The sequence below is a fragment of the Cannabis sativa genome, chromosome 2 (assembly GCF_029168945.1).
Source record: "Cannabis sativa cultivar Pink pepper isolate KNU-18-1 chromosome 2, ASM2916894v1, whole genome shotgun sequence".
Lineage (NCBI taxonomy): Eukaryota > Viridiplantae > Streptophyta > Magnoliopsida > Rosales > Cannabaceae > Cannabis > Cannabis sativa.
The window spans coordinates 69,045,155-69,117,243 of record NC_083602.1 but is presented as its reverse complement, the minus strand read 5'-3'; the positions used below and the strand labels follow the sequence as shown (position 1 = coordinate 69,117,243).

General features: G+C 36.3%; 4 protein-coding genes, 1 long non-coding RNA gene and 1 other non-coding gene across 8 annotated transcripts in view; 2 read left to right on the top strand and 4 right to left on the bottom strand.

Moving 5' to 3' along the window:
* Window positions 1-27,780: 27,780 nt before the first annotated feature.
* On the bottom strand, window positions 27,781-29,379 carry LOC115719344 (uncharacterized). Its single transcript, XR_004012147.2, has 2 exons — window positions 29,258-29,379; window positions 27,781-28,078 (listed from the first exon to the last, which is right to left on the bottom strand). It is a non-coding gene; the product is annotated as an uncharacterized LOC115719344 (long non-coding RNA).
* A 132-nt stretch (window positions 29,380-29,511) lies between these two features.
* Window positions 29,512-36,591, top strand: LOC115719343 (ATP-dependent DNA helicase Q-like SIM). 3 transcript variants are annotated; one of them, XM_030648333.2, is made up of 16 exons: window positions 29,512-29,822; window positions 30,306-30,947; window positions 31,027-31,246; window positions 31,337-31,447; window positions 31,614-31,803; window positions 31,999-32,314; window positions 32,471-32,697; window positions 33,409-33,465; window positions 34,025-34,105; window positions 34,362-34,425; window positions 34,736-34,835; window positions 34,958-35,041; window positions 35,268-35,355; window positions 35,619-35,726; window positions 35,841-35,933; window positions 36,102-36,591. In XM_030648333.2, the coding sequence occupies exons 2-16, from the start codon at window positions 30,395-30,397 to the stop codon at window positions 36,456-36,458; spliced, it is 2,649 nt and encodes an 882-aa protein (XP_030504193.2). In that variant the 5' UTR covers window positions 29,512-29,822; window positions 30,306-30,394; the 3' UTR covers window positions 36,459-36,591. The 3 variants fall into 3 exon arrangements, with proteins under 3 accessions (XP_030504193.2, XP_030504192.2, XP_060966798.1); XM_030648332.2 differs by having other exon boundaries at window positions 29,518-29,822; window positions 30,380-30,947; XM_061110815.1 differs by lacking the exon at window positions 29,512-29,822 and having other exon boundaries at window positions 30,768-30,947; window positions 31,020-31,246.
* Window positions 36,592-50,462: 13,871 nt separating this feature from the next.
* Window positions 50,463-50,569, bottom strand: LOC115721487 (small nucleolar RNA R71). The gene has a single exon (XR_004012506.1). It is a non-coding gene; the product is annotated as a small nucleolar RNA R71 (small nucleolar RNA).
* Window positions 50,544-52,397, top strand: LOC115720134 (uncharacterized). Its single transcript, XM_030649293.2, has one exon. It carries the CDS (start codon window positions 50,544-50,546, stop codon window positions 52,395-52,397), a length of 1,854 nt encoding a protein of 617 aa, XP_030505153.2.
* An 11,343-nt stretch (window positions 52,398-63,740) lies between these two features.
* On the bottom strand, window positions 63,741-67,963 carry LOC115719747 (formin-like protein 11). The gene is made up of 4 exons (XM_061110814.1): window positions 65,737-67,963; window positions 65,334-65,524; window positions 64,836-65,071; window positions 63,741-64,726 (listed from the first exon to the last, which is right to left on the bottom strand). Exons 1-4 carry the CDS (start codon window positions 67,485-67,487, stop codon window positions 63,992-63,994), a joined length of 2,913 nt encoding a protein of 970 aa, XP_060966797.1. The 5' UTR covers window positions 67,488-67,963; the 3' UTR covers window positions 63,741-63,991.
* A 1,802-nt stretch (window positions 67,964-69,765) lies between these two features.
* The window catches only part of LOC133034471 (uncharacterized), a 12,873-nt gene continuing 10,549 nt past the window's right edge, over window positions 69,766-72,089 (bottom strand). The window contains exon 2 of the mRNA XM_061109562.1: window positions 69,766-70,462. Coding sequence (XP_060965545.1) covers window positions 69,766-70,462 — 697 coding nt within the window. The remainder of the gene's footprint in view (window positions 70,463-72,089) is intronic.

The window sequence follows — 72,089 nt, the reverse complement described above, 5'->3', positions numbered from 1 at the left end:
GTTTGCTAGAGAAAACTTTGCTTTGCAAAGTGTATCACACGAAATTAAGAGAGAAAAACAAAGAGAGATTTCGAAATTCCCTAGTGAGAGAGAAGTGCCCACTCACATCATTCAGCATCTCATCATAGTTTGGAAGACTATGAAGGATCACATCCAACTGAAGAACTTTCGGGCTCAGATCTTGATTATACTCTGCTACAGACAGGAATCAAGGGTTAGAGATCTGAGTGGAAGGAGACATAAATTCCGCTGCAATCACTGTAAGTTATTCTTAACTTTTATGTGTTTAGTTCATCGTTTTAGAAGTTCAATATTAGGTTGTTAAATCAACATACTTGCAAATAGATCTAAGATCCTGGATAAATATAACACCAACAACTGGCACCAGAGCCATGGTAATTGATTTGCTTGCAAGAAATTTGGACTTAAAACGATTTGCTTGTGATTTGGATGGTTTCATGTTGTGTCATATTGATGTTTGATTGATGTTTGTGAATTCTGGGAAAAATAATTGATTGTCTGTATCTGGAATTATTTTTATTGGATAGTTTGGAAAATCCTAAGCAATTTACTTTTTTACAGAACTCGATTTCGATTTAATTTGAATTAGTTATGAATTTTTGAAAATCGGGAAAAACCTAGGTGGTGAGCACCTCCCCTACGCGCGCGGAAATCATGCGCAGGGGTGCTTGCGCCCAGATTTCTGGGCTGTGGCTCCTCTCCCACGCGCGCGGACAGCATGCTTTGCATGCTGTCCGTACCACCTGCTATTTTCTTCGTTTTCTTCGATTTTTCATGCTATTTCATGGAATTAAATTCCGATTTTTTGTGTAGTTTTGTATGTTGATTTTTGTTTTTCAAATTTTAAATCTAATTATCAGAAATAAATTAATTTTTAATTTTTTAAAATTAATTTTAGATATTAGTGCAATTTGATTTTGAAAATGGGAAAAATCAAGTTTTGCTTACCTTTTTCTTATTTCCTTTAAAATTTGATTATTTTATTTTTTTTAAGGTCAGATATTATTTTTTTTGGTAACTTGACCTTAATTAAAATAAGATCCTAATAATCATGATAATTTTAAAAGAGGAAATAAGGTATTTTTGTTAACTTTTAAATTTTGTTATTTTTCAATTAAACTAAATTGTAAAATAAGAAAAAGGGTATGTATTTACCATTTTCTATTTTATTATTTAATTTATTAAATAACATGAAATTTAAAAGGAAAGTTAGCAATTTATTTTGAAATGACATTTAGGTTACCCAAAACCTAATTTTTCAAAATTGTAGGTTTAATTTTAATATTATTTTTCGAAATATAGATTTAAAATTAAATAAATCCTACATCCAACTATCCAGATCTAACCTTGTTGCAGGAGTATGTGTTTTAGATTGTTTGTAAGTTTTTCTAAAACCTATTATTACGTGATCGAAATTGCCAGGGTTAACTTGTTGACAGATCAAATGATCTGATTTTAACCCATGGTTCAATTGATGATAGATCAAGTTGATAATTTGTAACAGGTAATTTTTACAAACTTCTTTCATCTGTGTATGACCTAGTAACATGATAGGATCCATCCAAATCTGTGTGCCTGTGTGAGCCTATATGTTTAATTTCTATTATAGATACATATAGGTTGTTGTTGCTAAATAAAATGTCATAACCTGATAGATTTTATTTAGGCTCATTTAGTTAATGAGCCTATTCAATTAATAACAGTTGTTCATTTTAAGGTTAAATTCCTCTCTTTTGGGCCTTGTGTGAGAGTTGGGAGCCTTAGAAGTGGGTGCGACATACTGGACCCAGCCCCCCCTCACATGAACAACCCCAATTGTGAAGGCCCATTTGCCTGATTTGGATAACTGTGCTAGGTTAATTATATTAGTTTAACCTAATAAAATTGAATAGCAACATAATTAATTTCTTTGAAATTAATTTAAGAAAAAACATAGTTTAATGAATTTCATTTCTAGATAAACTATTTGTATTTTTCTTGTATTTAATTAAATAAAGAATTTTAACTAACTAGATTCTTTCTGAAACTTACTTTATTATTTCATTAAATATTCTTATTTAAGTTATGAATTAGTATTTACTAATTTTTTTTTAACTTAAATTTGAATATATTTTGATAATAATATTAAGCTGAAGAATTCTAGGAATTAGTTATTGAAGATTCTTAGAAGATATTATTTTAAGTTGGTTTTAAACTTAAAAAAGGGAATATCTTTAAATTAGGTAGTCACCACCTAATTTTGATATTTAATTAAATGATGTTTGGAAAATTTTAAGTTTGTAAATTATAGATTCTTTCTATAATAACTTAAATCAGATATTTTCCAGATCTTGAAAAGATACTTAGTAGAATTGAGATATTTTCTAGATAGTTATTTCCATACTAATTATTATTTCTAATCTAGGAAAATATCATTGATTGTGAAATTAATTGGTTAATAATTAATTTTGGTACAATTCAATTAAGGATATTTTTCCTTGTATTAAATTGGAAATTAATGATTAAGCCTTCTCTATACTTAATTATTTATTTCCTGAATTTAATACATTTAATTAAATTGAAAATTAAATGTCTAAGTTGATTTTCATAATGATACTTAGATATTATTATTTTCATGATATTTAATTAAATAAGAAAATTATTTTAAGTTGGGTATTTCCATAACAACTTAAATTTGAATAATTTTCATAATATATTTTATTTATTTTATTAATCATTTTTCAAAATAGCATTTAATTATGCAAGATGATTTTGAATTTATCTTGAAAGATAGATTGAAGTTGTAAATTAATTATTTTAATTAATTTTGAATCAACTTAAATCAATGATCTTTTCATTTAATGATTAATTTAAAATAAAGGAACTGAAATATATTATTAGAAATTGGATTAATTAGTCAAGAAAATCTAGATAGATAATATTTTTGCTTGAGGTATTTTTTCTAAGAAAAGTTTGATTTATTTTAAATGTATTTCGAAAATTGTATATTTTTGGAAATACAATATATATATATTTGTAGAAAATTTTAATTTGAGTTGCAAATTAATTTAAATTAATACAACTTAAATTATGTAATTTTCTTAATATTTGTTGGAAAATTAACACTAAGATGGAAATAATTCATTTCTTAACCATCTAAGTTTAATTTTACAAATATTAAATTAAATTTTATTTAGATTCTATTCTAAATTTAAAATTTAATAAATATATATAGATTTAAAATAAATAAATAATAGAAGAAAATACAATTTAAACAATGAGCTTTATTATCTTGAGATATTCGATCTCCATTGTTGGTTTTACATAGCTATTGTTTTAGTGAGTAATCCTCCCTAATGGAGGAACGTTCATTAGCAAGTTAGCGCCGTTTAATCTCGAGAGATAAGTATGTTTGTAAGTGTTTTATATTAGTATTAACCACCCTAATGGTGTGTACTGTATAAGACTTACAAACATATGAAACAATGGTAGAAGCTCATGAAATAAGAATGACCTTGACTCTCGCCTAAACGGGACAACGTCGGATTCTCTTTTCGATCGAATAAAAGGTTGCTAGAAGGTTTGCTATTCTAGATGAGCTGACAACTCTATTCAATGAATGATAGCTTTGACTCTCGCCTAAACGGGACACTGATATCAGTTTGTTGAAAACCTTGGAAATTATTTAGGATTGAATTTTTTTTTTGTATTTTCTCTAGTCATTCCTACTTGTTGTATGCTGATAATTTCTAAATAAGATTTTGTGATAAACCATAACTGATATCTATGTATTATCTTGTAGTATTCTGAATTGAAATGTCAAATCCCATGTTGTCACTCTTAACTGAAAATAAGCTAAATGGGTCTAACTTCCCAAAGTGGAGAGAGAACATTCATATTGCTCTCATAGGTGAAAGTGCCTCGTTTGTGTTGACTGAGCCGTCCCCTGAGCAGCCAAGTGACAATGCAACCAAAGCTGTAAAAGAGAAGTTTGAGCGTTGGCATAATGCTAACAATAAAGCTCGTTACTTCATGCTTTCCAGCATGGTTGACACCTTGAAAACAAGGTTTGCAAACACTGTCACCCGGCAGAAATCATGACGCGATTAATCGAGCTATTCGGTATGGCATCTATTCAGTCTCGTTTCGACGCGACTAAGAAATTCATCAATGCACGGATGGAACCCCATCAGAATGTGCGTGACCACCTTCTCCAGATGGCTAGTTATTTCCAAGAAGCCCAGAATCATGGTGCTGAAATGGATCAGACTACTCAAGTGAGTCTCATCTTGAATAGCTCGACTCCGCATTTTCTGCCCTACACATAAAATTATGTCATGAATAAGAAGGAACAGGACTTTCATACTTTAGTCAATGACCTTCAGACATATGAAAATTTGATTGGAGGTCTCAAGAAAAGAGGGAATAAACCTCAGAATTTTAGAAATGGTAATAAGACAAGTAATCCTGAAGCACTTGTTGCTTCTACTTCCAAATCCCATCATAAGAAGAAGTGGAAAAATGCCAAGAAGCGAGCTCAAGCTGCGAATGCAGCTAGGAACAAAAATGCTGGAGCTTCTGGCAATACACAAAAAGGAAAATGTTTCTACTGCAATGAGAAAGGCCATTGGAAATCCCAATGTCCTAAGTATCTCGCAAAGAAACAAGGTATTTTCTTTATAAACTGATGTGTTTTTAGTGAATTATTATCCTTTTGGATTAATAATTCTGGACTACTAACCTTGTTTATTATTCTTCTTATAGCTAAAGCTTCTTAAACTCGGTGTCGTCTTAACGAGTTGGAATAAAAAGCTGGATGGTGGATGGAGATTGTCTATAATAAAGAAGAAGCTCTTTCATTTGAATTAATTGTTTAGTTTTTCAAACAATTTGGATTTCAAGTTTTGGGATCTTAATTCCCTGTTTGGTTCTCATAAATATTGCAAACAATTTTTGGTTTATAATAAAATATCTTTTTCAATTATATTGCAATTTATGAGTTGAGCTTCAGTTCTTTATTTTATCTATTACCGATTATTATATTTATTATGTTTGAATGTGTATGTGTTTTTATTATTGATGCAAATTCAAAAGTATTTAAACTCTTTACAGAGTTATTACTACATAAACACTTGAAGTTATTTCTATGTTTATGAATAATTGTTGGTTTCAAAAACAATTATTTGAGAATTTGTTTAATAAAAAGATCTTTTGATCTGATAGGGGTGGAGAAAAGTTAAGAATAATATGCCGTTCAAACGATTTTTTATATCTAATGAACTCGGATTATATTCAACTCCACGTACTCTCTATCACACTTAGAGATTTACAACCTTTAAGGGTGGACCATAATCTCTATAAACTTAGGGGTGGACTTTATTCTACAGTACCCTTTGTGACACATAATTTTAAACATGGAAATAATATAATAAATTAGCTATTATCAGAACAAATCCTTGATCTTGATTATATGTTCCAGTTTAGATTTACTGTTGTAATAGTTATTGATACCATTAAAGTTCTTTGATAATGTTTCACATTACCTTGGTTGAGTGGGAGAATATTAAAATTCTTTACCCATCTTCGTTTGGTTGATAATTGTGATAGGAACTTAAGAACACCTCTGATAAAAACAAGTCTAACCATTCACATGGATAGAAATAACTTATCAGAATTATGAGAGTAAGATAGAAGAATTCTTGCATAGTCTATTCGAAAGACTGATTCAAGATGTCTATTTCTCATAACATTTTATGGTATCTTGATTTGATTGCTTAAATCTCTAGCAAGTATTTTTCACTTCAAATACTAGACTGCTATGTTGTTGAACTAATCTTAAAGAAACTTACAGTTTCGGCTTAAGATAATAAGTCACAACGAGATGTTCCCAGAAACAATAGTAAAAGGTTAAAAGTTTCTAACCAGACATCTGCTATTGAGTGGGAGCCATCGGAGATGTAATCAAATGGGGAACATTAGGGGACAATCAAGAAAGATTTACAAAAGTGACGTATATGTTATTAAGGAACTATTCATTAGTGATCCTGATATGCATACCGACTCATTGTGAGATGGTGGTTACTCTGGGGGTGGAGGAATCATTATAGAAGAGTGTTAAAACCCATCTATAATCATTCAAGCTTCATCAGAGAAGATATAACTTTGTAAATTCAAAATTACCAAAAAGTTATTTTACTGAAGAAAATTCTACACTGCTTTATCTCAATTTCAAATTTTAAAATTTGAGAGATATGTCTTCTGGTTGTTGAGATGTACTTAATGGGCAGTAAGGATTTCAGTATCCCTTGACGAGTAAAGCATAAGTTAGGGAAGGTTTCATGTGTCTCATGAACCTGATTCCAGAAATATGGGTGGATTCAAAGATACTACACTTGATCAGAGGATCAAGACAAAAGATTGATTGTAATGCACTACTTGTTTTATGTTAGTGCAAGTGGGAGTTTGTTGGGTTTTATGCCCTAAATAAAACTCATTACAATCTGATTAGTTATCAATTTGGAAGTGAAGTATGTTTACATGTATGTTACATGTTTATGGTTTAATACATATACTTGATATGTGCACAAAATCAGTTAAATCCAGAACATATAGTTATTCACAATTACAGTATTGTCAATACAGTGGAATTTGATTGTGATTATATGATTCAAAAGATTTGGTCCCTGTTCATCAGTGTTTTGGATTTACACTGATGTGATAATCAGCGATGAAGTATACTTACACTTGGAGTAAGTGTTATGTTCTTTCCAGAACATTGGCAAAGTATACTGGTTTCGAATGCATGGAGTATGCATTGGAGTGGACCGATATTGAACTTGGTTAAAGATATTGTAAACTTACCGTTGTATCTTTCCAAGTCAATGTCAGAAGTTGATGTTAGATTAAGAGAATCTAAATCCTGATATGCTTAGGCTCAATCTCAAGAGTGCTATTCTTGTTCTTTGATTTATTAGTTAAAGCCTGCTTTGAGTCAGGATAATACATATATTTTGGGAACATGATAGCATAACTGAATAGGGAGTGCTAAACATAAATATGGAAATCTATAGCTTCTACTGGTGTATAGAAGTAAAGTGATGATTCCTTTTGAGCTTAGTTAAATAGAAGTAAATGGATGAGCTCTTGTTTCAGTGACTATATATTAGATCACTAAAACATCATTTACAGGTAACTAAGTGTTCAAATGGGCAAAATACATTGAGGGGTGTAAACGGTAAATTGGTCCCGTCTCGATGTAAATCATCTATATAGAGGATCTCTAAATCACATTAAGATTATAACAATGGTTAAATGAGATAGCATATTGATATCGTGAAACATATGATATGCTCTATATAAGTCTGAGAGTGCAATTCCAAGTTCTAAGAGTGGATTCAACGAGGAATTAATAAGTTAGGGATTTACTTGGTAAATCGGTTCAACTTATTGGAAGCTCAGAATATAGATCCATGGTCCCCATTCTAGTTGAGATTATACTGTTTGTAGGACTCTATAATTGATTTATGATTAATCAATTATAATTCTAAAAGTTAGACTATGTCTAATTTGTGAATTCTCACAGTTTAAGGATGAAATCGTAAATAAGAGGGTTTCTAGGTTTAATTATTAATTATGAGACTTTGCATGTCTGAATTAATAATTAATCTTAAATGGCAATATTATTTAATAATCTATTTTAGTTATTAAATAATTGGTTTTGGCATTTAAATTATTAGAATTGGAAAAATGGCATTTTTGGAGAAATAGAAATAAAATTGAGGAAACTGCAAAATCAATGTGAGGCCCATTCACACCATGGTCGGCCACATCATTGCCTTTTCCCAATTATTATTTTTCAATTTAATTTGTCATTTAATTGCTAATCAAAGCCTAGCCTAAATAGGAAAGTGGTGAATCACACTAAATAAGGCAGTTATTCTATTACACAGTAAAAGAGGAAACTGTTTATTTGGAAAGTTGTGGTCTTCTCTTTTCCTATTTATAGCAGCCCCTCTCCTCTCTTTGTATGAGCATATGTTTGCTAGAGAAAACTTTGCTTTGCAAAGTGTATCACACGAAATTAAGAGAGAAAAACAAAGAGAGATTTCGAAATTCCCTAGTGAGAGAGAAGTGCCCACTCACATCATTCAGTATCTCATCATAGTTTGGAAGACTGTGAAGGATCACATCCAACTGAAGAACTTTCGGGCTCAGATCTTGATTATACTCTGCTACAGACAGGAATCAAGGGTTAGAGATCTGAGTGGAAGGAGACATAAATTTCGCTGCAATCACTGTAAGTTATTCTTAACTTTTATGTGTTTAGTTCATCGTTTTAGAAGTTCAATATTAGGTTGTTAAATCAACATACTTGCAAATAGATCTAAGATCCTGGATAAATATAACACCAACAGTATTACCCATGGTATATTCATTGGGAATACCCAACTTTATGGATACTTACAAATACACTTGTAAGAACAATTCTAGGGATTACCCCGCCAAAGACACTATAAATACCCCCTCAAAGCTCATTAAATGGGATCGAGAATCTTGGGCTGCATATGAGCAAGTAGAGTAAATACTCACCAAGAACATTCTCTGTATTTATAAGGGTGAAATTCTCCCAAGGATAATCTTTGTATTAAATACGTCCATAAATAACAAAGACTCGTGGACTAAGGCTCATTAACGCCCCAACCACGTAAAAATCCTTCTCTCACTTTCTTACAAGCTCAATAATCTTATAATATTTTATTAGTTGCCGAAAATCTCGGTCAACATTTTGGTGCTTTCATTGAGAGCTGAAGAAAGCTACTATAAACAAACATTTGACTTCACAAACATGGTGGAGACAAGAAGTACTCGTCAGCCTCGTCCTCTAGGAGATGCTCAAGACCCAAATAAGGAAGATGTAGCCTCAAGAGCAGCAGAGTAGTCTGAGGAAGAAGAAATAGTCCCCGATGATGACTACGAGGGAAACCTCGATGAGTATGCCTATGACGAAGGTAGTTACTCAGAACTGGTGCTTCTCAGACAAAAAGCTATCGATCACGAAGCCGAGATCGAAGCTCAGAAAGCACAAAATCAGAAAATGCAGGAAGTGATACTGGCCATGCAAAAAGCCAGGGAAGCAGCTGGCATTCACGTGCACCCCAAGGCAATGACCGCTGGACTCGACAAGGAGCCAGCGACGTCTTCGCCTAATTCCCAGCAGCCGAAATCTAGGGAGCCTAGCCCTATAAGATACCCTGCTGAAGGGAATCAAACGAAAAACCCTACTTCTACCCCAGGGTGAAAGAAAAAGGTGCAGGATCCGCGAAAGGTCCGCTCAGATTTCCCTAAAGGGAAAGGTCCGCAGAGGGGCAAGCCCCAAAAAGGGAGCCTTGGCCCTCAGGATCGAGGGGACCGAAAAAGCGTTTTCGTACACCAAGAACCCAGGGGTAGAGGAAGAAGAGGACAGAGGTGTCCTCCCGTTGATCTGAGAAATCAAATCAATGGGAACCAAGGTGATATCCGGGATCACCTTGACCAAAAAAGATACGGACCCGTGGTCTCCTCGGGTACGTTGAATGAAGGAATTATGGCAGAACTCGCCATACTTCGAAAAGACATTGCCCGAGTCTCCCGAAGGCAGAAAGGAGACGACTCCGACTCAGACAGCGAGGATCGAGAGCCATGTGCTAAGCACATCTTAGAGGCGGAGCTCCCTAAGAACTTCAAGATGCCCGAAATGGCAGCTTATACCGGGAACTCCGATCCTAGCGACCACTTGTCACGGTTCAACCGTGTCATGACGGTCATGAGGGTCAGCAATGACGCCAAATGTCTGTGCTTCCCACTTACCCTAAGTGGGTCCGCGGAGGAATGGTTCAAAAAACTGGAACCAGGATCCGTGGGCTGTTGGAACAAACTACAGACCAACTTCCGGAGACAGTTTGTCGCCGCAAGAAAGGTCAATCTGGAGGTCAGTGCCTTGACTAATATCAAGCAACTGCCCACTGAGACCTTGAAGAATTACATAAAGAGGTTCCGAGAGGAAGCCTCGAAAACCAAGAAGGTTGATGACGGACAACAGCTTGCACTTCTCCAAGCAGGCATCCGTACTGGGACTCCTTTCTGGAATGAGCTGCAGCAAGAAGGAGCTGCTAGCCTCCAGGACTTCCAGAAGAGAGTCCAAAAATACATCAACCTCGAAGAAGCCCAAATCGTGGCTTATGGAGGCTACTATCCCACCGGAATAGCAGGGTACATGCCCGGAGTATCGCCCCCTGGTACTGCCCCGACCGCAACTCCACAAGCAAGTGGCATACAATTCTCTGCTACCCCCGGATATAGCCAGGGCCAAGCCTTAGCACCAGCATCATCCCATTTTGGCAACCCGTCCGGAGTGAATGGGCCAGCTCCTTCACACTCTGCTCCGGCTGCTAGCTCGACATGTGCCCTTCCTGTGGTTCAAGGAGTAAAAGATCCTCCAAAGCCAGCACCCGGACGGGAGAGAAGCGCCAGAAAAAGGGGTACACCCCCCAGTATACCCAATACACGGAGCTGTCGGACTCCCAAGAGCGTGTGTACTTTGCTACTAGGCAAAATACACACTACCGGAGACCACAACCGTTGTACAAAGATAGCTCCCGGAGAGATCCGAGCAAAAGATGCGAGTACCACAACGACATTGGTCATAGCACTAATGAATGTAAGAATCTCAAGGACGAGATCGAAAATCTAATTCGATTGGGCCACCTCTATGAGTGGATCAAGAATAGGTTGCCCCACCTCAATTCGGGTCAGGCGACCGTGGGTATGCCTCAGGGAACACCGGGGGGTACAGCAGGAGCATTGGCTCCAGCTGCTCCCACGGGCGACGCCCAGCATATCCCCGGTCTGCCGCCCCGGCCTAATGGGAGGGTAGCCATGATCTCCGGAGGTCCCCATATCGGAGGGACTACTCGCAAGGAGCTTAAGCGATACGCCGGGGCCGAAACACAATGAGGTGTGGGAAGTTACTCAACTCCCAGCTCAAAGGCCCCTGTTGATGGACCAACCCATCACGTTCACAGAAGAAGATGCCAAGACGGTGCGTTTCCATCATCATGACCCGTTGGTCATAGAGACCCCCATCGCGAATAAAGTGGTGGCCAGAGTCTTAATTGACAATGAGAGTTCCGTGAACTTACTCTTCAAAGAAGCCTTCACCGCGATATGCTTGACAGACCGGGGCCTCTCACCCAGTGGGTCCCAGCTCACAGGGTTTAACGGGACGACACTTATCCCAATGGGAAAGGTAAGGCTCCCAGTCACCTTGTGCCCGGACACCCCCCAGAGCACATTCAAATACTGCACCTTCGTAGTGGTGGACTGTCCGACAGCCTACAACGCGATCCTCGGCCGACCAGCCTTGGTAGACTTTGGCGCAGTCACTTCGATCCGGCACCTATGCCTAAAGTTCCCTACCCGGGAGGCCGGAATTGGAACTGTGAGGGGAAACCAGGGGGAAGCAAGACAATGTTACAATGTCGCAACCCACCTGCCCGTGCTAATGGTCCGGGAGTCAGCTGAGCCAGAAGTGGCTGAAGAGGATGAGTTGGACCCCCGTGTGGGGTCCGAAAGAATTGTGGAACCAATGGAGGACGTCAAAGAAGTATCAGTGTGCGACGTCGACTCCACCAAAGTACTCCGGCTAGGGAAGAACCTAGACCCGGAGGAAAAAGAAAAAATAATAAAAACACTGAAGGGCGCTATCGACATCTTCGCATGGCGCCAAGAAGACATGACTGGCATAAGCCCTCATGTCATCACCCACGTACTCAACGTCAATCCGGACATGCCCCCCGTCCAGCAAAAGCGACGCCCGCTCGACTCGGTGAAAGCCGAAGCTCTAGAGAAAGAGGTGGACAAACTTTTGACTAACGACATGATCCGCGACGTATACTATCCGGAGTGGCTGGCCAATCCGGTCCTGGTGCCCAAGCCGAACGGAACTTGGCGAGTTTGTATAGATTTCACTGATCTAAACAAAGCTTGTCCGAAGGACTGTTTCCCGCTGCCCAGGATTGACCAGATGGTAGATGCCACTTCCGGATTCAAACTGCTATCCTTCATGGACGCCTATGCTGGGTACAATCAAATAAAAATGCATACGGCAGACCAGGAGTGCACTAGCTTCAGGACCGATAAGGGGGTATACTGTTACCTAGTTATGCCCTTCGGACTGAAAAACGCCGGAGCAACCTATCAAAGAATGGTTAACCGGATGTTTAAAGGCCTCCTAGGGCGAAACATGGAGGTTTACGTGGACGACATGCTCGTCAAATCCAAAGCATGCAACAGCCATGCAAGCGACTTAGAAGAATGCTTCGAAGTTGTCCAGAGATACGGCATGAAGCTCAACCCAAAGAAATGCACCTTTGGGGTCAAATCAGGAAAGTTCCTGGGCTTCATTGTCAGTCAAAGGGGGATTGAGGCAAATCCGGAAAAAATCCAGGCTCTCCTGAGCATGCCATCCCCCAAAAAACATAAAGATGTGCAGAGCCTGACCGGAAAGGTAGCTGCTTTAAGCCGCTTCATCTCACGGTCCACGGACAAGTGCATACCCTTCTTCAACGTGCTGAAGAAGTGCCAAAAATTCAAATTGTCAGACGAGTGCGAGGAGGCATTCAAAAAGCTAAAAGAGCACATGGCCAAGCCTCCTATCCTATCAAAACCCGTCCTCGGAGAAGACCTATTTCTTTATTTGGCCGTCTCCGAACACACGGTCAGCGCTGCCTTGGTCCGGGAAGAAGAGAAAACTCAGCATCCCGTGTACTATGTCAGCAAGCGCATGATAGGGGCCGAAACAAGATACCCGGTCATTGAAAAACTGGTGTTTTGCCTCCTGATGGCGTCAAGGAAGTTGAGGCCATACTTCCAAGCCCATCCGATCAAAATTCTGACCAATCACCCGCTCCGGCAGGTCCTCCAAAAACCCGAAGCATCCGGAAGGCTCCTCGAGTGGGCAATGGAGCTGAGTCAATTCGACTTGCACTACATACCCCGAATTTCTATAAAAGGCCAAGCCTTGGCGGACTTCATTACTGAATGCAACGAAGCCGAGGCAACTGCAAATACGCCGGTACCGCCAAACCCCCACATGGAGGGTGTTTGTAGACGGAGCCTCCAATGAGAACGGTTCCGGAGCCGGAGTGGCTATGATATCACCAACTGGACTACGACTCCAGGCGGCCCTACGGTTTGACTTTGCAGCTTCAAACAATGAGGCCGAATATGAAGCCCTGATAGCAGGGCTGAAATTAGCAAAAGCTGTGGGAGCCAAAAGAGTGGAAGTCTACAGTGACTCCCAACTGGTCGTAAACCAGGTATCCGGAGAATACCAAACTCGCGGCGAGCGGATGGCCGCATACGTAACAATAGTCCGAGAGCGGCTCCACGAGTTCACGGACTACAAAATAGAAAGAATCCCCCGAGAAAAGAACGCTCACGCGGACTATCTGGCTAAGTTAGCCTCGGATAGCGAAATCGAAGAGCTGGGGGTAGTACCAGTGGAACGCTTGGCAGAGCCAAGCATCAAAATAAAAGAGACCACACTAACGGCTGGGCAAGAACCCAGCTGGATGGTCCCCATCATAAAATACATAACAACAGGTGAGTTGCCCCAAGAAAGGGCACTGTCTCGGAAGATTCAGTATCAGGCTCATCGTTATGTAATGATGGATCCAATTTTCTACCGAAGAGGACTCAGCATGCCTTATTTAAGGTGTGTATCGGACCCTGAAGCTAGACAAATCATGCTAGAGGTCCACGAAGGGTTCTGTGGAGATCATACGGGAGGACCCAGTCTCTCAAAGAAAATATTGAGGCAAGGGTACTTCTGGCCAACAATGAAAAAAGATTGTATAGACTATGTCCAAAAGTGTGACTCGTGCCAAAGGTACGTGAACATACCGAGAGCTCCTCCAAATGAAATCACCATGATGACTAGTCCCTGGCCCTTCGCGGTGTGGGGAATAGATCTCATTGGGTCCCTGCCAACAGGAAAAGGAGGAGTGAAGTATGCAATAGTAGCAGTATACTACTTCACCAAATGGACGGAGGCTGAGCCTATGAAGACAATAACTGCTAAGAAAGCACTGACTTTGTTATTAAAAACATAGTGTGTCGATATGGCTTGCCTCACAAAATAGTCTCTGACAATGGAAAGCAATTCAATTGTGAGGAATTTACTGACTTCTGCAACCAACACGGAGTAGTGAAAAGCTTCTCCGCAGTGGCCAAACCTCAAACAAACGGTCAGGCGGAAGCAGTCAATAAAATCCTAAAAGTCACCTTGAAGAAAAAGTTGCTGGCCTGCAAAAACAACTGGCCTGAAGAGTTGCCAAGGGTGTTATGGGCCTACCGGACGACCCCCAGAACTACGACCGGACACTCGCCTTTCTCAATGGCGTACGGTTGTGAAGCGATGGTCCCGGTAGAAACGTTATTCCCATCCCACAGGAGAACGACTTACGATCCAGCCACGAACCAAGCTTTGCTTCAAGAGGCTTCGGATCAAGTCGAAGAACTCCGGGATGAGTCTCAAATACGGATGGCAGCTTATCAGAAGAAGGTGACCAAGTATTTTAACTCTAAGGTTAAAAACAGAAAATTTGCTATTGGGGATATGGTCCTAAGAAGAGTCTTCCCAGCCACCCAGGAACCCGGAGTAGGGGTACTTGGGCCAAATTGGGAAGGACCATATGAAATCGAGGACGAAATCGGCTCCGGCACTTACAAGCTAAAAAGAATGGATGGAACCATTGTGCCAAGAGCCTGGAATGTCGATCACCTCAGAAAATATTACCAATAGCAAAAATATAACTTAGACTTTGTTCAAAGAGTTTGTACCGTCCAAATGTATACCTCCTCTACATGTTGAATAAAACTGAGTGCCTTAAAAACAAAGTTTCTATGCCACTCAGGGGGGTACTAGGGTATACCGCACGGACAGACAAAAAACAAACTAAGTAAAATATCCTGACCCAAAGGGCAGGTCAAAAAGTATGCACAAAAATAAAAAGCATAAGTATAAAAATTCTGATCCAAAGGACAGGTCAAAAAAGAGAGATATGTGGCAAAAGAGATCACATATAAATATCCTAGCCCACAGGGCAGGTCAAATATATACAAGTGGCCCGGGGACAGGCCTTAAAGAATTGTCTCCCCTTCAAATAAAAAACTGCTACCTAAATATATTGTCCCAAGGTAGCAGCAAATATATACATAAAAAGAAAAAATAATAATAATAATAAAAGAAGTGGGTGGAATCTTGGTTGTACTGGGTTAATCTCGAAGCAGCTCAATCAATACGCGGAGGAAGGCAAGGTCCGATACGCGCCTCTACCATGGCATCAAGCTTCTTCTTCTTCTCCCAAAATTTGGCAATCATTTCCTCAGGTTTGGGGTAGAAGGTAAGCTTGATATTTTGGTCGTTGGTAGACCAAGCCATGAAGACTCCATCGTCGAAGCGCTTTGGGCACCGGCCGCAGGAAACGGGAGAAAGGAGCTCGACTCTTTTTGCCTTCTTGGTGGCTTGTTCCTTGAAGTCCCTGAGCTCCTTTAGCTTCGCGGCTAGAGCGGCCCTGGACTCTAAGTTTGCTTGGTGAGTTTCCTCTAAAGATCTCACCTTGGCAACCATCTCGTCCAAGGCTTCCCTGGTCTCCCGGAGCTCCCGCTTGGCCTTTGCAGCAGCCTCACTTTCCGCCCTCAGCTCCTCTTGATGCTGGGTTTCCAGCCTGTCCCTCCGCTGGGCCTCATCCCGGATCATGGCCTCCGCCTGGGCTTCCCTCCGCTTGGCTTCCTCCTCATTGGCCTTGGCAGCAGCCTCCCGGCGCTCAGCAGCCTCCTGGTAAAGCTGCCTCTCCACAGTGAGATCCTGAAGGACCTTCCTGACGTCGTTCATGTCCCCAAAATCAGACAGAACGAAGCCATGGTTAATTATGTTCTTGGAGAGGCGGCCAGCCTCAGCAGCAAGCTGAACAACAATACAAGTGTAAGAAAGAATCCCCAAAAAAGAAAAATAAAGGGAAAAGCAAAATTACAAAGCACTTACCACAGTGAGGGAGTGGCAGAGGTCCTGGACCTGGAAGATAGAGTTCAGAGAGGCACAAGTCGCGAACCGCTTAGGCGCGCACCGGGTAAGCTGAGAAGCAAACTCGCCAGTCATCTCCGCGGCGAAGGGAGCCAAGGTGGGCCCAAGAAAGCGACGAAACCAGTCCGACAGGGGGTCCAAGTTTAGGTCCCACGGATCCTGGTACTCTGGGTTGTTGATGGTTTCTTGCACCTCAACTCGCAGAACCCTCCTAAGGGCTTCCACCTCGGCATACCCCCGGGAGTATTCGTCCATGGCATAGTTATGCTTGGCTATCCGGAGCTCTTGCCTCACCTCGTCTCCAGGAACCGGAGTCAACACAATGTTGGGAGGAGCAGGATGCTCTTCCATGGGAGAGACCCCGCCATGAAGACCATGGGCTGGAGTGTCAGCTCTCCGAGGCTGCTTGGGCTCTTCCTGGGCAATCATTTTGCCCTTGCGCTTGCGAATCAGAGCAATTTCTTGCTCTTCTTCACCTTCTTCAGCTTCCTCAGGAAGAGCCCGGAGCCCTCCTGCACCTTCTGCAACTTCCTCAGAAAAGCCCCATTGCTTTTCTTGACCTTCTCCCGGCAGCACCTCCTCGTCATCCACTAAATCAATAGTGTCGGGGGGAGCGCTGGAAGAAATCTTTAGAGCAGGGGCCATTGGGGAAGAAGTAAAGGCAGGAGGAGCCTCAGGAGTGTGAACCCCAGCAAGCTGATCCAGGATGGTGTCCATGGAGATACCTGCTACCACAAAAAGAAGCAAGTGTTAGAACATCCGTGGGAAACCACTAACACAAGATATGGCAAATAAGCTAGTCCTACCCAGACTCCCTAATTCGGCCCTAGCAAAGTTCTGAACTTTTATGCTGGCAGCATCATCTCCGAGATAACTGTCCGAAGGCCGGAACCAGCTGGATGTAATGTAAGCTGAAGGACCTAAGGGAACAGGCTCCGGAGGACCAGAACCCATCCGGGACCGACCTAGGAAATCTCCTAAGTTTGAAAAATAAAATTCCTTCAAACGATCCCCCCACCGGGTCGAGGGCATCCTAAACCTGTACAGACGTTCGTCGAACCCTACGGGCCTACGACTGGCATATTCGCCAACAGAAGGAACATAATGAATTATCAAAGGAGACTTACCGCCGGCGCCGGAAGTGCTGGCACCAGGAGCCCCAGTGTTTGGCTCTGGAACCGAAGGCTGTGGCCTGGGAGCCCTTCTCTCCGATGAATCCCCTATGTGAAGGGGCTTCCCGGCACAACGATCTCCAATCTCTTCTTGAAGAATCTTGTCAAAAAATTTAGCCTCGGACTTCCCGGCAATCGCCTGACTTCTTCTCTCCACCGGGCTCCCCACACGGAGCACCCTCCCAGAGGCCGCCTGGGCCTTAGAGTACGCCTTCTCCTAGGCCTTCCGGTAGAGATAATCCTGGTATTTCTTCTCTGCCGTGGCGATGATCTCGTCCCGGAAGGTCTTCTCCGCGACCGGCGCCCTCACATTGGGACAGATGACCCGGGAGAGGTTAGAGTCCTCCACGGATTGATGCGGAAGGATAAGTTTGGCCTTCCTGCAGTTCTCCGTAGTGACCAAACCCCCGACGTCTAGATCGGCTCGGTCATAAGAAGCAAAGGCCTGGGCTCTCCGGAGAAAGGCTTGGGTAGGGCGGTCCGCTGATATGGAGGGATCCTCACCCACTCAGTGAGGAGCTCCGGGTGGTCCACTGCCCTAAATCCGGAGGAAAAGAAAAAGCGATGGCGATACTCCTTGACGTGAGTCTGCCTATTATACGGGACCACCCCTTCGTTAGCAGGGTGGACCCGGAACCCATAAAAACCGTCCTTAAGTTTGTCCCCCTTCTTGGGGACGGAAACAAGTTCATAAAAGTACAAAATTTCCGCCGGGCGGGGAGATCCCCATCCTCGGGCGGCATAAAAAATAAATAAGCCTGAGAGCAGGCGGTAGGCTTGGGGGATGAGTTGGTATGGCGCAAGGCCGTCAAAAACTAGAAAATTCACAAAATAATCCTGAAGAGGAAGCATGGCACCGGCCATCAGGTGCGTTTGGCTCCAGGCTCCGAAGCCGCCGTAATTGTGGTTGGGCGTCTCCGCGTCGCGAGGTGGCCGATGGTAGGTTCCTGAGGTGGAAGGCTTGATTCCAGCAACCTCCACAATGTTCTCCAGTTGGTGGGGACAGGTCAAGGTGGAATGAAGCTCAGCCGCTTCCCAACCGGTCGCCCGGGACTTATACCCCTCCTGGGCAACGGGTCCTAAGGAGACCTCCTCAAGAGTAGCCATGCGCTTTCCACTCTTCTTTGAGGACTTCGAGCCAGAAGCAGACATTTTTCTATTCTGTGAAAAAAAAAGAGAGTAAAAGTCCAGCAGTTAGGCCCCGTACCAAACCCTAAATCAAGAAAAAGGGAATGGGGGTCCCCTAACCGCTGGAAAGAGGCCCCCTCCGGACACGTGTCACGCAGAAAACCCTAGAAGGATTCCCTGGACAAGTGTCGGGTGCAGTAAATTCGCAGAAGATGGCTTTACACGATAAAGAAAACAGAAAGAAAAGATTCTGTTCTATGCCCTAAGCAACCATTATACGAAGAACGTATGGTCTTCTACAAAGAAAATACACAATAACAACAGAGGCATGACAATGGCGATCCTACCACTAGAGCAGTAAATTCAAACAGACTGCACGAGGAACCTAAACACTTGCATGCCCAGAAATCTCGAATGCAAACCCAGAAAAAAAAAACAAACAGAATAAGTAATAAAGCAAAGGATGCAAAAAACTTACGATGAAATGTTAAACTGGGGGTCCTGATGCAAGTCGAGTGAAGACGAGAAGAACTGGGAAAGTCGCAAAGTGTTTGAAGGCTTCGTCCTAGGTCTGAGAATTTTCTCTCTAGGAAATTCGAGCAAAGTTGGCAGGAAATGGGAAGTAACCGAAATGAAGGAAAGATGGTGGCTTTTATAGGCAAAAATGCATGAGGAACAGGCGTCATCACCTACCAATCGAACGGTGAGGGAAGCGCACGATTCAAATGCCCAAAGATCAACGGACCAGATTGATTTGCAATAAAGGCGGTGGAAACGCTTGAGTATCTGTCTAACACCATTAATGCGCCGCATCAATCAATGGGCGTGAAACGAATCGACCTCTGCAAAAAGTGAATCGCTGCATTAAATGCCATCATTAAATACACCCTCACGCGCTCTAAGCTCGTGCCGGGATACTGAGGAGTCAACCGTAAGCATCTGAGCAAGCCTCGTTTCATTTTTCAAATAAACAAGGCTTGGGGGGTAAATGTTGCCCCTAATTTTGCCCAATATACGTGGACCAACCGGACAGGGACACGTGGGTCAAGCAATTCACATTGTTTGCTAAGTCTTTTATGCCATAAGGTAACGTCCCGGACATAGGTCCCGGAGAAGGCACATGGAGCTCAAGGTGCTCCCGGAAGCTCGCATAACGCTAAGGCATCTCCGCGAGGTGTCAGGTTTCTCCTGAGCAATCAAGTCGCATTAAATGCCGCATGGGAGGAAGCGTGTTGGGACTGCTACACGCAATAAAGTCTGACGGCACAACCTCCAACCAGCAGCGCCACAGTAATGATCATTTAAGTCTAGCGACGGCTACACTGTGAAGAGTCACGTCAATCAAAAGGCAATAAGGACATTCCACATAAAAACCCTCAACACCTAGGGATTTGACCATGCATTACCCATGGTATATTCATTGGGAATACCCAACTTTATGGATACTTACAGATACACTTGTAAGAACAATTCTAGGGATTACCCCGCCAAAGACACTATAAATACCCCCTCAAAGCTCATTAAATGGGATCGAGAATCTTGGGCTGCATATGAGCAAGTAGAGTAAATACTCACCAAGAACATTCTCTGTATTTATAAGGGTGAAATTCTCCCAAGGATAATCTCTGTATTAAATACGTCCATAAATAACAAAGACTCGTGGACTAAGGCTCATTAACGCCCCAACCACGTAAAAATCCTTCTCTCATTTTCTTACAAGCTCAATAATCTTATAATATTTTATTAGTTGCCGAAAATCTCGGTCAACAACAGCTATTAGTGTTAGTTAGAATCGGTTATTTTTCAGTTGGTTAGCAGTTAGTTAGCTTCTCTCATTTCATCACTGTATATAAACCAATTCATTGTACTATGTTCATTTTTCAATGAATCAATAATACACAAAGTTCTTTTTCTCTCTTTTCTTGCTTGTTTGGTAAAAGAGACACTTATTTTTTTTTTCATGTATTATATATTAATATTTTGTGGGCTAATTCTCTTTGAGGGCAACACACAAGAAATTTCCTTTTGTTCTTAGACCTTTCCTCCCACACCACCAAGTCTTTCAAAGTTGAACATTTTTTTTTTTATTTCTAAACACTTCAATAACCACATAAAAACTTAGCCTATATATACACACAAATGTCCCACCTTTCATATTCATCAACCAACTAGAATAATATAATTACAATATTTTAGATTTCCAGATAAATTTTTGTGTTTTACTACCTTTTTTTTAGGTCCTTTGGGAAACATTTTGATTGTTCATGTATAACAAAATATATATATGTATATACAGGGGCAGACCCACATTGTAGCGAGGGGGGGCAGTCGCCCCCCCTGAAAAAAAATCGAGAAAAAAATGTATATGTATTTTAATTAGTTACAACATATATTTGTATTAAAAGATGATATTTATAGACATAATAGTAACCTTGATGTAATGGTTAAGGTAGTTGGTAAATAGGTTAGAGGGTAAAGGTTCAAACCCCACTAACTACACTTTATATTTTCTTTTTAAATTTATTTACGCCCCCCTCACTTTAATTTCTGGGTCCGCCACTGTGTATATTCAAATTTTGAAAAACTATTCATTTTCATTTTCCAAAATGAGTACTGAAACATGATATTATAATCGTCTGTTCAATAGCATAACAGAATAATTCAAGAAGAAGAAGACAGAAGAGCAAAACTACTTAATGTTAATGTGTTCTTTAATTTTTAAAATAATAGAAAACTTAATTAAAACCAAGCAAAGAGAATCAGTTTATAGTAGCAACAAAGGGTGGTACTTCCCTTTCCAACAGAGGACGAGCAACATTATGGGACGCAGCCCAAGCCGCCAAATTGTGAGCCACCGAGTTAGCAGAATGGGGTAGCCAAAAAGTACTACTATTAACCACAAGAGAAGACAATTAAACAGATGCAAAAAGGAAGAAGAGAGCTGCCAAACCGGAATCACAGACTTTTTAATGGCATTAACCAATTGAAGGCAGTCCGAAAAGAAGTTGGCCTCCTTGCACCCCCACTTCACAACAGCGAAAAGGCATGGCAAATAGCAAACAACAGGGAAACGATGACAACTATTGACAAACATGAGAAAAATAGCAAATGATAGTAAGTATTCCATTCGAGGAAGATCCCTCAACCAATTCTACTCATTTTTATTGCCAATTTTTCCACCACTTTCTTTTCTTTTTAAACTCGTGTGAGGGAGAATCTTGTGAGGATAATATATATGTACAAATTAAAATGCAGAGAAAATGAGTTCGATTAAAGCATGCCTAAACACATATCAATAAATTTGCAGAATAATATGTCAAAGTGGACTGTAAATTACACATTATTATATCAATCAAGAAGCACACCAAAGTGATCTATCTAATTCTAGACTAGAAAGGCCAGTCCAAACATACACCAAAACAAATTCTACTTCTGTAAAATCTCAGTGGATCCATCAAAAGTAAGAGGCTAGTTCAAACTCACACGAAAGCAGAGTATTTCTATATGATTATCTTGCGCAGGTTCTGCATGTGCTTTGGGTTGTGTCCTAGTATAATTAAGAAGCAACCTGATGAGAGACCTGGTGGGCAGGAACCTCTTTTGCTCAACAATTTATAACTAAAATCTTTAAAAAAGCTCATAAACCCAATTATTAAACATAGATTCATTTAAATTTTGTTGGATTTTTGAGTCAGTATTAGTCAAATTGTTATTTTTTTTAAAAAAAAAAAAGACCTAACGTTGGATGCAGAGGTTTATTGATCGATTCATGTTCTGTGTTTTCTTGTTCACAAAAAATTTTAGGAAGAGATCGATGAACCGCTGCCTCTAGTGACTTCACCCAAATATAAAAAAAATATAATAATAATAATCAAAAGAAGCAGTATTAGCTGATCATTTTCTCACAATCCAAAACGTTAATAATCAATTAGTTATAAATAAATAAATAAAAATGCCTAGACCGTCCATGATTCAAGATCCAACGTACTTTTGAGTTTTATCAATCAGGATTCTCCAAAACATTCTGGTTAGAACTATTACATAGGCCTTTCTACTCAACTCGATTAGAACAAATGATCAAACAAGGGAAGGGGAAAGAGGAAATTAGTGACTGGTGGAGGCACAAATAATAAAAATTCCCAGGAATTAAAAAGGATGATTAAATTTAAGAATACAGAAATAAGAAAATGAAATTTACTTAGGTTTGAAATTATAGAACGAAGGCGGAGGGTTGAATCTAGGCTGGTTTGAAATCGCAAAATGATGCACAAAAACGAAATTGCCAGTGACCGGTGATGTTGGAACGAAGGAAGGAAGGGCGACGAAGGGGGATGGCTGAAATTGCAGGGTGCAAGGGGCTCACAATGCCAATCTTGGGTGGAGGAACGAAGGTGGTGAGGAGGAAGGAAGATGGGTACGGATCGGGGAGGTGAGGAAGGTTGTTTTCATAACATAAGGGTATAATCGAGATATAACAAATAAAAGAGGGTATAAATTAAGGAAAATTTTGTTTACACCTCCAAAATTTCTAAAGATACCTCATTTTAATAATTTTTATTTTGTATAAAATTTATATTTTTAATTGTACTAAGTTTTTTTAACTTTTTTCTTTCAATTCACATTCTTAAAAAATATACCTATCAAATAAAAATAAATTGTATTTTAAATATTATGAGAAAAAAATTGAAATAAAAAATTATATGAAATTTTCTTAAAAAAATTAATATATACATGAGTTTGAAAAAATTAGAAAAATAAAATCAAAATAAGTATTGAAATTAATATAAAATAATGTGAGGAATTTTTTTTTTAAAAAAAATATTAAGAGTAATTTTTAAAAATCATTTAAGTTTATATTTTTTTAATAATAAAGATTCATCATTTTATGAGGTGTAAATAGAACTCCCCTCGGAACTGTGAGCGTTGGATTGTACCTGTGTTAAACAAGATTAAAGTTAATGTTGATGGGGCTTTATTTGAACAAGAGGGCCGGTTTGGAGTGGGCTATGTAGCTAGAAATCATCATGGAACCATAGTAGAAGCTTTCAAGAAGGGAAAGGTTGGGTATGTCCAACTTGAAATTGCTAAAATCATAGGCATCAAAGAAGCGTTGAGTTGGATTGTGACTCATCCTTGGGACAGTGTAGTGTTGGAAACGGATAGTTTGGTGTGTCCAAGCGGTCCAAAGTAAAGTCTTTATGTCCTCACAGTTTGGTCTTATTGTTCAAGATGTTAGGAATTTACTTTTAGCTTTATCTTTTGTTGAGTTATGTTTTGTTAAATGATCTGCAAACAAGTTGGCTCATTGTTTGGCAAGAGACTCTTGTTTCTCTACAGGTTGTGTGTTTCAGTTGGAGGATTGTTCCTATGAAATGCATTCTATTATTTTGAGTGAGTTTATTAATTAATAAATCTCTTAATTAATTAAAAAAAAAACACTCTGTTAGGTTATTTTTAGTATTAATTTTAGATTAAGTTTAGTATATTTTTAATTGAGTTTTAATCGTGTTTGGAGCATTTTTACGCTTGTTATATTTTATTTTTGCAGATTTAAAATAGAAGAAGATTAGAAAAATATCAGAGAAAAAGATGGGGAAAAGATAAAAATATCATGATATTTAAAATAGTGAAAACTGTGCAAGAAAATAAAGCTAAAACTTCAAGCCTGAATTAGACTATCTTTCTGATTAGATTTTGGAAAAAGTCAAAACATAAAAGTTCTAGATCTCTCTTTTATCTTTCCGAAACATCTTGAATCATTCAATTCCGAGCAATATTGAGAGAGTTATGGTCAAAATACTATCAGTCGACGCATCAGAAAAATCACTTCCAACACGGGCCGCGGCATGGCTTTAGCATGCCGCGGCCCGCCTCCCTAAAACGCACAAAAATCATATTTTTCTCTCACGTGGGTGTTGGGGGTTTCCTAGTTCGAATAGGCATTTACCATGTGCGTTTTTCCATCTTTTTAGGCCCTGAATGCCTATATAAAGAGCAGAAGAGAGTTGATTTCATGAAGCAATTCCAGAGAGAAAAGTGAGAGTTCAGATACAGAGTAGAGAGATCAGCTGCAATACTGGAGACATACTGTTCAGGGTTTTTCAGCATTCTTCTTTTCTTCTCTTCTTTATTTTTCATCTCTTTTCTATTAGTTAATATGTGTATTTGTGCTTCATTGAACATGAGTAACTAAATACTTTATTAGGGTTAGATGGATATTGTTTGATATTGTTTATGGTTTTAATATGATTAATTTTCCCCCTAATTTCTATGTATTCTATTTTATTTGTGCTTAATTACTTTTAATTGTCTGGCCACCAATTAAATGTCTATGATTTTGATGCGAGATCTGAGAAGTGAGTGTCAAATATGCTATAGTAGAATAGAACTGAATTTCGATATAGGACGAGAGTACCTATATGGTTTAGATAGCTTATAGGGTTTCTGTGTTTAATGCCTGTTGCATGTTAAATTTATCACGAGAGTAGAAAGTTTGCATGTAATTGAGATTTATATATCTAAGAAGACTATAAATTACCTTAGTAAACCTGCTATTGCATAGGAATTAATATTAGGAAAATAATCATATTAGGCCATATTCAATAAAAACAATTGAAATCGACACCCTAGTTTATTAACTACTAATTTTCTCGAATCATTGCTTCCAACTATTTTTCTTATACTTCATTGTTTTTTTCTTCCTAGCTTTTATTTAATCAAATAGAAGTGAAAGTTTAGTTTTAACGTACTTAACTACACTCCATGTGGGATCGACCTCACTCCTCGTGAGTCTACTACTTTAAACGATACGTACACTTGCGTGTGCTAAATATCGCAACACACTCCTAAATTAAATATATGAAAAAAAAAGGCTTTTTTCTATAATAGATATTTTAGGCCCAAATTTTACATTTTTAGTTTGAAAAAGAAAATTAAACAAAAAAGGAAATTCAAAGTTTTTTTTTCAAAAATAAGGACTGAGCAGTCCGCATCTTCTTCCTCCTTCATTCCTAGCCACACTAAAGCATTCTCTCCCACTGAAGCACAATTTCAACTTCAAAAAAAAAACATCAAAGTTGTGTAATAACAAGGTCGCAAAGTAGATCTCAACAACCCAAAAATAAAAAGGTAAATTAGAAATTGGTTGTTATATAATCGTGGGAAGGGGATTCACTTTCACTGGTTACTACGTTTGAAGATACCCTCCTCGGATAAAATGTGTTTCGAGGTTGCATGCGTAAGCCTTTATTTTTATTTGATTCATGGAAATTAAGGGAACATTACATGCAAGTTTTTTCTTTTTGCCTTGTTCTGCAAAATTTTTGAAGCTAAGAATTCGGTTGAGCAATTATGACAGCATTAATAATCCATGAATTCAAAGTGACTGGATGGAGCTTGATGTTTTGTTATTCTCTATTGGGAGCTATCGCTGCCAAATCATAATTAGTGATCACAATGCAATATTTGTTGATTTTCACTTGTTTATTCCATTTCACTAACTATCTCTTTGAGTGTTACACCAGAATCGCTTATACCCATCTGCATCATTGATGTCGAAATATAGTAGATTTTTTTATTTATCTTTCTTGTATCTGAATTTGAACTGTTTTAAGATAAAGATTCATTCTCACATTTTCCCTAATCCATACATCCCAATGTGGAAGCTATTCTATTGATGTTTGCATAATATTTCAGTATAAATTCTTAACATATTATGGAGATTAAAAAGAATTATCATGTTGTATTCTTTCATAAGCATTTTTCTGAACTAAACCTTTTTTTTATGAAACATAATATTTTAGTATTTTTTTTTTCATAATTAGGTTGCTATATAGTGTTTGTTAATCATATCAAGCATAATTCATAGGGTAAATTGGTTGATCTAAAGAAATTAATATAATCAATTTATAATTGAACAACTATTACTGATGTATTCAAGGTCATTTGTTGTTTGTTGTCAAGAAAAGTTGTTTATGCGTTGTTTTTATGGATTAAAATAGTTTTTTTAGAAATATTGATACTCATAACAAATATAAAAATTTCAGGATATAAATGGAATCTCTGCAAGTATTGGTACAGAGCAATGGTCATTAAGATGACAACAAGTACTATGTTAATTACGAATAACTGGAGAATCAATATAAAGAGATTACACTTATGTTTAATTAGTGCAGATAATATTGCAAGAACTAGACTACAATTCTAAAACAACTCAAATACAATTGAAATACCAACTGAAGGAAAGTTGCCAACCACTCTAAATCAAGAATGACAAAAGTTTGTTATATTACATAAAGTTATTAACAAAGAAAACCGATTTCACACGATATCTATTGTGTGTGAACACATTCAACTACAAAGAAAAATAGAATAACAATCCTTTTAGGTAGCTACGCAAGCAATGGTGTGCAACAATATGACAGTGGCTGGAAGTGAACATCACTTAGGACATTGAACTGTGCAACAACCTGACAACAACACAACGACAACATCTAAACAACTTTTATCTGCTCCAAGGAGGGGATCAGTTTGGCACTTTGAAAATAGAATCAGCTGTAAAACAATAAGAAAACAACCAAAAGCAAACCCCCGAAGAAGCTGAATATTGAAGAATCTATAATTATTTGTTCATCAATTGATATTGTTTTTGTTGAAAATAACAAAAATAAAATTATATAATATCTACAGAAGAATAATTAAGTTATTTTCATGTTATCGTGAAGCTTCTTTTGTGTTGTTTTTGTAACATTTTATTTCAAATTAAAAATAAAATCAAGTTATTTTTGTGTTGTTGTAAAGTTTGTTATGAATTATTTATACATTACACCGATTGTTCAATAATTAAAAGAATAGGGTTTTACATGTTAAAATAAAAACTTATCTTATTATCTCTTATATATTGACATGAAAAATAGTAAGAGAACACGTATTATGTTAACTTTGAATCAAGTGGGACAATGATAGAAAGAGATTGTAAATATAAAAAAAATTACTTATATTTAATAATAACATTGTTTGTTATTTAATTTATAGTTGTTTTAAAGCTGTAAACATGTTGTTTAACTTTATTACTTTTAAACATGTTTAATTGTTACTTTTTAAACATGTTATTTTCACGTTGTTTGTACGTTGATCAATTTCAGTAGTTATTTATAGATTTCTTAAACTATATATACAATTATTTTTATGTTTATATTGTTGTTAAATAGTTGTTAACAGTTAAAAAATCTATTAACAATTATTATTTTTTTTCTAAAAAAAAGGAATATAAATATACTAATACTCCATGTAGAAATTAAAAATATAATAAAAGTTGTTTCTTCCTATACTAAAAGATATAAATAAATTCAAAAGAAATTATAATGTTCAATATCTCATGCAATATACATTAGAAGTTAACTAGAAAAAAATTTACAAAAATATAAAAGCAACATTTCTTGAAAATATGTTGCTCTTGAGTGCATACAACCAAAACCAAACACATTTCTCAATCATTAATCCATGCATAGTAGCTTCAACCTTGTTAGAAGACTTTTGAACATTTTCTTCGACACTTTCAATGTATGTAACTCACTTCATTTTACCAAAGAAATAGAAATGAACAACAAGCTTATTCTCATCAAATTTGAAGTTCATTATCACAAGAAATCAAGTCCTGCAGCAGTTAAAACAACATCAAAACAACATTAAACAAACTATAAAATAACTTTCTTTTATGATTTTTTTTCTTCAAATAAATGAAATACAACCGGAAAACATTTCAAACAAGACAAATAAAAAAAAATAAGTTATTGTCAACACCATCAGAGGTTTTATCACGCACCTAAAAATATTAAGATGAAAAAATTAATAAAACAATTAATCAATAAAAATACGATTAATAATTAAGCAAAACTGTAAGTATATCATATACTGAACAACATAAAAACAACAATATAACAACAAAAAAATAACGTAATTGTAAAACTTAATAAATATGAAACTAAAAAAACTTCAATTAAAACTCAAATATAGCTGATTAATGTAAGACCTAACCCAATGATATAGTTTTTTTTAAGAACCCTATAATAAAAACTGTATAATAACTAAATTAAAACTAAAAAACAACTAATTAAAAACAGATTATAGTGAGAGACATAAACCATTTAAGGTTCAACAGTTCTTCTTGCTAAATACATCAAAAAAAAAAAATAAAAATACATAAACATAACAAAACAAGTCTTTGGAACTAAACAAAGACAACAAAAATTATACATTAATCTTTTAAATTGCAACATCGACATCATTATCTCGCCTTTTTACCCTTATAGACTCTTCAATTAATGACTTGGTGAAACAACATCAACAAGATGAACTAAAAGATGAGACAACTATAAAACAACTTATAAACAACGTTAAAGCAACATACCCATTTAAAATATTCAGATAAAATCTCTAATTCATAAAAAAGATAAAACTTAAATCAACACAAGTAATATCAAAATAATAGCACGAAAATGCTTAACTTAAAGTTTAAATAAAATCACATTTGAATATGGCCCTTTCCTTTAAGTTAGTGAAAAAGATTGAATTCTCTTAGGCATTTCACCAAATACTTAGCAGGTGTACTTTTATATGTATATATATATACAAAAACTCAACATTTAGAATAACAACAAAATTCATAAAATCTATGAGTAAAATAGAAAAATTAATAACTAATAAGCAAATAAACAACAAACTTTAATAAAAACTATCAAATCTAAACTTTTATTCTTGTAAGTTTAGCAAAAGAAGAAGAAGAAGAAGAAGAAGAAGAATAAGAAGATGAGGAAGAAGATGAAGATGATCTTACAAACATTATTTGAAGGACAATGGGGGAAAGGTAAGGGTTAGGGCTTGAGAGTTTGGCTTCAACAGATTAATTGTGTGAAGAAAAGAAAGAGAAAAAGGGTTATGAAGATTTGCTGCGTGAGACAAAATGAGAGAAACCAAAAGGTGTGCTGATATCATCAATGTAGTATTTTTGTAATTTAATACTTTTTGAAGCTTAAACAAGTAAAAATGGTTTTGTAAAAATGTTTAAAAAATTAATAAACATTAAAAATGTAAAAAAATAGTTAAATTTGACTCATAGTGTAAAAATCCCCAGAAAAATGAAAATGAAATGTGCTAACAAAAAAAAGGTGTACGGTGCAATTTCCTCTTGAATTCAAAAATATAAGGCCGTCATAGCGTTCCCAAACCCCAAAACGTTCGAAGTTTTCGCGGGGTCTGACCCGAAAAAGAAAAAGAAAAAAAAAAACGTTTCGCGGTTTTGTTTTGCTGAAATCTGAGGATCCAGCTTCTACAGAATGTGTTTCACCGAAAATAATTCTTTTTGCGATCCACCTACGCCAATTAGCTCAATCTCTTAATTTGTAAGCTTTCTCTTGTATTCATTTAAGTTTTTTCTCCAATTTTTGCTAGTAATGTATAGTAGATTACATATCGGAACAGTTATCATAAAAAATTTAGGGGTTTCCTTTTAATTTTTTTTAATGTAGGTTTTAGAATAAAATAGGGATTTTTATGTTGCTTGTTGCTTTTCTATTGTCGAAAAGGCATTGCTGGTTTCAGTAGTTGCTAATGTTCACCTGGAAGTAAGAATGAAATGTAGAATTTTTAGATTGTAATGTGTTTTATTATTGGGTAAAAATTAAAACTGCAAAATGATTTCAGCTAAGCAATTGAACGGATCAGTTATTTTTATTTTGCTTGAAGGAAGTTGAAGATTTGTTTGGTTATTTAGAAATGGGAAACATAGAAGAAATCTGGAAGTTATAGACTCAACAGCTCTACTCTTAGGAGAGAACAAAAATCTGTTAATTTTGACATGAGTCCTTTTTACTATGTCAATGCAGGTATTATGTTTACAAGCTTTCATTTGTTGCAAGTGTTTAACTTGTGTTTGAATGTTTTGTTTTTCTTTGTCTAGAAAACAATTTCAAACATGAATGGCAATAGTATTTCTTCCGAAGAAGATGTTGTCTCAAAACTTATTGAAATGGGGTTTGAGAATTCCATTGCTGTAGAAGCTGTGAAATTAGTTGGTCCATCCGTTGATGATGCAGTTGAACATATCTTGAACGGATGTCGTAGAAACAGTCATAGGACAACAAGTAATTCTACCAGCTCTGAGAACAATGTCAAGGCTTTGGGGAAAAGAACCATGTATTCCTCTTGTGTCTCTGGTCAGAAGCGACAATCTAGCATACTAGAACATTTCCAATCCACTAGCAGAAACAAGAGAAGGGAAACTGAAGTTGTGGAACAAAGCAAGCCACCTATTTCAGATGATAGTTATTGTATCAAGACTGCTACATCAGAAGCATTTCTAGATGATTGCTCAGATGAGATGGTCATTGGACCAGGTTGGGAACATAAAGTGAACAGTTTATTGCAAAAGCATTTCGGTAATTTTTCGTTAAAAAAATTTCAGAAAGAAGCATTGGCTGCATGGCTAGCTAATGAAGACTGCCTTGTTCTTGCTGCAACAGGATCTGGTAACAGTTGTTAATGTATATGCACTCTTTCTTGTGTTGGGTGAGTTTCAGGTCTTTATACTCAATTATTAGTTTGCAGGGAAATCTTTGTGTTTTCAGATTCCAGCATTATTGACTGGGAAGGTTGTGGTTGTAATATCACCATTGATAAGCTTGATGCATGATCAGTGCTTAAAACTAGCAAAACATGGCGTCTCTGCTTGCTTTCTTGGCTCTGGCCAGCCTGATAGTTCTGTTGAAACTAAAGCTATGAGAGGCGTGTATAGCATAGTGTATATCTGTCCTGAGACAGTTTTAAGGTATGTATAAGAGTAGTGCTATTTCTTGTGTCATTTAGGTGCATACAAGTTTGTATTTACTTTTAAAATTTTAAATCTGCTGTGCTACAGACTGATCAAACCACTTCAGACATTAGCAGAAAATCGTGGGATTGCTTTATTTGCTATAGATGAAGTACATTGTGTTTCTAAGTGGGGTCATGATTTTCGGCCAGACTACAGGTCTGTCAATTTCCACTTTAATTCTTTACCCCTGTACCACAATATTTATTAGATTTGCATTTCCACAGTGACTTGTGCTTTGAATGAATTAAAAAATTGACATTTTTCAAGACCCATTCTTGTGTTTGTACTTCAAATATCTGAATATAAGTATTATAAATTTCAGGAGATTGTCTGTCCTGCGAGAGAAGTTCAGTGCAAGCAACTTAAAGTTCCTAAAATTCAGTATACCGCTGATGGCATTAACTGCTACTGCCACAATACAGGTTCGAGAAGACATTCTCAAGTCATTGTCCATGACAAAAGAAACAAAGATTGTCCTTACCTCGTTTTTTCGACCAAACCTGAGGTTTTCAGTGAGTTCCCTCTCACGGCATTATCCATCCTTCATTTCAGTAGTTTAATTTCTAGAGGGCTCCAGAGCTTTAAATTTTTACCAAGATATGTTACTTTATGGTAGGATAAATTCAGTCATTTCTTTTGGGCTGTTAAACATTTTAACTTTTCTCATAATCTTTGTCAGTAACATTCATGCTGTTGCTGTTTTACAGGTAAAGCATAGTAGAACCTCTTCACCATTATCTTATGAGAAAGATTTCCATGAGTTGATTGACCTATATGCGAGAAAGGGAAAACCTGGAGAAAAGAAACAAATGATATTCCCACAAGAATTTAGTGGTTCATTTGTTAGCATATTGGAGGCAGATTCCATTTCTGACAATGATTTAACTGATGTTGAGGATGGTTATTCTGATAGAGATGATGAAACAAATTCAACAGAGCATAATAGTGCAAAGGGAAAACAAATGTCAATTGAGTACCTGGAAAATGAGGTGGATGTTTTCCAGAGTGTGGATGATTGGGATGGTATTCAAATTCATATTCTTTATTATTTTGTTTCTATTGAAATTATTTTCTTCAAATTTGCTCTACCCTGCATATTTATACACACATACATTATATTACACACACACACATATCTTATATGCATCCGTTTTGATACTTCAAGTTCCACTGCTGCAGTTGCATGTGGTGAGTTTTCCGCAGAAGCTCCTCATGTAGACTGTGATCTCAATGGTGTATCTGAGTCCGGGGATACCCCAAATAGAGTGGACAAAAGAGATCAACTTCTTAAAGAGAATGTAGAACAAGGACCAACTATCATATATGTTCCCACTAGGAAAGATACCCTGAAAATTGCCAAGTATCTATGTGGATATGGTGTGAAGGCTGCTGCCTATAATGCAGGGGTATGTCTTTGATATATTTTGTAATATGTTCTTTTTATACATATGTTTCTAAAGCACTTCCTTAAATTTCTATTTATAAAAGATGCGAAGATAAACAAAAATACCAATTGAAAGTTTTTGATTCATCAATTATTATAATTATGGAAGGCGGTCCTAACAAAAATAGAGTAACATAGGTAAGAAATATTTGTGACATCTATCCATTTCGAAATTTTGAATCAACCGATTCATTGAGCAGCATTTTCCTCATATAATCAATTATGTGATTTATTGTCTGCCTACAAAACTAACCTTTAGCTCTTAAGGATTTCTTCGCCATGAACTCCAAAATATATTTGCTTGAATATTCTTATGACTCTGCAAAGCTATATTCGGGATACCATACCACAAGAATTTACTGTTGGCTGCCTACAAAATTAACCTTGTAGCGCATAAGAATTCTTTGCCATGAATGCGAAAATATGTTTGCTTGTTTTGTTTTTATGAGCTGCAAGACTATTTTTTACTATGGAACAATGTTTTCTGCCTGGATACCCTACAGAGCAGGATTCAGGGATCCAGTAGATTTCATTACTAGCGAGAAATAACTTATATTTTCATGTCCCCATTTGAAGCTGGCTGATAATCTGCATCCGATTTGATGTCCATGTTTTTGCCGTTATCTGTTCTAGTTTATTAAAGTAATTTTGCAAGTTTATTTTTTCTATAAAGTTGCCAAAAAAGCATCTGAGGCAGGTCCACATGGAATTTCAAGAAAACACAATAGAGGTATGAATTTCATACTTTGTATAATACTACACAGTTCATTTCACAATCATAGTTTTGTGGCTTCTTGTTTCCTTTCTCTAATAAATTATATCAATCAGCTGTTTTTCCCTATGAAATTGATTATTTTCCTTGTTCTTAGTTATGCTATAGAATTTAATTCCTAATAGAATGATTTCAGTTCCACAACCACTTAGGTAGAACTTAATCTCAAAAGCTAGCATAAGAGAGGAGGGTGCCCAAATAGTTATATTTCACTAACTAATCCCGTACTTACAATCCCCCTTAGAGCCGACATCCACGATGACACACTCTATGGGGGCCCACTCTGGGCTTTTTCCACAGGTTGGCCCTTTCGCACTTGAAGGAGCATGATACCATTTGTAACAATCACTTAAGTAGAACTAACTCCTAAAAACTAGCCTAAGAGAGGAGGGTGCCTAAGTAGTTATAGATCATCAACTAATCCCATAATAGTCGATGTGGGTTCCTAACATATAACTTTGTGGAATTTTATAATTTTATAGTTTTCTCATGATATTTCCTTTACCTTCGCCTTTAGGTTGTTGTAGCAACAATTGCTTTTGGTATGGGGATTGACAAGTTAAATGTTCGAAGGATTATTCACTATGGTTGGCCACAGGTATTCTCTTTTTAGTTGTTCTTTGATGTTTGTTGTTTCTCGCTCTTTCATAATTATGCTTTATGGTTGTATGATAACCATGAATTATATTTCAACTTGAAATTAATTTGATTTCATTTATCTCATGAGGCAAAATGTCCCCTAAAATGTGACTATTCATTTTTAGATGGACAAAAATAAAATTATTTTTTTTGCTGCATAAGATTTTTAGATGAATTCTGGTTTATGCTTCTTGTAACATATAGTTGCACTGTAGAGCCTGGAAGCATACTATCAAGAAGCTGGTCGTGCTGGAAGAGACGGAAAGTTAGCAGATTGTAGTAAGCAAGTCTATGTTTCATGTTTTTGGTGAAACAGTAATTTCTTATACTAAATTGCAAATTTGAGGGGATGAAGCTTCTTTATCTTATTTATATTTTTATTTGTTAAAAAATTAATCTTATAATATGATCGATATTTGAAAGTTCATTTTTTTCTTTTTTGAACTCCTATTTGATCCTCAATGGACTGGCAAGATGAATTTAAATTTTTAGTATGGAAGGGGGTATTGGGTTTTTACTCATTTGAATCTCAATGAATGTTGATACTCAACAAAACATAGTCGCAACTCATTATCTGCTTTCTCAACAGTACTGATTGCAAACTTATCAAGAATACCGTCACTTTTGCCTAGTAAGAGGACTGCAGAGCAGACAAGGCAAGCATACAAGATGTTGTCTGATTGTTTCAGGTTTATAGTTAATTCTTCTCCTCATATACTACTATGTTTCATTATTGTACTAAAGATTATTTTACTCCAGTGGTGTACATCGATGCACATGTTTATATTGCATATTTCTTCTTTATTTGCAGGTATGGAATGAATTTGTCATGCTGTCGGGCTAAGAAGCTCGTGGAGTACTTTGGAGAGAAATTTGCTGATGAGAAGTGTCTCTTGTACGCACGGTTTTTTATATCCTCATTTTAGTCGTGATATTAAAGTTTGTTTTCTTGATTGTAAAGTACTTTTATGACATTTTTCATGTCTACTATCTTGATTCTCATTATCATCAAATATTTTATTTCAAGAAAAGCAGTCAGGGTTGGCATTGTTTCACATATATACATTAATGTTTCCATTTAAATGAAATATTTATGTGCATATGCACGTACATTTATGCAGGTGCGATGTGTGCGTTAATGGACCTCCCGAAGTACAGGATTTGAGAGAGGAGGCAGACATCTTGATGCAGGTCATTGCTGCCTATAATGTAAGTAGTACGATTATTGTTATCATAAATGCGATGTGATGAATTAACTTTTTTATATTTGAATATTAACTATAATTGCTCAAAGCATTCTTGTGTTTTTTGGGTCTATCTAGAAGTAGTTACAAACTGAATCAATAGAGCTGTGTAAAGTATCAGAAATTACAATATGCTCATGGATTTAGTCATGATGTAGCTCTAGATTTGTGAACGGAATACACTTTTCCAAACTCCAATCATCTCATGGGTGACATGTTGTGTTTCAGGGAAGTAGAACTTTTGACGATGCCTCATACTTTGACGATGCAAGTACACAACAACGATTCAGGGGAAAGCCAGATCTCAGGATGTTTGTCAGTGAAATTAGGTTACAGGTATCATATTTCCAATTCCTTTTCACAATCTCTGTTTGCTTCATTATAAGACATTTGTTAATTATAAGACATTCATTTGCTTCTTTAAATTTTATCATATGATGGCCATTGCAGTCTCAAAAATTCATGGCAACTGATCTGCTCTGGTGGCGAGGTCTTGCTCGAATTATGGAAAGTAAAGGGTTAATTAGAGAGGGAGATGACAAGGTATACCATTTTAACTATTTCCGTAAGTATATTATTACTCCAATGTCTATATTTGGCAGAAAATTGTCTTGTTGGCTTGGGTTTCTGTTCACCGTCGTAGGAGTAGCATGTTGTTATTGCCTTTAGTTGACAGACTTGTTTTTAATAAGTTTGCACTGTTTTGGTCAGAACCATGTTCAGATTACAATGCCAGAGCCAACAGAGCTTGGTCTTGAGTTTCTGCAATACAAGGAAGACCAAACTTTTTGTGCTCACCCAGAGGCAGATATGCTTGTATCCATGAGGAAGACTGAATCTTATTCGAGTTTCTCAGACTGGGGAAAAGGCTGGGCTGACCCTGAGATTCGACATCAACGTTTGGAGAGGATGCAACCCAAGACAAAGCAGAGAAAAGCAAAGGGGTTAAGAGGGTCAAGAAAAAGGGGGAAAAGAAAATCAAATAAGCATACTCCTGATATGACTACTGCTAGAGGTAGAATAGCAGCAAAATTCACCAAAGCAAATGGTAAGCCATTTCGGTCTTAGGTGATTTATTGAAAATTTGTAACCATGAACTGTGTAGAGTTGGCCACTCTATCACGAAGTTTTTGAAAAAGCAAGATATTGAATGATTTTTTATTTTTATTTTTTATATGAGAATCAAATCTGTTGTTATAAATTAAGAGTATTCATTTGCAACTTCTACAATAATATTTGTAAAAGTAGACAAAGTAGGTGAGGGATTGTTGACGGCCATAGCAACTTTGAGAGCATCAGTTTCAACTTCAGTAATGGCGAGTTGAAGCTGCGATGCCCAAAGAAGGCTATGAAAAAGTGTCATAACTTCATCTCATGTGATTTGAATGTGCCTTCGAGTAAGCAGTAGTCACATGCCCATGAACATCCCTTACAATCGAGTAGAAATACTGATTGCTGCATCAACATTCATTTCAAGACCTGAAAGAAGAGGCGGCAGTGTATGTAGTGGCTTCCAAGGTTCGGGAACAACAGGAACAGTTGGAGATGTCACAACCGGTTCATGCTTCATATTTATTGATGTTAAATTTCTTACCAAAAAAAAAAATGATGTTAAATTTACATCAAAATCGAAAAATGCTTATCAAATTTGTCAAAAAAATAAGCATGAGCAAAATTGAAACGTACAAATTTATCTGCCCAACAGCGACAATAATAGTAAAAGATAAGAAGTTATTTACGGATGAGAAATAATATTGAACATTTCTGTCTCATGTTTATTGCTGTAGAATGAAAATGGAAAGTAAATGTATGGATGCATTTTCTATTAGATTTGTAACATTTTTAGACTATATTTCAACAAATTTTATTTTTAAAAGATGTCATTTGGTTTTGTATTTTATTTGGTTCAAATTTGATGCAGTGCATGTATCATTATTCAATCTAATATATTTATTACTTGAAAGAAAAATCTAATATAATTATTAAAAGGTAGTAATAAATTATTGAACAATAAAATAGTATAGTAATCATTTCGCAATATATCAATCTTTATATATATATATATTTATATCCTATGGTTTCTCTCTAGGGTTGAGAGTCTAGTGCTGCTGCTTGTGACTTCTTTTCTCCTCTCTGGTCATGGCTTGCCAACCTGTTTGTGGGTTTGGCAGTGGCTATGGTTGGGAGTTGTTGATTGTGCATCTAAAGGGGCTCTTTAATGGAGGATCGACATCTTTTGGTATTGGATTTTTGGGGTTTTCGCTTGATGGCCAGGCTTGGTTTTAGACGTTTCTAGCATGGGGTGTACCGTGGGGAGGGTCTTGATTTGGGTTGCAGAGGTTTGTTGATGGGGATCTGTTGTTTGTCTACCTGTCGTGGCTGGTTTCACTACTGTTTGGAAGTCATTTTCGCTTCCATTAGGGTGGTCCGAAAGCGACAATTTTAGATGGACGTCAAAGATTCGTTGGAGTTAGGCTTCACGGTGGAGATCTCGGAATGATTTGGTCCTTCAAGTTTGGGGTGACTCTCCTCTTGGTGGCAAGGTTGATATTCATTGTTGTGAGGACACCATGTGTTGGTATTCGGTGATTACATTAATCTTCATTGGTGTTTTTATTTCCTTGTTTATTTTTCAGTGATTGTTTGTTTTACTATCTTATACTTTTGATAATTGTGGTTTGTCACCCTCCCATTGGATCAATGGGAGTCGTAGTCTCAGTGGTCTGATATGGGGAATCCCTAGATTGTTATTCATTCTTTGTTTTATGGATTGATCTTTCAATAGTTTTGTCCTTGGTTTGGTTGGTTTTGTTATTTCTCCTTTATTCTAGTTAGAATAATTGGGGTGTCTTTGACCCAATTTTTATTGGAAGATCTTTGACTGATTGTCATTGATAAGTGTGATCTCACACATGTTCACATGTTCATTCAGGATGGACATCAAGTATTCTTCACATTTTTTCAATGCTTAGCAACTTATGAGTTTTTCAGTTGAAGATGTTGTTAGGTTTTTTTTCCTATTTATTGTAAACGACTTGGTTAGGCTATTATTATTGATTCTTCTCTATGACCAACATCTGCATGTAATGAATTATATCCGCTTTACCTATTAATGAAAATTTCCATAAAGGTACAAAAACAAAAAAAATCATTCCACCAAATAATGATAAGAATCTTATTAGAATGTCATTGTTTATACTTTATATGACAAGTAGAATAATTACTTACAAGGTGTTATCCAAATTTGTACACAATGACGTGACATCTATTTAGGTGACACAAGGAACACATTTTATAACCTAGACAAGCAAGTCTACTCCTAATGATTTGTACAGGAAGATTTGATACTCAAGGTCATAAACAGGAGTTGTGACAGTTGAGCAGAGTACGCGAAGACATCCGACCAACTTCCATCAAGTAGCTAGCTCTCATGCTCTGACCAGAGGGTGCGAGTTAAATAATTTTAGAGATATATCCGATATATCTACACGCTGGCAAGACACGACACTATCCCTAAATTCATGGGATAGATTCGTAGTATCAAAGAAGAAAGAAAATTTGCTTAAGTTTCCCATTTTGATTATTGTAATTATAGAAGGTAAATAGATTTCTTATTTTATTTTTTATTGATTTTGGGAAACCAATTTGATGTAACTAATCCCTATAAGTAGTGGACTCATCTCACTATTCAGGGAGATAAAATTCATTCAAGAAAAAAACTCACGAGAGAATTATAGATTCAAGAGTGAAATACTCAGATCATTGCAAGAGCTTTCGAGAGATATAAAGGCATTCTTGTTCATCTTCTCACAAGTCAATACAACTAAAGAGGAGTAGGCTATTACCATCAATAAGAGGCCGAACCTCTATAATTATAGTGTTTTCTTTACTTTATATTATCTATATTTGTTATTTTAATTCCTTAAATCGCTTTAATTTGACTCACTATCGTTGGCTAAAAGTGAGGTTAACATTTTGGTGCTTTCATTGAGAGCAAAGAAAAACAAGTCTTTGTTTTAAGTCTTTTTCAAGATACAAAATGGTTGTACAAACAAGGAGGGAAAATCAGACTAAAGTAACTGATCCAATGGCTATAGATCCAAACATGTAGACGCCTGCAAATCCTAGAGATCCAGCTAGGACGTACTCCCCTCTGACTAATCCTCAGCCACCAACAGGCCCGCAAACCAGGGGTGTTCATTGGATCACATCCAATGGATTTGGACTCATCCAATCCAATCCAATTATTTATTGGATATTGGATTTTTCCATCCGATCCAATCCAATTGAATTGAGTCATCCGATCCGATCCGATCCAATGGATGTATTGGATTGGATCGGTTCCATCCATTGGATGCTTTAACTGGTTTTTTATTAGATTGGATTGGATCCATCCAATCCATTTTAACCACTATTTAGGCTAATTTTATTAAAAAAAATATATATATATGAAAAAACATAATTTAAAACCTAATAATCTAACATAGATAATAAAATAATATATAAAATATTAAATAAAATAATTAAATATATAAAATTATAAATATTAAATATGATTGGATGGACATTGGATGATATTGGATTGGATTGGATCGGTTATCCATTGGATCGGATGTCTCATCCAACATCCGATCCGATCCAATTGGATTTTTAAAATTTGCATCCGATCCGATCCAATTATGATTGGATATCCGATTCTATTGGATCGGTTGGGATTAGATCGGTTAGGATTGGATCAGTCGGTTGGAATTGGATTGGATGACTTTCTGCACACCCCTACCGCAAACTGTAGGTCAAGGAGTGATTACCTTCAGCTAGGTTCACTCTAGGTTTGCAAGAAACTGGAACCACTAGTACTGAGATCGACCAAACTACTTTCGGTACTGCAATCCCATGTTCTACAAATTCTCAAAGGTCAATCAATGATGATACCAAACTAAAAAATTTGCAAGCTGCATTGGGGCAAACACACAACCACAATAATACTCTTTACTATGACTAGAAAGATACTCGAGCAGCTATAAATATTACTTTTGAAGAACAAAGATGCAAATTCGAAGAGTGGAGGGATCGAGATATGGGAATCATGAGAGCCCAGCAAGCGACAATCGACAACCGTTCCAGGTAGGCCGCTTGATCAGAAGAGCCTATCAAGTCATTGGCCAACAACCAGTAACAAACACTTATATTCCCACTGGGCCACAACACGAGCCAGAAGAATGTCCAGCTGAACTCCCTCAGCAAACCCAAATTAATGGACCGTCCAAGCCAAGGCCACAGGGTCAAATTGTGGGCCAAATGGTAGACGCGTGACTTTTACCAACTCGTTATTTGGGAGAGATTGATCAGCCTAACACTCGTCCTCAAACAGAGGTACCGAGCCAACCCCTTGCTCACAATGGCTAGGCAAGAAAGCCTCCAGGCAAATTAGTCTTTACCCAACTGGCTACCGTGCACGACCTTAGGAATAATCTGAATTGTAGAAGAAGATTAGATGGAAATGACACTCCTCCTACCATGCATCCAAATAATACAAATTACGATGTACCTGACCCAGTTCTAAAAGATCCTCATGTGACACAGGTCGGTCAACAGGAAGGTCAAGTTAATACATTGGTGCAAGCATAGATAGATCAACTAAGAACCTCGTTCAATGCCTGGCCAGCCAAAAACTCACAAATCTAGAACTTGACCGGACCAGGGGATCACCGTTCTCACTAGAAATCAATGCTCTTGACCTACCACCCAATTTCAAAATGCCAAAATGGAAAAAAAAAAAATACAAGCAAGGAAGATCCTTTGTCTCACAGTAAATATTTTGAAATGAAAATGGACTTACAAGCAGTGAGAGGTGATGTACGGTGCAAAATTTTCCCAGCTACCTTGGCAGAAGCTGCCTAACAGTGTTACTTCAAGTTAGCTCCAGGAAAGTTTAATATGTAGAATTCTTTCATGTTATAGTTTCATGCACAACTCTCCTCTTTTCGACAGCTCCCATCTCACTTAGAAGACATGGTTGAAGTGAAGCAAATACCAGGGGAAGCCTTGAGAGCTTACATCAGTAGATTCATGACTGACGCTACAAAAGTGAATGATTAATTAAAGAAGGGAGACTGTCCGTAATCCTAGGAGGTATTGAGCCTCTAAGAGAATTGTTGAAATACATAAAAAGACATAATATATGGTCAATGGCAGAATTCTTGGACCAGGCAGATGGATTTATAAAGCTTGAAGAAGCAGTTCGACATGTGGACACAATTGGAAAAAGAATAACCAACAGACACCATTGCAACCAATACATTCGTCTAGCCAGACTAGAATTCATAAAATCACAACAACTCGAATCAAGGTGGTAAAAGGCCAAACAATGGCAACTGTCAGGGCAATGGAAAGAAAAGCAGTTTCAGTGGCAACTCCGAACAACATCCTCAAGAGAATGCCTCAAAGTTAACTGCTTTTACTATCCTAATAGAGGATACATAAGAAATTTTCACAATAACCCAGTCTATGGTGTCGTATTAAAAACCTCCTCCCATGAAGAAAGATATGAACAAGAGGGACACCACCAAGTTTTGTCACTTTCATGCAGACTATGGTCATGAAATTAATGATTGCAATAATTTGATGTGGGAAATAGAGTTCCTCATCAGGAAAAATAACCTGCACTTGTAGAAATATGTCAAGAGTCAAGACCGACCAGGAACAAAGGGCCGCCCAACCAGATAACACACAAAACTAGTTGATGCCTCCACAAGTGGATGGACATCTTCAAGTTATTATTGGAGGCCCCCACATTGCTGGAGACTCGGGCAAAACTAGAGAAAAATATGCTCGGACCCTACAACATGAACAAAAAAAATGAGGTTTTGGTTGTTGGAGAAAGAAAGCCTAAACAACCACGCATTCGGGAACTAGTTATATCTTTTAGCAAAAATGACTCTAACCACGTTATATATCCGCACAACGATCCTTTGGTTGTTGATGTCCAGATTGCAAATAAAATGGTGGCTTGAACTATGGTTGACAATGGGTCCTCTTAAAATATTTTGCTCAAAACAACCTATGAAAAGATTGGGCTTCATCTCAAAGACTTGGTCCCATGCACTTAGTTGTTGTACGACTTCTCTGACCAAAGCATTACTCACTCAGTTAGATTCGCCTACCGCTCACATTAGGAAAAGCTCCAATAAGCACAATGGTGATGGCTCAATTCTTGAGAATTGATGTGCCTTCTGCCTTAAATGTCATACTAGGCCGACCAACCTTATATGACCTGAGGTGGTCACTTCAGTATTTCACCTATGTATAAAATTGCCAATAAGAAATGGACTGGGCTGTCTGAAAGGAAACCAAAGAGCTGCACGAGAATGTTATAACCTTGATGTATCTATCCAAGGTCAAAAAGGAAGAAACCTTCGACCAGAGTTCAGGAAGGGAGAAAACATTGCCCAATAGGAATCTGCCCAAGGCGGGGACAAAGATATGGATCTCTGCCTTGGCGAACCTAATGCAAATGTTAGACTAGTGGAAGAGCTAGACGAAGTTGAAATTGATCCCACCATACTGACTAGGAAGCTTAAAAATTTGCAAAGGTTTATTGCTAAAAATAAAATCAACTTTGATAAAATTTCTAAGAGCAAACCTCGACATTTTTTCTTGGTTGCACAAAGACATGGTCGAGATCAATCCAGTTATAATGTCTCATGCCCTCAACATTGATCCAGACTTTCATCCCATCTAGCAGAAAAGGAAATTGATGGACAAAGAATGTGCACAAGCACTAAAAGAAGATGTAAAAAGGCTCCACATAAATAGAATTATTATTGAAGCCTTCTACTCAGCCTGGGTAGCTAACCCTGTACTAGTACCCAAGCTGAACAAGAAATGACAAGTATGTATCGATTTCACCGACCTTAACAAGGCGTGCCCTAAAGACTTTTTTCCACTTCCAAGAATAGATCAACTTGTGGATGCAACGACCGACCATGAAATCTTAAGCTTTATGGATGCCTATTTGGGGATAATGAGATAAGAATACATCCACCTGACCAAGAGCACACTATTTTTTGAGTAGGTTTTGGTCTATACTGCTACAAAGTTATGCCATTTGGCCTCAAGAATGCTGGAGCTACCTACCAAAGGTTAGTCAACAAGATGTTCAAGGACCAAATCAGACGTAATATGGAAGTATATGTGGATGACATGCTCATCAAATCTAGGAAGTCTGGAGGGCACATTGAGGACCTAGATGAATACTTCAAAATCCTCAAAAAAATACAACACAAACCTCAATCCCTTAAAGTGTTCCTTCGGGTCAGCTTGGGTAAGTTTCTTGGATTCATTGTTAATGCTCGAGGAATAGAAGATAATTAAGAGAAAATTTAAGCCCTCCTAGATATGAAGTTGCCAACAAAGGTGAAAGAAGTGCAAAGCCTAACTGGTCGAATAGCCGCATTAAGCATGTTTGTCTTAAAACCAACAAACAAGTGCGTTCCTTTCTTCAACATCCTCTGAGGTAAAAAGAAGTTTGAGTGGATAGAGGAATGTGAGAATGCTTTTCAAGAATTAAAAAAGCAACTTGCAGAACCTCCCAACCTATCAAAACCTCTGGATGAAGAAGAATTAAGGGCCTCTAATTTTGGTGAACTGGCATTGCATCTTCCTTGATGTTCAAGGCATGGAAAACTGTGTTGGGGTTGATCCTTGTCATGTCAGAATGGCACCATGCGAGCACATCCTAATTTGTCATGAGTATATCCACAATCTTTTTTTTTTCACCACTAGATGTAAGTTTCTCACACTTTGATGGTCTTAGTGGGATCTGAATCGCATATTTGGACTTCTTCAACATCCTTGGGCGGCTAAATTACTCTTTCTATCCCCACTCTGGGGTCCAAATCATCTTCAAAATCCTTCCAGATGGCTTCAGCTTTCGCTTGAGTATCCGTTCCAGGAGAAATAATTGCTTCCTTCTCGGACCATGAACACAGTCTAGATGGAAATGTTGTAGCAACTCCTGAAACTCTTATAATCACCTCTTACTACTCCAACACACTCATTGTCACAGGGAAGCTTCATGCACACATGTCTTATAGAAGTTACCGCCCTAAGTCCACCAGGATTGGCCATCCTAGTATGGTGTTATAAGTCGTAGGACAATCTACCACTGCAAAGGTGCAGTGTTTGAAGGTGCAAATATTGTTTTCTCCTTTGAGCATGATTGGGAGCTAGATTTTCCCATAGGCATTAGAGCATCTCCATTAAATCCTTGCATCTGAATGGGACAAGGTGATAGGTCAGCCTTCGTGAGCCTAATCACTTGAAATGCAAATTTGAACAGTATGTTCACTGAGCTCCCATTGTCTACCAAGACTCTAAAAACTCTTTTGTTTGCGATTTGGGCTTCAATGACTAAAGGTTCATTATGGGGGAAATGTACATGTCTTGCATCATCTACCATGAACATGATGGGTTGGTTCATGGTTTGAGGATGTTGGGTTGGTGACTGCACGAGTGCACACATTTTACCTTCTCCGGCTAGCTCCCTCAAGTATCTCTTCTGGGAGTTCTTGGTACTTCCCACAATATGTAGTCCTCCAGAGTTTGTGGCTACATGTCCGTCTACTGGTGGCAGAGCTAGACCTAGAGGATATGGGTTTCCTAGTCCCGGAGCTAATACAGCTACTACAACTTGAGCTGGCAGTGGAGGGAGTGCCGAGAGTACTGATCTAGGAGCTTGAGGGTGACCTACTCCTTGCAGAGGATTTATGATACCATGTTGTCCTGGAACAATCAATGGTCCGTGAGTCACCCCCTGTCCAGGATAAATAATGGGAATCCAGGCCCATTGTCTCAAGTGTCTGGCTCTTGCTAGCATTTTAATCTCATCTTTTAAGTAGCCACATTCATTGGTTGAGTGTCCCACCTCTCCGTGATACTCACACCATTTGTTTGGATTTCTTTTGTACTTCCCCCATGGGGCATCTTTGGGGGCTTTCTATAATGGACCATGTTGTAGGTTACCCGCTACACATTCTCTTGAGTATCCACCAGGCTGCAGTACTATGTGTACTTTGGTTCATACTTCTTTCTTGACTTCTTTGAAGTTTCACTTCATTTTTGACCCTTTCCTCCTCTCTTGTTTTGTGAATGGTTCATGTTCTATTCTAGAACTTCTATTTGTGCTTTTGATTGTATGACAGTGATACTACATCTAGTTTGTGCCGCTTCATACCTAGAAAAATGGGTTTGCGTAGGTGCCTCCACAGATGCAAAAAGTACATAGACTGTTGAAGTGTACTATATTCTAGAGATAGGAACTTGTGAGGCGAATCTAGAAGTAGAAGTAATAGGGGTCGGTGCCGGAAGGACTCTAGATGCTTGTTGATAGGTATCCTTCAGATTGATAAAGCCTTGTGCTCTTGCCATGAACTTAGACATTCTCTCAACCCTTGTTCTTTGCATCTCTCCCCATAGTAAGGAGCCAACTGCAAGTCTAGATTGCAGGACCACAAGCTTCATGTCATTAGTCACCTTGGTTTTAGCTGCTACCTCTATCATTTGATGAATGAAGTTCTTCAGGCTTTCTCCTGCCTGTTGTTTGACTGCGTCTAGAAGGCATACTACAATTCCTTCCAAGAATGAATTGATACAAGAGCCAATCTTTTCCACTAATCTTTAGCAGACTTGATGAGGGTTATGGATAAGCACAAGGACTTGGCATCTTTGCTTATTCTTGCCACCTGCATCATTTTGTTATACTTGGCCAAGTGGGTCTTCGGATCTGTGTGCCCATCATACAACTCAATCTATAGCATCTTAAAGTTCTCTAGGAGTGAAGCTTTTGTGATTCTCCTTACACGGTGAGGGACCCACTTTGCTTTCGGACCAACTTTGTCAGAGCAACGATTTACTCTTCTAGTCTCTCTGTCATTGTCTGGGAGGCTTCATTTGCGAACCTTGTCATTAAATGATTTCTGAGGGCATTCCCTCATGGCTTTGCATTTTCACTTTTTGCCTTTTCTTACTTGGCGTCAAGACACCTTCAAAGATCTACAATGGACCAACTATCATAAGAATATTTTTCCTTGGTCCCACCGTCTTGGTTAACAGAATCACTGGGGCAATTTTTCCTTCCCCTAGGCTTTGGTACTTTCATACCAGTCCCTTTTTGTGCAACAAGGCCTTTCTGGGTAGAAGGGCATCTGAGCCCGAAGGTGTCAGTGGCCTTTTATGCCTGAAAAGGCCTATTGGCTAGATTCATGTTTTTTTGAGGAGGTACGGGAGCTGAAGGGTTTTGAAGGTCACCTACTTATGCTTTTCCCTTGTCCTATATAAGAGCAGAGGTTCTAGCATCAAAAGGGTTTTCCCTGTTATATCCTCCAACACATTTTACTGAGGGTTCATACTCTGAATCTCCCTCGTCCAGATCTTCGAACTTAGCTTGGAGGGGAGCCATGATTTTCTCCATTCTTTGAGAAAAATTCTCTTGATAGGCCAAATTCTGTTTGGTCTCGAGCAACTCTTTAGACATCTGAACCACTTTGGGGTCCTGCTCATAGTGGTATCCATCTTTGTAATATTCTTCTTTGACATATTCTCCATCATTGTCTTCCTCCTCGTTCTTAGCATCTTGGTCTTCATCGATACTGTCATGCTGCTTGTCAGGGTCAGCCTCTCGGTTGTAAGGGTTAGATGTATCCCCTCATCTTGCATCCCTCGACTAAGCGAGCTCTAAAGATAAAAGGGTTACATCTGCCTTAACAACATCGAAGCCATATGGAGGAATCTTCTTAGTAACAACTATTTGAGTAAAAACCATGGTTACAACAACAGTGTGGGTTTAAATCTTTCTTCAGCTCTCAATGAAAGAACCAAAATGTTCATCGAGATTTTCAAAAACTAAATATTTAAGAGCTTAAGAAATAATAAAATGTAGAAATAAAGGAGATGGAGATTTTTATGTGGTTCAGGTTTTAATTAACCCTAGTCCACAAGTCATTCCATTAGCCTCAAAGGGTGTGTTTGATGTTTTTACAGCGTTTAAGTAAGAAACCTTAACTTTGCATTCTTGTTTCTCTTGAAGAAGAGGAAAGCTTAGAATAATATTAGCAGAGCTTTGACTATCTAGATTGTGATCCTCCTTTTGTATGAAAATAGAAAGATATATATAGGCTAAGGACAGGTGTGGACATGCCCATGACCCACATAGGGTTTCTGCAAAAAGTTCACTAATGGAGTAAATACATGCAAAAACGAGCTGATTGTTGAGCCTCTAGGAAGGATTTGTTCTCGTGCGTTAAAGTAGGTGGACAACAGGGGACCATTGTATGTAGTGAATGCATATCGCCAAAAGGTTTAACCTTAAAAGTATATGCCTAGAATAACCGTCTGGCAAAAAGGTTTTTTAGGTGCGCCCACTACCATGTCTTGGCACAGGGGATAAGATCTGATCTCGTGTTAGAAAAAGCATAACCGTTGCTGGGTGATTAAGGCTCAAATTTATACATTTTAAGTCTTTATTAATACATATATAATTAATGTAAATTAAATATTTCATGGTTTTAATTGTAAATTTATTTTAGTTAGAAATATTTAATTTATTTTAAAATTTGTATTATTTTTCAGATTTGAGTAAGTGATAAAATAATGGCAAGCCCAATGAAGTTGACCCACTCCAACTATTTACCTTATGCATTTCTCTCTTGGGTCCATCCAATTGTCAATTGGTTCCAACGTCCAAGCCCACAATATACAAATTGAAGATCCAATTCAATCAATGAAAATGGACAACTCCTTTAATTTTGAGTCTTGTCAACTAGCCAAAGCCCATACTCATTATCGAATGGCCCAGAATATATATGTATAAATATTTCATTTCATCAATGAAATTCAAAAATTGTGAGTCCACGTCTTCTTTCAACAAGACCCACGAAGCCATTTCTCCAGCTGCAAGTAACGCATACAATTCCAGTTGTCAAAGACTTCCACTCTCTCAACTTTTTGTGCCATTTTCTCCACTAAATGTAACACGAAAAATACCAATTTTGGAAGTATTTTGGCTCTATAAATAGGACCATAGAAAAGAGCAAAAATCAGATTTTAGTAGTGTTATTATACCAAAATTTTATCTTTTTCTTTCCTTCTTCTTTATTTTACTTTATTAATTTTGGTGTAAAGACAATGCCTTTTCTAGGCTAATTTCTTTGGCAAGACTCAAGTGTAAGTTCATGTAATTTTTATTTTTCTAATATATTGATTCTCTTTGTTCTTCATTTCCATATTTATTATATTAAATTTCTCTTCTTCTAAATTGCACTTTAAATTTAATAGTACCTTTTATATAAGTTCAGTCATGCTTTTCTTATGTAAGTTAGGCTATTAATTATTAGGGTGTTTATTATATTATATGATTTTTACTGCATTCTGCCGGTGGTATTTTGTCGATTTAAATTATATGATATGATAGTATTTTTAGAAGTAGTATTAATTTAATTAGAGAACATATTTTTCTAGTGGGCTTAATTATACACATTTTCCAACTATAATTAATGGTGTAGAATTATAGTTGAGGTTAAGGAATCAATTTTATTAGGAAAATATAATTGTATGTACAAAGCTTGTGTCTTCCATAATCATTTTCTGATCACTTCTCATTTTAATTACTTGTTTAATTTTTGAAAATCATTTTCTCAATATTCTCACATCACATTCAAGGTTCTTATTTTATTCTCGTAAAATTACTAACTGTCCTTTTGAGTGTATTTTTTCTCCCTGTGGATACGACATATAGGCCGTTTACTACCGCGACCGCAGTGTAACTAATTGGGCGACATCAATTTTTGGCGCCGTTGCCGGGGAGGTTTCTGCGCTACAAGTGGTTAGTATAGTAGTTTTTTTATTTATTTTTATTTTTTTGTCTCTCTTTATTTGTTTACATAAAAAAAAAACTTTTTAGTTAATATAATATAATTTAGTTTTTTTTTAAGTTATATATAGATTCAAAAAAAACAAAATTATTATATATTATTATTATTCTGTACTCTTTTAGTAAAAAAAAAGAAGCAAGTAGTTTATTTATTTATTTTTTTTTTGTTAGTTGTATTTATTATTTTACTACTATATTAGGGTGTTAGTTTTTTTTACATTCTTTTATTTTGTATACTTTTTTTTTTCTTTTAGGATTAGCCATTTATTTTATTTTATTTATTTTAGGTTAGTTTTACATTTTTCTCCTTTAGGCTTAAAAAAAAAAGAAAAAGAAAATTGTGCATAAAATAATTTCATAAACTTTTTAGTGTAAACCCAATTGTGTAATGGTAAAAGTGGTACAAACTGAGATTATTCTGTCTAAGAAAGATTGGCTTTAAAGGTTTGTGGTAGAGTACCCTCTACACTTTCTAGCAACCCCGGGGAGTTCTAGTAAAAGTGTGGGACAAAGCGGTACCTTGGCAACCTTCCCAATCGACCTGGGAATATCTTGTGTGAATACCCTTGCATTATTACATAGTTGTAATTTACATTATTTAACAAGTGAAAATACAAAAAAAAAAAAGTGAATGTCACGAAATAGAGACAAATTAGGGAGATTTGTAAAACAACAAATTGAAATTTTAGAAAACTCTCCTAAATCGTCTTCTTCCACTCGTTCTCATTCACCACCATCACCCATACTTCCTGCACTGCCAATGATGGCTCAACAACAGGAAATCCAACCAAGAACGCTACAGGATTATCTACATCCTACGCGTACGGCCACACCTTCATGCATAATGTATCCCATGAATATGCCCAACTTCGATTTCAAACCTGGCATGATTCAACTTTTACCAACCTTTCATGGTATGGAAAATGAGAGTCCATATGTGCATATTCAGGCCTTCGAAGAGGTGGTGGCCACATTCAACAACCATGCTGACATCATAAACTTGGTGAGATTGAAGTTTTTTTCCTTTCTCACTCAAGGAAAAAGCCAAAAGTTGGTTGTATTCTTTAAGGCCAAGGTCTATTGGGACATGGGAAGAAATGACAAAAGTATTTTTCTCTAAATTTTTCACACCCCATAAGACTAGCAACCTTAAGAGGCAAATCTCTACCTTCACCCAAAAGGACCACGAAACATTTCATCAGGTCTGGGAGAGGTTTAAAGATTTGATGGGCCAGTGCCCACATCATGGATACGAAAGTTGGCGTCTTGTCAGCTATTTCTACGACGGTCTCACAGCCGACAAAAGACAATTCGTACAAATGATGTGCAATGGCGACTTCCTTCAGAAAGATCCCGAAGAAGCTTTGGAATATCTTGAAGAAATCTCTGAAAAATCCTACACGTGGAGTGCACCAAGTCCTACGGATAAGCCACGAACAGCCGGAGTCTACCAATTGAAGGATGAGGACAGTGTGAAAGCTCAACTTGAAGCTCTGAAAAAACAATTTGAGACTTTCAAAACTCAAGAAGGTAAAGCACTCCAAATGGTTGCAAAAGTGGAAAAGCAAGAACCATGCTTCATTTGTGGAGGGACTGATCATCAACCACAAGAGTGCCCTAATCTTAGTATGTTGAGGGGAGGAGATGAGGAACAATGTAATGCCTTAGGGGATTACAAGAAGCCTTATAATGCCTACTCCAACACATACAATCCTGGTTGGCGTAACCATCCCAATTTCAGTTGCAAGGATACAAGTCAAAATCAAGCATCTGGGAGCCAATGGAAACCTGATCAACAAAATAATTCTCTTGAGAATTCCATGAAAATTCTAGCAGACTCTCAACTAGAGTTCAGGACTTATTTTGCTCAGGTGATAGAGGAATTGAAGGACATAAAGATTCAATTAACAAAGTTAAATGATTCTTCAGCCATTCAAGAGCGTGGTAAGCTTCCCGCTCAACCTCTAATCACTCCCAAAGGGCAACATATGGCACAAACCTCTACTTCTTCAGAGTCTAATCTAAAGGGGGTTAATGCCATTACTACTCGAAGTGGTCAAAGAACAATATCACCATTACCTAAGACCACTAGTGTACCAATGCCCGCTCCAGATGTTGATGTGCCACAGAACCTTCCAGTGAAGGTGCCCTTCCCTCAGGCTTTGAAATCTTCTAGGAAGGTACTGGAAAATCAAGGTGAAATCCTAGAAAATTTAAAACAAGTGAAGATCAACCTGCCTCTCTTGCATGTGATCAAACAAGTACCAGCATATGCCAAGGTCATCAAGGATTTATGCACCATGAAAAGAAAGCACCATGTCAAGAAAACTGCATTCTTGACAGAACAAGTAAGTGCGGTGATCGAACAAAAGATACCGATCAAATACAAAGATCCAGGTTGTCCTACTATTGCTTGCCAAATTGGGACACAAGGATTTGGTCAAGCTCTCCTAGACTTAGGCGCAAGTGTTAATCTCATGCCTTATTCAATTTACTTGCAACTAGGTTTAGGAGAAATAAAGCCCACATCTGTGGTGCTACAATTGGCTGACCGCTCAATCAAAAAGCCACGAGGAATAGTTGAAGATGTCTTGATTAAAGTTGGAAAATTCTATTACCCCACTGACTTTTTGATTTTGGACACTCAGTCTGAGGTTAATATTGAGTCAAAAATTCCCATCATTCTCGGTAGGCCTTTCCTTGCAACAGCCAATGCTCTCATTAACTGTAGGAATGGTCTCATGAAATTATCTTTTGGGAATATGACTATGGAGGTCAACATTTTTCATGTTGCGAAACAACCACCAGACGAGGAGGAAGATTGCTATCATACTGACGTGATAGACACAATTGTTGAGGAGGAAGTTCTTATTCATGATGATTCTGATTCTTTAAATGATCTCCTCCATGACTTTGATACTGAAAATATGCTTTATCCACCCGAGGAAGCCAATATTTCTTCTATTCTTGAGATGTCCCAGGATGAAGCATCACCGTCTCAATATGAGAATTTGCGATTCCAGACCCGATCTATGAAACGCTTCTTCGGGTCCATGTGCGATATTGACAAATTTTGGTAAGAGGGTAGGCTTACCTGAAGAGATCATCTTTGTGACTCTGGCCTACCCGGAATGATCAGGTTGTTTCTATTTCTGTTTATGTTTATATATTATTCGCTATTTATTTCCTTTGTTATCATTTTTTTGTTTTTTTAGAGGATCAATATCGCTGATATCCATGGTTGCTTGCTCTACAGGTGTTCTCTTTCCTTATTCTTTTAATTTTTATATCTTTAGACATTGAGGACACTGTCTGATTTTAGTTGGGGGTGGTGAGCATATTCAAGCATGTTTTTTTTTTTTAATTTTGTCATATTAATATTTTCATGGTCAACTTTTTCAAAAATTACTCATTTATTCTTGTAAAATGTTATTTTAAGCCAATTTTTGCTATCTTTGTTACTTAGAATTTTTCTAGAGTTACAAAATACACATGCCAAACTTTGTGGTAAGATGGTTGTTAGCACATATTTGCTTAGAAATTTTTCCAAGTTTAAGTGTTCATTTTTTTTTTGAGTGGCGAGATTTGAGAAAATAACTTTTGAATTTTCATTGATTCTTAGAAATGGTTATAGTTATTTTGGACATGGTACTAGGGTTTGATTGGATGTTGCTTTAAGGGATAATTTTTTTTATAGACAAATCTTATTAGGGAGCCTTTGTGTAATTATTTTTTTTATGTGAAAAAAAGTGAAAGAAATTACAAGAGCAACATTTCCATCATTATATCCAACATGTTGCCTCTTGTTCTTCAAAAAAAAAAAAAAAAGAAAAGAAAAGAAAAAATAAAAAAAAAAGAAAAAGAAAAAAAAAATTGCAAGAGCAACATTTCTATTCATTTGTTTAATATGTTGCCTCTTGTTCAAAAAAAATTATAGTATATTATTTTTTTTATTTTTTTTGGCTCCTAGAATAAATGTAAAAGATTGTCTATTTTCGCTTAAAAGTCCCTAAAAGCTGGTTTGTAGTACTCTTTATGGTGGTTGTCCAAATAATTCATAACCTATCTTTGTTTCAATGTTTATTCAAATGTTTGTCCTAAATTGATCTATCTTTTTCGAGTGCTCACTTCTCAATTTCCAACTCCATGAGTGAAATCCTTAGCCATGAATAAATATTTTCAAAAACCTGTGAGGGTAATGGAGTTGAGACTTCTACTTGGTACATTTTTCGAAAGCATTTATGTGTTATGGTTTGCGGTAAGGAGGTTCAGGTTTGGTGCACACACTCACACTCTAGATTTATTCAAGGTAATTCTGTATAGTTCTTATTGGCTTGTTAGTAACATTTTGCTTGAATATTTGTGTCATTTTTGAAAATTTTGATTTGAAAATATCATGTTGACATTCTTTTCTTTCGCTTGAATTGCTAGAGACTAGCAATAAGCTAGTTGGGGGTTGTGATTAAGGCTCAAATTTATACATTTTAAGTCTTTATTAATACATATATAATTAATGTAAATTAAATATTTCATGGTTTTAATTGTAAATTTATTTTAGTTAGAAATAGTTAATTTATTTTAAAATTTGTGTTATTTTTCAGATTTGAGTAAGTGATAAAATAATGGCAAGCCCAATGAAGTTGACCCACTCCAACTATTTACCTTATGCATTTCTCTCTTGGGTCCATCCAATTGTCAATTTGTTCCAACGTCCAAGCCCACAATATAAAAATTGAAGATTCAATTCAATCAATGCAAATGGACAACTCCTTTAATTTTGAGTCTTGGCAACTAGCCAAAGCCCATACTCATTATCGAATGGCCCAGAATATATATGTATAAATATTTCATTTCATCAATGAAATTCAAAAATTGTGAGTCCACGTCTTCTTTCAACAAGACCCACGAAGCCATTTCTCCAGCTGCAAGTAACGCATACAATTCCAGTTGTCAAAGACTCCCACTCTCTCAACTTTTTGTGCCATTTTCTCCACTAAATGTAACACGAAAAATACCAATTTCGGAAGTATTTTGGCTCTATAAATAGGACCATAGAGAAGAGCAAAAATCAGATTTTAGTAGTGTTATTATACCAAAATTTTATCTTTTTCTTTCCTTCTTCTTTATTTTACTTTATTAATTTTGGTGTAAAGACAATGCCTTTTCTAGGCTAATTTCTTTAGCAAGACTCAAGTATAAGTTCATGTAATTTTTATTTTTCTAATATATTGATTCTCTTTGTTCTTCATTTCCATATTTATTATATTAAATTTCTCTTCTTCTAAATTGCACTTTAAATTTAATGGTACCTTTTATATAAGTTCAGTCATGCTTTTCTTATGTAAGTTAGGCTATTAATTATTATGGTGTTTATTATATTATATGATTTTTACTGCATTCTGCCGGTGGTATTTTGTCGGTTTAAATTATATGATATGATAGTATTTTTAGAAGTAGTATTAATTTAATTAGAGAACATATTTTTCTAGTGGGCTTAATTATACACATTTTCCAACTATAATTAATGGTGTAGAATTATAGTTGAGGTTAAGGAATCAATTTTATTAGGAAAATATAATTGTATGTACAAAGCTTGTGTCTTCCATAATCATTTTCTGATCACTTCTCATTTTAATTACTTGTTTAATTTTTGAAAATCATTTTCTCAATATTCTCACATCACATTCAAGGTTCTTATTTTATTCTCGTAAAATTACTAACTGTCCTTTTGAGTGTATTTTTCCTTCCTGTGGATACGACATATAGCCCGTTTACTACCGCGACCGCAGTGTAACTAATTGGGCGACATCACTGGGCGATCTAACTTTGCATCCAAGGTAGACGTCTGCGATTATTTTGGGTGGACATCGTATGCGATAGGCCTTTTGAGTACCCGTCTGGTGATCATTTAGGCAGACTTTGAGTTTGGGCCACTTTGGGTTCCAAAGTGGTAATATGTCTTCCGTGTCTGGGAAGCTTAAGTAAGACGAGGTAGACCTCCGCACACCCCTCGATCTAGACTTGTTCCCGGATCAGTGAAACTTTTTCGCGACTGGGTTTTATTGAGTGATTTTAATTAGTGAGATTATGAGACTATCTCTCCCCTTTTACGCCACATGTCATTTGTTCAGAAACACGAATAATACTTAGATTAACAAGCTTTGTAGAAATTATCTTTGGGGTGCTAAAGGAAATCGTAGCAAAGTTCATCTAACTTCATGGGAGCATGTTTGCTTACCCAAAAAGTATGTTGGTCTTGGGTTTAGGGAAGGAAGTGGAATATGTTGGAAAAATTAATAATATACCCAAGATCTATTTGTATATAACATAGAACACAATAGTAATATATAATAATTAGGTATGTGTACCTGATTGATCCATAACAATTATCTCTGTTTGATCCACAGCAGTTACTCCAATTTGATAGTGCAATACTATCAACTAAGTCTTCCTCCCTAGATCTCTAAATCAGAAGTAGTTTATTTATCTAATTATCAAAAAATATACAATTGTGATGAGACAATATGTATTTATAGAGTTAGGGAGGGGACTTAGCTACAAAACCCTAGTTGGACTGGGCCTGCTCATCAAAGGCTTCAGTTAACTAGAAAAGCCCACACTTCTGCTTCACCTAGACTTTACACACAGATGCTAAGCCCATTAACAATTGATCACCAACAACATGGGCTAACACAGCAAAGAACTATCCAATCAACCCAAGTTTTAATAAAACCAATAAAACTTAATGTAAGCCCAAATAAAAAGTCTAACATTCTCCCACTTGGGCTACATTAATTTTAATACATATATATTATATATCAAAATAATCTTGTTTGAAAACGACTCATGGGTTGAACAACAGGAAAACATTTGTGGCCACTTTAAAAAATGATAGTTCTCTGATAGCATCTCAACATACCGGTCCAATTTAACCTTTGATAATGAACTATGACAGTCATATTGTTTTTAACTCAACAAAAGACATTCATAATCACAAATACCAAAGTATTAAATCGACATGGTCAATAAGTCTAGTAGTGTGGTAAGGAATTATGTTCAACATGTGATCAATTTAAAATAACATAATATCCTTATCAGTCCTCAATTTCACTGATACCGTGATGCTTAATAAATAAGCCAGTGAAATTAAACATACACAACTTAATAAATAAGTTAGTGTCACTAAATTTGCTTAAGAATTAAGCCAACAAAATATCATTGTCATTAAGCAAATATACTTAAAATACAATGATCACAACAAGATATGAACTACATGCTTTCAATTCAATTATTCTCGAGAATATAACAAAGCCTAACTGAAAGCATAAACATCCAATAATAAAAATTATTGGCCCACAAAGTAGTTCATAACATCAACAAGTAAATTACATATAAATATAATCTCAAAAGATAAAATAAGAAACTCCCACTAACCCAAAGGAACAAAAGATTATAAAATGCTCATATGAACAACATGTAATCAAACAATATGGCACTTAATCCTTTGGTTAGAGGATCTGCTAACATCAACTTGGTCTTTCAATATTCTATCACAATGTCTCCTTTCTTGACCAAGTCTCTAATAGTGAGATACTTTATTTCCATATGTTTAGAAGCACTACTAATCTCATTATTCTTTGAAAAGAAAACAACAATATTATTATCACAATAGATTAGTATAGGGGAGGAAATAGAATCAACTAGTCGTATCTCTAAAATCAAATTTTTTAACCATAAAGCTTGCAAAGATGCCTCATAACATACGACAAACTCAACATATATAGTAGATGATGTGATTAAAGTCTATTTAACACTTTTTCAAGAAATAGCATCACCAACAAAAGTGAAAATATAGCCAGAAGTTGACTTTAAATCATCTACACAACCACCAAATCTGAATGTGAATAACTAACAGCTTGAAAATTGTCAACATGCTTATACACAAGCATAAAACTCTTTGTTCTTTGCAAATCTCTCAAAACTTTCTTGGCTGCAACCCAACGATCATGGTCAGGATCAGATAAATATCTCCCAAGAACATCGACCATGAAAGCAATGTCAGGTCTAGTGCAAACCTAAGCATACATCAAACTCCCTACTACATTTGCATATGGGATATTCTTCATTGCTTCTCTTTTTAAGTCGTTCTTGGGACAATGTTGCTTAGTAAATTTGTCCCTTTCAGAATAAGAACGAATCAGCTTTACACAAATCCATGTTGAACCTTTTGAGCACACGATTATTGTAAGCTTCTTGAGGTAAGCCAAGAAATTTTCAATTCTTATCATGATAAATCTCAATCTCCAAAACTAAAGATGTCTCTCCAAGATCTTTCATATCAAAATTGGTAGACAGAAAACTTTTGGTCTCATTTAGTAATGACAAATCACTGCTGGCAAGTAAAATATCATCTACATAAAGAACAAGAAAAAATATGATGACTCCCACTGATCTTCATATAAATACACTAGTCAAACTTGTTCTCGAGAAACCCAACAGTGTCACAACCTTATCAAACATCAAGTACCACTGGTGAGATGCCTGTTTGAGACCATAAATGGATCATCTCAATTTGCAAACCAAATTTTCATTTCCATTTTCCTCGAAGCCTTCAGGTTGAGACATAAAAAAAATTGCTCACTCAATTCTCCATTCAGATCGAACAACAGTTTTAACAATCATTTGATGTAACTCTGAATCAAAATACGCAACTAATGCCATAATAATTCTGAATGAATTTTTTTTAGTGGAAACAGGTGAGAAAGTTTCAGTGTAATCAATACCTTCTCTTTGAGTAAAGCCTTTAGCCACTAAACACTCTTTAAACCTTTCAATCTGTCCCTTTTTTATCCCTTTTAGTTTTTAAAATCCACTTACAACCTATTGGTTTGAAACCATCAGGTAATAGAACTAACTTCCACATATACATTATGTTTGTCCATGAACTTAATCTCATCATCCATAGCTTCTATCCATTTTGAAGAATGTGGACAATTGGGTGCTTCGCTATAAGTAAGAGGTTCTACAAAATGACCAAGATCACATTCACCTTCTCCAAGGTAAATAAATTTATCATCACACCTTATTGACATCTTTTGTCTTTGAGATCTCCATATTGGAGGTACTTCTGGAATAACCTCTATTTATTGACCATTATTTTGAATGACATATTCCACAATTGGATTTCTCTGATAACAAGACCCTCATCAACAACAAAACCTTCTTCAATAATAGGTTCCTCATCAATAGTAGGACCCTCGTCATCTTAGATAGTAGGAGCAATATATTCATCAGCAATGGGAGCGTTATCAACTAGAGTAAGAATAAGACTGCTATTATTATCATCTCTTGAAAAAGACATAGGAATAAAAATTCCTTTAGATGACTCCCCCATTTCAAGAGATGGTGAATGAATATTTTCAGCAACATCAAAATTTAGCAGTCTGAGATTCAACAATTCGCGTACCATGAGTAGGACAGTAAAAGCGATAGCCTTTTGAGCGCATTGGATAACCAATGAAATAACAACGATTTGTTCTCGAATCTAACTTTTTCAAATTTGGATCATAAATCTTTACTTCAGCTGGACAACCCCATACTCGAAGATGATTAAGACTAGGCTTCCGCCCAGTCCACAACTCAAAAGGGGTCTTGGGAACAGATTTACTGGGAACACGATTTAAAATATAAGTTGCAGTCATGAGTGCTTCACCCCATAAAAACTCTGAAAGATTTGTTCTACTTATCATGTTTCTGATCATATCCATGAGAGTGCGATTTCTCCTTTCAACAACGCCATTTTTCTCAGTGAACCTGACATATTGTATTGAGAAACTACACAATTTTCTGGAAAATATTCAGCAAAAGGCCTCATGTGTTGTTTAGATTCTATATAACAACCAGAATATTCTCCTCCGCGATCAAAATGAACAAATTTTATGACTCTTCCCAATGATTTCTCAAGAACATTTCGAAAGATTTTGATTTTATCAAAAGCGTTGGATTGTCTCTGATCAGGTAGGTGAGGCCATAAGAAGAAAAAACATCGATAAAAGTTATAAAATACTTGTTGCTGCACAACGTGTTGGAATAAGGTTTACTGATGTTAGTGTGGATAATCTCTTATAAAGAGTGACTATAGTGAGCAGTCTGCTTTCTTATTTTAGTCAATTTTTCACCAGTACAATCAGCACAAGTATCACAACCAGAAACATCAACAGGAGAAAGAATTTTAGCTAGAAGTAATCGATCAATTCTTTCTTTAGAAATATGACCCGATTTATCGTGCCATAATAATAAGGATGTTATCTTAATATAAGATTTCTTATCCACAATATTCACAATATTGAAAAAGGAAGCTAAGGAATTCAATGATAATTTGAAAAGAATATCAAAGTAAAAACAGTTTCCAATTATTCGGAGTCAAACATAATGTCAACACTATAATTGGCTAAACGAAAAGAAAATCATTGTTTAACTATAAGCGGAAGCGAAACTGAATTACTTTAAAAGTAAGAATCAAGAAATTACTGTTCAAAACAATCTGAACACTAAACTGTAATTCAAGAATAAGTGTGCCAATATAGATAACATCAACTCTAACATAAGTGCCATTTTAAGCTTTGACTCCCTCTCACTTATCTTCTGAGATCCCTTAGCCCCTGGTTGTGGTTGCTTCTTTTCATATTTTCTTTATCCTTTGTTGGGCTTGAGTTGAGAAACAAAGTGAGAAGACTCATTCTTCTCATTTTGTTAGCTTGCTTTGCTTAACTTTATACTGAGAAATAAGGTTACAAACACTTTATATTTTACTATAAGTGTTTAGGTTGTCTTGATAAGGCTGAAAGAGGCAGGAAGTGCATGAAGAACTTGAAGAATAGTGTAAAAGTCGAGAAGAGGAATATTATAATCTTTCAACTTAAACTGAACATTAATAATTTTTAAAATAAAACCTCGCACTCCTTTGATTTATCATACTGAATGGTTGTCATTGCATTCATAAGATGTCCAACTGCAGCGATTTCACTAGTGTGAAATAGTTTTTCTTTGCTTTGAAATATTCATTAGCATTTGTGGTGTTTGGCAAACCACCAAAAGATGTTCAGGAATTAAACGTTTCACAGCAATGAGACTAAGATGATTTGAATTTTTCCAATGTGCATGAAGAATTTTTGGGCAACAATTCTGATATTAGAATAAGATCAGCAGATTTTTTTTTTCTCGAAGGCATAAGTCCAAATCTATTATGCCTAAATTAATTTTCACATCTCGTTTCCATGTCTTAAAGTTGGAAGCATTCAGAATTCAGATAAAAACGTTATTGTTGTTCGTAGAAAGGAGACCGAAAAATCCAAAAAAAATAAAACTTGAATAAGCAATATGAGCGATGCATTAGAAAATATTGTAGAGTCAACTGGTCCTTATAAACTCCCCTTTGGGGTGAGAATATAACACACACATGATCTACCTTCATGAAGTTAACAACAAAGAAAAAATACATATCATTTAAGAATTTTATTACCTTTGGGCAAATAAATTTCTTAAAAATATGTATTAATTCAAGCAAAAAACTAATAATAAATTTATATATTTAAATTATTACCTTTGGGCAAATAATTAAAATATATACATTTAATATTAACTCACTTCATGGAATGTGAACTAATATATGTAAATACTACCTTTGGGCAAGTAATTACACATATAGTCAACCAAAAGATATAATATTTTCTTCAACATGTGAAATTTGGTGATAAAATAGTCATTGAAAATTAATAATTTTCAACCAAATTTCCAAAAGAGATATATAATTGCTTTTATTATATTGATAATCAAAAAATAAAGTGTCCACCATAACACATTATTTTTGTATCAAACAATCAAGTTTTATAACTTTAGAACAACAAATAATTAAAAGATGCGAATATAAGAAAATTGGTGGAGACTACATAGTCAAGATAAATTAAACAAGAGAGTGACTATGTCTTATGGAACGAGAAGAAACCCAAAAAATTTTCTATGATTTACGGATTTTGAAAAATCATCAAAAATTATTTTTAATAATTTTTTAACTGCATAATTATCATTAAAATAATAATAATTATTAAACGGAGTCAAAAAATTAATTAAAAATCACCAAAAAATCAGAAATTAAATTCTAATAACGCTGGAAAAAAGAATCGTCAAAAAACGACGTCGGACGGCAGCGCACGCGCCCCCACGCGCCGCTGCCGAGAGTGGACTTTGCTGGCAGACTTCATCTTCAAGCTTGAACCGAGTCTGAAAGTGGGTCGCACGACCCGGTTCCAGGCGGTCGGGTCGGAGACGAAAAAAAATGCCAAAAATCGACGAAAACAACGGGAAAGCTAGGGGTTTTGTCCGGAATCGATTTTCTACTCTATTTATGGGTTCAATTTGGGAGTAAACATGTAAAACAATGCTTGATTTTAATGAAACTAATCCGAAAATATAAGAACTTAAAGAACCGATTTGGCTATGTGTCTTATCCAATTCGAAAAAATCAAACGTCTAGAAACATTTTAAATCAATTGGTAATGAGATTTGCACCATCAATTTTAGTGTATAAACTATAGAATCAAAAATCCCAAATTAAATTTCATAAAGAAAAAAACATAAACCCTAAAAATTTAATCTTAAAATTCTCCTAATTTGTTCAATTACTTTAAGCAAGTAATATATCAAAAGAAAGAAAATTCAATAATGAATAAAACCCCTAACCTTTTAAGATTGAAAAACAAAAAATTCAATATAAAATAATAGCGAAATTAATATGTAATTGAAGAAAATTAACATATACATATTAATTGATATACAAATTATAGGTTCTAAATCATATACAATAGGCAATCTGATACCACATGTTAGATAAATTAACATAAACCCAAGATCTATTTGTATATAACATAGAACACAATAGTAATATATAATAATTAGGTATGTGTACCTGATTGATCCATAACAATTATCTCTGTTTGATCCACAGCAGCTACTCCAATTTGATAGTGCAATACTATCAACTAAGTCTTCCTCCCTAGATCTCTAAATCAGAAGCAGTTTATTTATCTGATTATAAAAAAATATACAATTGTGATGAGACAATATGTATTTATAGAGTTAGGGAGGGGACTTAGCTACAAAACTCTAGTTGGACTGGGCCTGCTCATCAAAGGCTTCAGTTAACTAGAAAAGCCCACACTTCTGCTTCACCTAGACTTTACACACAGATGCTAAGCCCATTAACAATTGATCACCAACAACATGGGCTAACACAACAAAGAACTATCCAATCAATCCAAGTTTTAATAAAACCAATAAAACTTAATGTAAGCCCAAATAAAAAGTCTAACAGAATATGGATCTCATGGCTAAGTACATTTGAGCTCACTCTACAAAACAAGACTCTCTTTGGGTGAGATGGATTAATGTTGTCTACTTGAAGGACTAAGATTTTTGGAGTCTTACTCTTAAAAGTGAATTTTGCTGGTATTTTATAAAGCTTCTTAACCTGAGAAATTACATTGATCATCATTCCTTGATGGAGGCTGAGAGATAAGGGCATTATAAGGTAAAACATATTACTTTTCTCTTCTTACTTGTGATAGAGTTTTTTATTCTCGATCTACCTAGCAGAGACTTTGTGTTCCCAAACACTGCTTCATGTTTGGCAAGCGATTAATAATCATTTGCTCACAGGGGATCATCTTAGAAAATTTATGGACTTGGTTTCTCGTAGCTCACTGGTTTGTGCGACCTCTGACAAAATTGATCAGCGTGTTATCTTTGATTGTGTATATACGAAAATGGTGATTCTGGATGTGCAAAATTAGTTTGGTCAGTTCATTTGGCTTGTGGACATGGAGGCTTGCAGGGCCGACCTTAGGCATAGGCGGGCTAGGCCCGTGCCTAGGGCCCACTCATTTTAGGGGTCCAAATAAAAAAAAATACCTTTTAAAAAATATACATATTTTTTTAAATAATTTTTAAAAATATCATTTATCTTTATAGTAAGAGTCTAATTTTTTTTTTTTACCTATGTTCCATTTTAACTCAGGGTCGGTCCCGGAGGCTTGGATGACTTGGTGTGAGCAACCCATTAAAGGCCCTTGTGGCTGCTGTTTTGAAAACTATAGTTGCTGCTATTATATATTTGTACGTGGTGTAATAGAAATAGATGTATCTTTAATTTTATTTGTAGCTCTGCTAAGCTAAGGTGCTAAGTAAATCGATGAAGTTGATTGTCAAGAGTTAAGAGTTGTTTTTTTTTTCTAATCTCAGCGAAAGGGAAACTATGTTTTGTCTTTGATTAGCACTTCAGTGTTTTGTGTTCTTGGCAACTTGCTTTATAGTTCGGTGGTTGTGTTTTAATAAATTTTGTTCCTTTGCTTAGAAAAAAAAAAAAAAAGAAACATTAAAGATCACTTTTTACATTGGTTACAACTTACAACAACATAAGATTTGTTTCTCCACTTAAGAAAGCTTAAAAATAAAATACCAGACTACTAAAAGTTGACAAACAATTCAACCTAAGAAAAAAATCCAAATCTTTATACAAAAAACAAAATCAGATTACATTCTGGTTGATTAATGATGAGAATTACATATTCATAAAACGCACAATAAAGAAGAAAAAAAGAAAAGAAAGAAGCAAAGCCATCTATTTGAACGGAGACAGAGGGTTCGGACTACGGTGAGCTTTTGAATTTGAACTACGAAGCTCCTTACATACATTGTCCAACATGCCAAGAAAGTCTCTCACAATCACAAATATCCGAAGTGGGTTGGCTTCTTCTTTACTCACATCACCATGAAAGTACTCTGTAATTTCTTTGACAGTAGACAGAACTCTGTCTTCGTCTCCCTGTAGCTCCTTAAGCCTCTTCTCGGCAAAACCCAGAAACGAATTCATGGAGTTTACGAAGTTCCCACCTCTCTCATCCATTCTCAAGTCCTTAGTAATAAGCCTTCTCAGTTTGGACATCTCATCATACAGGTTGGAGACAGAGCTGGCGAGAACATCCAAATCAATGGCAGCCGTTTTCTTCACGTTGTAAAGCTCAGTGCTAAGGCCAGAGACCAGTTCTAGTCCCATTCTCCTGTAATCTTCTTCTTTCTCTTCAGGGGTTCTGGTTTTATTCGCCTGGTTAATTCTTCCCATTATGCTATCCGAAACTCTGATTCCTTCTAATCTGATAATCTCCTGGACAACGAAATGGAGCAGAGTGGTCTTGCCGTCGGTGCCTTTAACGTCGGCTAGTTTGAGCAGTGCGTCGAGCTTGAAAGCTCTGGCACCTCCTCTAATGGTTCCCACGTTCATACGGTTGCCTGTTTTGAGCACAGCTTCTAATAACTTCAAGAAAAGTCTGCTTGATCTGAGTTCCTTGCATGCTTCCTGACACAGTATTAAAATATATTTGAGTGAAATGACAACGAAATCCGTAAGGTTTGTGAGATTATTATGTTATTATGTGTATTTTTTATTTAAATTCATTCATGGTTACCTCTAGCATTGAAAATGAGTTTTTGAGGTGAACCACTTCGTCTTCAAAAGTTTCTCTGTAAAGCATTGCTTCAACTCTTTGAAAGGCATAAGGTATGGTAAGTATGGCCTTCACAAATTTCTCTGCTGACCCCAGTTCAGTGATGTCTCCTTCGTAGCCGGAGAGTTTAGCTTCTTCATCTTTTGTTGGTGCCATCTTTACAAGTGCTTCTAGCTGTTGTAATGACAAGCCATTCCCTGTGTTTTTCTCCCGTTCAGTTAAACTAATATTTCATTGATAACCAAGTATTATACTGGTTATGGATAAAAAAAAAAAACTTGCATTGGATTGGATGAGTGATATGTGTATTTATGTTACTGTATGCATTTCTTGGGGTAAGCTATATTCAACAGTGTTCGGTTAGACTTTCATTTTTACACGTACACTACAAATGAAAGCAGCATATTCTTGTATGTTTGATGATAGTATCAGAAATCTAATCAAGAATTTTATGAATACCTTGTAATATTGCCTCACATACTTGCTCACCAGTCACACTGATGGCTTTGGAGAGTATAGTTATGTTCTGTAATCTCTTTGGCTCCAACACATGCTTGCTTGGAGAAGGAGTTTTGCTCTTTGCTTCATCATTCTTTAATGAGTTTTGTAGACTGTATCCGAAAAGTGACTCAATCATTTCCTCATCCAACCTATTCCACATTTCACAGAAGAGAAAAAAAGTTTAAACTAAATAGGAAACAATATATGATATATTAAATTGTGTTTTATATTATATTTTATTTGATTTATATCAAAGTATTATATATTTATGTATGATATACAATACAATTCAATATAATACTATACAATATAATACAATACGGCATAATATGGTAGAACAAACACGCTTGATATAACTTACTCAAATGAACTTGATCTCAGCTTGTCCCACACCATGGAACGATCTGGTGCAGCTCTTACTTTGTCCCAATGAAGAGGTTTCAATTTTGGAAGCGGTGTTCCATCTTTTCCCAATGCCGAAAGCTGATCAAATTGTGATGGTGGAGGAGGTGGGGTGCCCTTGGAAAATGCATTACTAGCTCTCAACAATGGAGGAGGGCATGGTGGCGGAGGAATTCCGGGTGAGCTTGGTGGTGGTTTTGAGGGGTTCCTAAGTGGAGAAGGAGAAGCCAACTCATTAACTTGCATTGTAGTTTTGTTTGGTTCAGAAAGGGAATTTGGCTCTTTAGAAGATGATTGGTTTGGCAATGTGGAAGAGCTTGAAGCTTTAGACTCAGCTCTAGTTGAGCAAAAAGAAAGAAAACTTACACGTGGGGGAGGCAGAGGTGGTGGTGGTGGGGGAGGAGGAGGGCTTAAACTCTTTTGACTTATGGAGTTGGATGCTGCAGTTGGTGATTTGTCACATTCATCTTTGCTTGGTGTGTTTAAATCCGGATATGGAGAAGAGTTTTGAGATAAGTTCACAAGAGGGGACATTAAAGTAGATTTGTTCCACTCATTTGGGTTGAAATTCTCTAAGGCATCACTGAAACTACCTACTGAAGCATTGGAAAGACGAATGGCATTAGACGAGTTCGAATCTCCAAAGGAGTGAAAAGATTCATCATCATCATCTTCATCAGAGGAATGATATTCTATAGGAACAACTTTAACCCCAGATGAGGAAGTGAGGCTATTATGTTCTTGGTTGGTTGAATCTGCATCTTCATGTACTGACTTAATTTCCCTAGAACTACTGATGTTCTCAAATTCAGATTTCACTAATTCTTGGACAGACTCCTCTCTCTCAGGCAATGTAGTAGTATCATTTGGTCTGCTTTGATTTGGTGATGATGTGACAATAGTTTCAGAAATTTTCTTTAGATAAGGAGAAGGCTCATATGGTGGTTGTTGCTCTAGATCTTTTCCTAATGAATCAAGATAAAAGAGATCAAGACCAGGATTTAAGCTCACCTTGCTAGCTGATTTGTTGAAGCTCATACACTTGGATCTGCCTCCCTTTTTTCCATAAACTGTAATTTTTCTTTTGTGCTTATTTTGATCTGTTCTGTACTTCTTGTAAGCCCACATGAGACCAACGACACAAACCAAAGTGGCAACTCCTACTGAGACTAGAACAGCCATAAGAATCCTTTTGACTTTTCTTTTATCATCATCATCATCTTTTTTAATCTTGTCAGCTGGATGAACTTTGTTCAAACCATGTTTTGCAGCATGGGGAATCAAATGAACATGATGCATAGGCGCAGGAGTAGGAGCAAGCACCGGAGCTGGAGCAGGAGCAGGAGCCTCAGCTTCACCAAAGAGCGATGGAGATGGGGCTGGAGAAAAATATCCATAGTCACCATTTGATGTTCTTCTGACGTGGAAGCCTCTTCTTAGCCCAAGTAAAACCCTGAACTTTTCCACTAAAGAACTTTTAGGCTCTTCTTCATTATTCTCATCTTTTCCTGAAACTTTCTCAATCACATTCAGATGATGATTATGAACATTAAAGTTCTCTGGTGCATAGGCATTTGACAAAGCAGCAGAAGCATCATTATCATCAGCATTGTGGGGGATGATGGTGGTGTTGCAACTGTTTAATGATAAAAGCACGAAAATGATTATTATGAAAATCATCATGAGCAGTGTCTGAGAAAAAGAACCCATGTTCTCATTCAACCAAGAAAAATAAAAATCATCAAAACATCAATCCAATATCCAACTTATAAATCTTCTGCTACTTTTCTTTCTTCCTTTCTTTATTATTCTTTTTTTCTTTCTGGTCCATTGTTTTTCCTTACATAGTAAAACTTATTTGGCTGGTATAGGTGAAAGAGAGAGAGAAATAGTCTTTAATGCTACTCCAAGGAATCCCTGAACATGGCAGTTGTAGTTGTACAGTGCCTTCTTAACTTCCCCTGCTCTTATCTCATCTCACCACCATTAACACTCCTGCAAAACACTGTTAACATTGTATCACATAATTGTGCCTGTTTTTATCTATATTCGAAATTGTGGTTGATCCCATTCTTTTGTCTTGGTTTTTATTAATAATATTAGTGCCTTCATTTCATTCAGTTCAAGAGATAATTCCAAACATGTTGCTTACTTTAATGCTTTTTCATAACTAATCACTAATATTTTCACTTATTTTCTCATTTCATTTAAGTCACAACTTTTTAAGGAGGGGGGCTCTAAAACAAACAGTATTATGTCAAAATACTAAAGTCATTAGTCATGGGTTGTTTTTGTAGTTGAATAAAAAAACTTTTAGTGGCTCAAAGCCACTAAACTAAATACACAAATCAAATAACAAATGAGCCCCTGTTGCTGCCTTCTAAGTGGGTCCCATTTTATTGGTATGGCCTAACTCTCAGAAGGGTCACACCTACAAGTTTTCTCTATTTTCCAACCTCCATAATTAATGAAAAAGAAAATAAAAATAGCAAAAATGGGCCATACCCATATGGACCATTCCATCAAACTCTTCCACATGTGAACTTCTTTCATAATCATCATAGAAATCAGAATCCAACACATCTCTAACTAAAAATCTATCCTTATTTAGACCGAAAATAAACAAATGATTAAAATCTCTATTAAGGATTACTAGTCCCTCTCTCTCAAACTTTTATGTTATGATTTTTCCATACAAAAAAAGAAAGAAAAAAAAAAGAAAGAAAACTTTTATGTTGTACTTTTCCTAGTTTAGAGTATCAGGTTTGGTGGGTTTGTCACTAAAAGTTGATTTTATTTGGTCGTGATATCTTTAATTTAGAGGGTTGATATATGTTACTTAGAGGTAGCTAATTGCTAATGTTAAACTTGGGATCTAATATTTAAATGTAAAATAATAAAATACGGTATCATAATATTTTTATTCAGTAATGATACGTGTGCAGTGATAAATTACTCGAATGATGTGACAGTTTTTTTAAGCCAATCATATCTTATTAAATTTGAGATTCACAATTAAAAAACAGTATCATATATGATTGTGCATATATACATATGGAGACTCTTCTTTAATTTCAAGGCCATTAATCTTGTATGTGGGTATTGTTGGTGTTGCCCTATACCTAACCGAGAGAGAAAAGACACAAAGCGACAACCAAGTCCACCAGCTTATCTTGGATTTTTTTCCTTTTGGCTTTGGCTTACCTCCAGTAATTGCTTTCATTATATTCAATCAGACACTACTGACTGAGGGACCGCATTATTATATACTATATAGTATATAACATTTCTGAGAAGAAAAATGGAGTGTTGTTCCCTATTACTGTTCTGGTTTCAAGAATCCAACATTAGAGTCAAGCCAAATCAAAAATACTATGCTTGTTTTTTAGCTTCATACCCCTGAGAAGAAGATCATTTGGATAGGAAGAGGGTTCTTTTATATGTCAGTTTTAGGCAAATGGGATGATTTGACATTTTAACTTTAGCATATGCGAATTGTAATCCTGAAAGTAGGACTATTTTATGTTTTGGATATCTATAATTAACAGTTATAAATTTTGTATATGGTAAATATTTAGAACATTTTTATAAATTCTTAAAAATTCAGAATAATTTACCATTCAAAGCTATGACCAACATGCAATGTTGTATTAAAGTTGTTATTATTTAATTATTAATTTAAATAATAATAATGAAAATTAAAATTAATATAATTAAATTATATTTTTAAATTTATAATTAATCTAATTTTTAATTTATTAATAAAAAATATATCTAACGAATTTTACTTAACAATAAAATAAGTAAATAAGTTAATTTTTTTTAAACAATATAATTAATAAATATATTTATATAAAGGAAAGCATGTAGGTGGTTCTCTATAATTTTTGAAAAATATGTGAGAGTTTCATATTAAATGTGCTAAAAAATATGATTAGTCACTAATTTTTTTTTTTTGAAAGATGAATTTTATTAAGAAGAACCAGAACTACAAAATATCAGAACAGTCGGCCTTACAAAATTTGGCCAACCATCCAGGGATAAAATGAGCAAAAAACTGTGAGGTTTTAGTAGCTAGGCATTTCCTAGCTAACATAGTAGCACATTCGTTATGGTTTCTATTTACAAAACTGATATTATAGTCATTAGAATCCTCCAATCGAGCCTTTATTTGATGAATAAGTGTTCCTGCAGCACTCAGTTGGTTATCCTGGTTCTTGATCGCTTCCACCACAGCTTTACAATCCGACCGGATCTCAAAAGGTCTGGTATCAGTACTCGGCCGTCCTTTTATAGCTTCCAAAATGGCCCAAGCCTCAGCCACAGTCACCGAACAGCAACTGGGAATGTATACCATACCTGCAGTAAGCACTTTTTCGTTCCAGTCATGCCACAGAAAGCCCATACCCACTCCAATCTGATTAGGATTAATCGCAGCATCACAATTTGCACATATACTGCCCATATTAAGAGCCTTCCAATGCGTCGAATTAGATGGGGAGGCCACCCTAGTCTTCAAATCATCACTTGGGTTGCTATTCGAAGCAGGATAAGCTGTGAAAACCCAATGTAACACCTGAGCCCCATTCATAATAGGGAGCTTATTCCACTTTCTGTTTCGATTCTCCCATATAGCCCACATGATCTTAAGAGAGTCTTCAAACTCACTCCTTGAGAGCTTCTCCCTTAAAGTTGTCAAAAGATCAAACATTGACCCATCACCCTGTTGGGTTTTATGCCCTAAATAAAACTCATTTCAATATAATCAGATTTACTAATTAATAAAGATCAGAAATAACGTTTTATGTTGAATGGTTCACATGATTTATTTCATGATTATATATACATATAATGTATGAATTCTATTTAAGTCCAGAACATATGAATTTGTTAATGATTATAGTGTTGTCAGCACAGTGGAATATAATCTTGATTATATGTTCGAAAGTTTATTCCCTGATTTTTCAGAACACTGGATTTAGATTGACATGGTATAATCAACGATATGTATTCTTACACCTTGGATAAGTGTTATGTCCTTTCCAGGACATTGGCAAAGTTTACCAGCATCGGATGTATGGAGTATACATCGGAAGGGACCGATATTGAACTTTGATTAGATATATTAGAATTTACCGTAATATCTATTCAATTCAATATCACCTGTTGATCCTAGATCAAATGATCTTAATCCTGATATGATTAGGTTCAATCTCAAGAGTGTTATTCGTGTTCTTTGATTTGTTAGTTGAGCCTACTTTTGGGTCAGGGTGATACGTACATTTTGGGAACACGGTAGTGCAATTGAGTGGGAGCGCTAACACAAATGTGGAATCTATAGCTTCTATCTGGCGAATAGAAAGTAAAGGATGATTTCCTTCGAGCTTAACCAAACGAAAATAAATGGTGGAGATCTCATTTCACTTAGCTGAAATATCATTTATACAGGGTTAAGTGTTTTAAGGATAAAATACATTGTAGGGTGTTACGGTAATTTAATCCCTTTACAGTGTAAATCATCTATATAGAGGATCATTGATCACATTAGGGTTATAACAATGGATAACTAATGACGTGTCTATATCGTGGAACATATAGAACGTTCTATATACTGAGAGTGCAATTCTAAGTTCTATGCGTGGATTCAACGAAGAATTAATAACTCAGTGAATTTAAGATATAAATTCTTGATCTGCTTATTGGAAGCTTGGATATATAGACCCATGGTCCCCATACTAGTTGAGACCATATTGCTTGTAAGACTCAATTAATTGATTTTGATTAATCAATTATAATTCTAAAGTTAGACTATGTCTACTTTATGAATTTTTACTAAGCAAGGGCAAAATTGTAAAGAAAAGAGATTCTAGGTTTATTTATTAATTAAGAGACTTTATATGTCTAATTAATAAATATATTAAATGACAATATTATTTGATAATTAATTTTTAGTTATTAAATAATTAGAATTGGCATTTAAATGGTTGAATTTGAAAAATTGGCATTTTTGAGAAAATGAGATGCAGAAATGATAAAACAGCAAAATTGCATAAGTAAGGCCCATTATCCAAGGCCCATGGCCGGCCACACTTATAGGCTTTTATTATTTATTTTTTCATTATTTTAATGCCAAATAATTCTAACCTAAACCTAGGTGGTTACCTATAAATAGATAGTGATGCCTCTCATTCACACTTAACTTTGTCAGATGAAATTTGAGCCTCCTATTCTCTATAGCCGAAATCACCTTCTCTCTTATTTTCTTCTCTAAATTTTGAATTCCTTGAGTGAATGAGTGAGTGCCCACACACA

Bases quoted from the DNA above. Each gene is read 5' to 3' on its own strand.
- LOC115719747 (XM_061110814.1), bottom strand. From the start codon at position 67,487: ATGGGTTCTTTTTCTCAGACACTGCTCATGATGATTTTCATAATAATC. The intron at 65,072-65,333 runs GTATTCATAAAA...AGAAAAACACAG, and splicing joins ATGTGAGGCAATATTACAAG to GGAATGGCTTGTCATTACAA. The intron at 64,727-64,835 runs GTAACCATGAAT...ATACTGTGTCAG, and splicing joins ACTCATTTTCAATGCTAGAG to GAAGCATGCAAGGAACTCAG.
- LOC115720134 (XM_030649293.2), top strand. From the start codon at position 50,544: ATGGGCCAGTGCCCACATCATGGATACGAAAGTTGGCGTCTTGTCAGC.
- LOC115719343 (XM_030648333.2), top strand. From the start codon at position 30,395: ATGAATGGCAATAGTATTTCTTCCGAAGAAGATGTTGTCTCAAAACTT. The intron at 35,042-35,267 runs GTACGCACGGTT...ACATTTATGCAG, and splicing joins GCTGATGAGAAGTGTCTCTT to GTGCGATGTGTGCGTTAATG. The intron at 35,727-35,840 runs GTATCATATTTC...TGGCCATTGCAG, and splicing joins TCAGTGAAATTAGGTTACAG to TCTCAAAAATTCATGGCAAC.